Source organism: Daktulosphaira vitifoliae, unplaced genomic scaffold (genome assembly GCF_025091365.1).
Source record: "Daktulosphaira vitifoliae isolate Bord-2020 unplaced genomic scaffold, ASM2509136v1 Scaffold_3, whole genome shotgun sequence".
NCBI classification, from domain to species: Eukaryota; Metazoa; Arthropoda; class Insecta; order Hemiptera; family Phylloxeridae; genus Daktulosphaira; species Daktulosphaira vitifoliae.
In genome coordinates, this window is record NW_026099574.1 from 34,801,508 (window position 1) to 34,865,761 (window position 64,254).

The following is a 64,254-nucleotide window of genomic DNA, read 5'->3' on the forward strand; positions in this document are numbered from 1 at the left end:
AAAAAAAGTGAATCTTAAATGGGGTATTATTATTTCAAATATATTTCTGTATATTAAATCATAAATTTTAAAACTATAAATTATTCCAAATCCAAAGTATCCCTAAAATTGGCGTAAAAAGCTCTTTACAATATTTTAGATTTAAATACAGAGTTGTGAAATGTTGATAAACAACTCACCTACTCAAACAAAATTCATAAAACAGATGACAGTCAATTTTATTTTCAATATGATATCTATGTATTTTAGTCGGATGTCAATTGATTAAAGTAAAAATTAAATTAAACACATGTATACGTAACACAAAAGAGACGAGAAAGTTATACAGTTACACTACAACTTGGTGTGAAAATTAAAAAAGACGATTGACAGGGGAAAAACTCGAGATGACTTAAAAGGAATATTTCTTTTATTAATGCTTATGTTCTCATTGGGATTTCATGAAACATTAATGTATCAACACGGTGGTTCAATTAACCGATTACCAAGTACTTTGATAGCTTCAAAGGATGTAATTAAAAACGCTCCGAACGTTTTTAGTGAAGTAATTTTTTTTTCACATCTACTTCCGCTATCTTTCATAAAGACGACGCCTTTGTAGATTTTTTTTTCTCAACTGACATTATCGCGTTTCTATTTCAAGGAAACAGAAGTGTCGAGCATTCGATCTTTAATGGGATTTTCTACCCTTCTAAAGAAAAACTTTTTCCAACTTGATTACAACGGCACAATGTAATTTATGATGTAATATTTATATGTATTACACATGTTATATAAATGTAATTTAAACATAACACATTATATCAACATTTTTAATTTTAATGTATGGAAAAAAACCATTTAACTAAAATAAATAACATTCAAATATTTATCTTAATTTAACCTTTTTCAAACTTCTCCTTCTTAGATTTAATATGATAACTTTTTACTTATTATGCTTAGTTATCATAAATCTTATTAAAATCAAAATATAAAAATGTATTAAACATTGTTTACTTACCACATATTGTATACTTTGTACCGCAATAGAAACAGTGTTTATATCAAATCATTTTATTCTATTTTCAATAATTTGTTCCTCAATAAATGTTTTTTTTCAAAATATACCTAACAAATAATATAAAATTGTCTTTGAAAAAAATGTATCTTTATTAAGTTATCTTTTGCATTTGTACAAAAAAATTATAATTATTAAAGTTTAATCGTAATAAATAAAACACCAAATGTATGATAAGTGTACTTATTTTCACTTATAAACAATGTAAAAACAATTATATTTAAATTATTATATGAAATAAATCAAAATATCTATGGTCAATCTCATACAAAGTCTATTTGCAAAATAATTTAGAACTTGCACGAATGTAAACTAAAAATAATTAAATTTTAGTATTTGTAATTTGAATACACTCGGAAATTGAAATATATCCTTTCAAAGCTGTTGATACAAGAAGGATTTGATCAATAATAATTGTTTTAACGTGACCGTTAGATCCGTTTTAGACATGAAATAATATTTCCATAGGTTAGGTCGGATGTGGGAACACTATACGATACGCATCCCGTAATATGAAGTTTTGCCTATTACGATTTGAATTAAAACAAGGATTAAATTATATCGGGGTCAAAAACTAACCCCTTGATCGATGTTCAGTTTTGGTTGTTGTGTGTATAGGGGAGAAGAATTATTTACCCAAAAACTGAAAAGGGATGCATATTGTTTGCTTATACGTACACAGCGTAGCGAAATTGAGATATTTATGAAAAACCATTAGAGTAACACAATTACTACTACGTGATTGCAGCAACAGCTATGATTGAAAGAGGGTAGACATTTAATGATCGCCGGCAATTTTCAAGAGACAGTTTATTAAGTGACCAACTAGTTCCGAATCTGGCTTTTTGACGCCAGTTTATCTTTATCTAATTATTTGTTTTTGGATGAGTATATAGACTCTATCTAAAATGGAATAACTTTAGTTATATCCATCTATTATAATATGCAAGCTTGAATAAAAATTAAATTATTTTTATTAAATTATTGCTTACAATTATATGTGGAATCCAGTCTTATTTTGCAACAAAAACATTATTCTTAGTTAAATAAAACTGTAATCTTGATGTTTTGACGCGTTTACTCCACCCTAAAATATTAGTTATTTATAATACACAAAAAATGCAATATTTGCATGAGTACATAATATATATTTTTACAAGCCAAATATTAATATCCGTACACAATAGCCCATTACATTTTTATTGCATACGTGTATCTACACTTTTTTATTATTACAACAAGAAATTTGTAAATAATAATGATACCGGAAAAAAGTGTATAATTCCAAAGGGGGTATAAATATACGTATACTATCTGTACAACACTCAGAGTTCTAAATAAAAATGATACGATCTCCGTGTTTCGATTATGTATAGGAGTTGTATTATTTTCATCAGGCGACTGGAGGTAGGGAAAGCAATAAAATTTCCAGCACTCGACGGTAGTCACCAAAATAAAAAAAGAAGTGTAATCATTTTGAATATCCCCTCTAGAATATTACACAAAAAATACACCGGTAAATAATGAACGACATACAATTTTGCAAATGACAAAATCCTACTTGGGTTATCGGCTTCCAGATAATTTGTGCAATTCCACTTTTACAAGTGCAAAACGTGTTGAAAAGCCATATAAAAAGAAAGAGTATAATTATAACAAAAACCGTCGAATGACATTCAAAAAAAAATTTCACACTATTAAAAGTTATTTATTAATGCAACTAGTCTTCAAATTCCAATTTTTTGCATTGATTTTATGTAAAAGATTCACAAGGTCAACACTTAAATACCTACGCGATCATTCCATATAGAAATAAGTTTCTAAATATCTCCTCAACTCTTTAATTACATTTTTTTTAAAATAACTTATAATAAATTAAATTTTTTCTTTGAAAAATCCCTATATATAAAACTTTCATATTTTTTATTTTTCCAAAAGAAAAGTATGTATTGATTTTTTAACTGAAAAATTCCAGTCATGATATATTGTGTTTAAATATAATAGCCAATAATCATAAAACACAGTAACTGTTAGTTGAGCTGAATTATTGACTATTTCTGTATAACTCAATCAATTTAAGTCTCTTTAAACTTTTTTTTTCAAATAAAATCTATAGTGGCGTTAATAGTAATGTAACCCTTCTGTGTGCATGATTTTCTATCGTGACTCAACATTTATTTTTGTAACCCTTTCACACTAAAACGTCTAAAACGAAAATTTAAATAATCAATCATCGTTTTCTATGAATTGTTTGAAGCTTTAAACGTAAAATCATGACATTTCCTTTTAAAAATCACATTCGAGACGCGCAAAAACAATTCATGTGGAACACTTTTTGTAAAACACCAAAATCATATCCGGTCAATCGTAAAGGCATATCACCCCCCCCCCCTCCGAGTCTCGCTCATACATGATGTGCGTTTATAGTCCCTAAGTATGTTTTCCATTTGCGAACTCTGAGTTGATCATATTTTTATCAGTCCCCGCAATAGGTTTCTCGTAAATGCTATAAGAAACACTATTGGCGACGGAGATAGACACGAAATAATAATAAGGAGGTGCCGCGTGTTGGACCGCTTTGGTAGCAGCGTAGTGGAAAATAGGAAGAAGACCTATTCCCACTATATTTGCCGGTGTTTATCGCTGTTCCGGGTCATTTCCGGACCGGAAACTTAAGAGTTTTCATTCTCAAATACGTTTTTTCTCGAAAACGTTATGCAAAAGTTTTGCCGCGATAAATCGAACGACTATGCGAGTGATGCTCTATATGAACTAGTATAAAATTTATAGTCCAGAAAAAAAATGAACAGAGAGCATTTATTATAAACGAGTAGGAAAGAGAGAAAATAAAAACCTTTTAAGAAGAATCGAATGAAATATCCTTACCGAATATAAACGAATAACATAGGCATATCGCGCTCGTATTGTAAACCAACTTGGAGTGTTCCGGAGTAAAAAATAACAAGGCGAGGGGAATGAACGATTTTAAAGAAAATGTTTTCGTTGAGCTTTTAACCGCGTCGAGACTTTTCGCTTGTTCTACGTGCTTGTCTCGTTATTCGTTTTCATCTCGTCAATCACACGAGTCTCGATGTCCCATGAATATTTTATACTTCCAAAAGCTACGAGACCTATATAATAATAACATGGCGAGTTTTTTTTTTTCGCGGAGGGATGTTTTGTATATACAAAAAATTCCATGACTCGGCATTCAAATGACGGTAAATCAGCTTTTTATTTTCATTTTTACCCTGCGTAATAAATTAGGAACAACAAAGACGCGTGGCTGTCGTCGGCGGTGGATGGGCTCTCGGCATATTTACGAATATTGGTCGGATATAATTTACATAATGTCACAGAGGATCCCAAAGGCGCCGAAGTCACGTGCAAGTGTGAAATCATAGTGTTAAAATCGGATACATTTTCCACTCACAAAAGGGGTGAAATTACAAAATAAATAGATCGACATTACTTAGTCTAACAAAAAAAGTAATTTAATTATTGCACGATAAAGATATTTTTTCATTATTTCATGAATTTATAAAAGACCTCAATTTGAAAAATTATAATAAAAACAATTCTTCGAATACCTCTAATATATCTGCAATAACAATAAATAGCAAAGGACATTCTAACAAGGCCTGGTTTATAAATCATAGTTTCATACAAATAATTAATTATAATTTTGATGAAAAATTAAAACGTCTTTTTATAAAAAATTAATAAGAATATTTTTACTAAGAAATCTTAAGTTTGTTAATAATGAAATTATGTTTAAAGCACTAGTGATTTTATTTAAAAAAATATCTCTTTTTATCATTCAAATAATTATTTATAAGATACCAAATATGCAAAAGTCATTCCCTCATGGCCCTTTTATGTAGGCGGTAAAAAAAATACCCTCTTTAACCTTGCATTTAGAAACTACTTAATTTTTTTTTCTTCAGTCTAAAAATGTTTAACCCTATCGTATTACTATAATATCCGGCGACCCTTTCTTCATATTCCACTGGCCATGCGGGTGGTGACGTCATTCTCACTTACAACCCGTTCGTTTGGTGGCAAAATGGGGGTGATGATTTTGCGCTCGGAAAACGCAAAACAATGACTTTTTATTACTCGGTCAACCCTCAATTCCCAAACAAGTAACACCCGCATCCTTAGAACACTGCGATCAGTGACGTGCGCCCATTCCAGACACTTGAACATGCATTTTAACCAGGTCATTATTTCTTGCGTCCACTAATGTGTATTTATTGCTAGTTGTATCAGATCAGCCAACACTTTAGCGGACGGTATGTACAATGTTAGTTTAACCCTTTATTCTTTTTTAACTTACAATATATAGCTTAATAGACACAATTAGATTTTCTCAACATTTCATCTGAATATAACACGAAATCATTAATAATTCTGAGTAATAAACGGTACCACATTTATTACAAAACGCTGGCCACATAACGATACACGGATAATCAAATTATTCGATAATCGGAGTTCAACATGTTAACTGAATCAACATTAATTTTTACACATCAATAATTACAAATAAAATCGTAAATTCTAAATAGGAAATTTGGCGATCAACTTACAAAAATTACGATTATTAAGTTAAAATGCATTTCTCAAAAACAAAACTCGTAAAGTATTAATATGTTTTGAAAACAATTGTTTTTAGTTTTTATTATTAATTAATTATTAACAACATACTCTACAGTAATGTTTTTAAATAACCATCTACTACAAAATTAGTCAAATAAGGGCTTAATACCTTCCACTTGGTACTTGAGTGAATAAACAATATTTTTTATGAACCCATCGATCAATTAACCAATACAAAACTGACTAGTTGATTGTTAGTAAGTAGCGCGTCACCTGTCTAACCATTAGACGCTGATACAACATCTGGGCCATGACTGGACATTTAATCTTCACCCTTCCTCATAACTCCCCTGTAGATCAAATTAACTGACTTCATTGATGCCGACCCTGGGGAATGAGTGGCCAATGAGTCTAAAAACATAAAAGTCATACAGATAGCGTTTATTGGTATCAAGACAACGTGTTATAACGATGTGGTATTGTATTTGTACTGGTACCTATTACAATGAATGTAATGTTAGAAAAATTTTCGCAATTCATCATGGTCAATGTATAGAAGAATACAGAGAGATTATAAAGCACACAACCAAAGATTCTTCATAAAACTGTATTAAATAAACCTTTAAAAGTTTGCTGTGGCCATACTTGATATGAAATCAAAGCCTATCATTTTTGTACAACGGCGCGCGATTATTGTCATAATTGTCATGCAGCTTATAGTTCTGAAATCAAAATTTAAGACTAAATTATTCGTGGCATGTTTCACGATCATCCTGGAACCCCAACAGATAACTTTTACTCGGCCTTCAATTAAAACAGTACGGTAAGGGGTTTGTCAAAACACTCGACCATTAATCACATACTGTGATCCAAATAAGGGGAATAAAAATGCCTCCCATTGTTTAGTTGTAATAATTCCCTACCAATCCGATAAAATTAACGTGATAGAGTAGTGCTAATGATGTTAACACACAGTTTTTAGATTTCTATATAAAACCATAGTACAATGCGTCTGTGCATAGGGCTAATAATATTTGAACTACTTGGTTTACGGAATATGTATACTTATTAGAGTATTTTTAAAAAAAATAAATTTTATCAAAATAGATTTAGTTTAAAAAATATTTTGTACATGTTGCGTTTAACTTTTCGTTCGACTTAGTAGTAATCTCAATGTAAATTTAATATAAGCTCTACCGAGTTAAGCTTTTGACAAACAAATCGGTTTTTCCTTATGAGAAAAAAAATACTTATTTACTTACAAAATAAAAAATCATACGTTATACATACACTCAAGTAGGATTCACGATTGAATATCATTATTCGTTGTTAATAATAAAGGAATTTGATAAATGCCAAACAAAGTACTGCCAACTAGTCGACAAATTCTAATCCCAAATACTGATGTACGTCTACAAGAAATGTATTATAATGATGTTTAATTCTACTTCTATTGCCGTAGAAAAGGATAATAAAAATAATGAGGGGAATCAATTTGTATTGTAATCACTAACTTAATGAGATCTATTTAAAGAAATACTTATATATTTCTATTACAGTTAGTTTACAATATCTAAATGAATTTTTTAATTTGTAAAAGGATTTTTATAATTATAAAATGTAGTATCTACATAAAATAATGAATTAATAATCATTTATATGACATCCAACGTCTTTGAATATTTCAGCTAATGTAATAAGCTAAAAAAATAATTTCACTTTGCACTTAGTGCATAGTTAAAGTCTATATTTCAACCCCACTGATGAACCCAAAGGTCGTGTAAAACTACAGAATCCACGTGAACTCCATAATTTCGCATAATTTACGGGATCTGTCCTGTTGCAGATAAACACGAGAGCCAATTGCTCGGGAAAGTATAGGATAAAATAAGAAAAGGGCTCCCAGTGGCTTTTACGACGATCGGCGATAAAAGAATACGTGATAAAGGGGTGGTAGCAACGACAGCGGTCCACCTCATTACGTTCTCGGCTCCCCCGCAAAACCTACAAGAGTTTTGTCTTTTCCGTTTGCTCTAAGGTTTTTACGATCTCGGCGCATCAGGATTTTCGATCATAAAAATCTGCCATAGTCGAGAACACACCCTTTTCGTTTTTGTTTGTCTGCTTTAGTTTTTTTTCTCCGACCATTGTTATGCATTTGGTTATACGTTATTAATATTTGGTCTGCCGAGCTTACCGGTCGTAAACTTACCGGAATTAAGGGATTTGCCGGTGTTATCATATAAATGCGTCCTTCTTGAACATATGATTTTTGACGACCAGCAAAATATATTGCAATCTTCATGCATATCAGTTCAAAAAGTTCAAACAAAATCATATTATATTACAATAAGAGATAGCAATAAACGTCGCCGACCCGAATAGGGTTCGCGTAGAATTTTAAATTATCAAAAGTTTCAAAGTTTTTTGTATTTTGTACTTGTATCAATGAAAAATTTATAGTATAATATAATATCATTTCAATATAGCGTAAAATAATTATAATATAATAATAATTAAATAATGAATGATAAATTTATCACCAAAATGTGATAAATTCAATGTTTATTGTAAATAATTGTTTTAAACTATATATTTAGCTCATAATTATTTAATAACGAAAAACTATGCGTGCAATATATTAAACTGTTTATTAAAAATATTATACATTATGAAAATATTTATCGTAAGGATTCTGAATAGCGCATTGATTATCTGAAAAAAGGTCCTCGTAGAAAACTTGTGTTTATTACCCGTGACTATTTTATTAATTGCATCATTTAATTCAGTTGGTGGCGACCCACGGACTATAATACTCTCCTTCCTACACGTATAACACATATTATTACCCTTTTTTAACAACAGCACACTCGTTTCCTCTCGCGAATCGTTTTGCCTGACCCATTACCCGGGTGTTAGGCATACCGTTCGGGTTACTTGTTGTAGTGCAATCGGAAGTCATTACTCTTGCGCCAAGAATTTTCTGAGTGCACAACAATAATCGCTATCGGACTTTAAAATATGATTCCAGTTTGATTGCGCGGACAATGGGTTTTCCGGTTTAAAAAAAAAAAAATCGAAAATAAAAAATAAATACACAAACTCGACGATGGAGAATTCGTCAGGGTGCGCGTACCACCGGAAATGCGAAAACATTCCCAATACAAGACCACCACTCCATCATTAGCCCCGCACACGTGCTGCTGGACCCTATGGTTCCGCGTACTCCCTAATCAATAGGACTAATGGATGAAGGTAAGTTAGATTTCGTTTCCTGTCCCTTCTCTCCGTCCCGCTCGCCATACACTTCATTTAACACCGCTCGCCGAGCGTGTTCCCATGTTTGGAAAAACATTTGCATTTTTCAGTGCACATTGTTTTGTTCGGCGACGATTTGTTGTTGGTCCGAAACAAAAAATTACACGACACGTGGCTTTTACGAAAGGATTAAAAGGGGACCACCGAGCTCGAGTGTCATCATCTACTTGTCGTGGCCGCCGCATCACAGCCTTCGCACGTTACCAGCTATTATGACAATGAGAGCAGGGATAGTTCTCACACGTCAACTACAATGATTGAACTATTGTGTAACGGTTGAAAAATTAACTCAACCAATCGTCATATGCTTATTTACCAAGATTTATACTGAATATTCATTAAGTAGTATACCGTTACAATTTTGAAAGTACCCCCAATATATATGATAATTTCCAAGTTTTTCGCATTTAATAAAAATAAAAATTGATCACTTGTGACTAATTATTTAAAATTAAAATTATTAGAACAACATTTATTTAAAACTAAAAAAATCATTAAAAATTACTTATCTTATTTTTTTTTTGCCTTTATATCAATATCAAGATAGCAAAGATATCTCTTTGTTTTAAAATGTCTTATGTTATAATAATCATGAACCTTCTCATATTGTAAACGACATAAAAATCAAAAGATCAATGTTTTTTTTTCATGTATTATTCTTATATTATTATTCACATGATTTATCATTTTTAAATTTTGTTTCACAAAAGTACTGTATTAATGTATAGTGTCTATTTATAATATAACTTTCGTGTTTTAATGTAGTTGTTGTTTATTTATTCTTAGAAATTTCATAGGAATGACTAAAACTTTTGGTGTATAAAATGAAAATGACAAAAACATATATTTGATATTTCACGATGAAAAAAATAAAATACCTATTTAGTAGAACTTTGGTTTTTAACGAGGATAGTCACTCATACTAATTTTTAATAGCCTACAAAAAATTGTTGTTTTTTCAAAACATGAAAATTATTTACGAAAAATATTTCATTAATAAAATTTTTTGATTGTAAGCAGTCCATTTAAAAGTTTACAGACCCTAACAAATTTAAATCACATCCCTAGGGTTAACATATATTGTTTGTTTTTGAAAGGTTACAAAATACATTTAATGGTCTAAATATTTGACCACAAGCTAAGTTGGATGAAGTTTGTTCAACATAAAAATGTCAATTTTGTGTTTTGGGTAAAGTATTTAATCAAACATTTGTTTAGTTTAGTCATTCTTCATTTCAAAAAGTTTATTAACTAAAAGTTTAAAATTAAAAATAAAAGAATAGGTTGAAATATGCAGATTGATTGCTTTATCATAAATCCCTCGATTACTCGCAAAATAAATACAATATAGGAAAAAAATTTTTTATTTCATTTAGTTCTATTTAATACTTTATTTATCAGCTAATAATGACTTTTTAGAATCATTCTATATATTTTAAAAGGGTGTCAACTTTATTTTTTAAAAGACAACATACATATTTAACTGATTTATAAAATTTAATTAAATTTAAAAAATCTAATTTAGTCAAAAGAATTGGCTGGTCGATAACAATTTTTGAACCAGTACATTGCTTGTTATTCTTATTTTTATACCTTAGCGGGACAAAAAGTACGTTTTGAAAATTACTAGTGATAACAATAGCAATACCCACTCCAGTTGTTACTTTAAATTATTAATACCTCCTGAAGTACTAATATAAAATTTGTTATCGACCAGTCTTGATTAGATTTTTTTCCATTTTATAAGCTAGTTAACTATGTATGTTATTATTTACAAAAATATAGTTGACTCCCTTTTAAGTTATATTGGATGATTCTAAACAAATATTCTTAGCTAATATATCAAGAAATATATGCAACTAAAAGAAATCAAAAGAATTTTTTTTTTCAATATTATCACATTTTAACATTCACAAGTATGTGAGGTAAATAAGTATTGATAATGGATAATAATTTTTTTTCTCTTGCAATATTTTATAATAAATATTTTATAAATATTAATTAAAAATAACAATTATAATTCTATTTAAAATAATTAAATAGTCTGTTTTTCATAAATGTGTATTTATATAAAATGTCAACTTTGTATGAAAGTAAAAAATATAATCAATATTAACTTATAAAAAATAATTTTCAATATTCCTATTTTTTTTACATAAATCTTACTTGATCCCATTTAAAATTTAAATACTGAAAAAAACTTAATATTATTCATTAAAGTAATTTTTTTATATTGAAATTAATTGAAACAAAGATTGTTCACTTGATGTATTTAAATTTCTTTATTTTTGTGCAGCTACTTTAAAAGTGAAGTAGAGCTTTTTTTTATTGAATCGGTTTAATTATAATTTTATTAATATTTTACTCCTTGCTCAAATTCTATCAATAATTTATAATAGCGTACCAAATGTGAAAATTCAACTACTTTAATCACTGGACTTTATTGTACTTTTATTTCATTTTAATTTAAATCTAAAATGTAATTACTTGAAATTTTATTTTTAAATAAATGTAATGATCATATAATTAACCCAAAAATAATCAAATGTTCAAGTATTCTTCGTAGTTCAAATAAATAAATTAGAAATAGAAATGTACTCACACTAATTCCCTAGAAACTAAATATAATAGAAAAATAGCTTTTTACGTTGCCTTTGCACAGTCAAAATAATTTTAAATTAACATTTTTATAAATTATTGAATATTACTACAGAAATTTTAAAATATTAAAAATACTGCAAACCAATTTAAAAGTGTCTGTTTTTAATCAAGAGCTTTTTTGTATCGACATCTGTGATTTTCCTTGACATTTCACTTGAAAAATAAGTGAACTTGCCGTTTCTGCCGGTAAGCGATTATTATGTTTGACAAATGCCATTAGGCGTTCCAAAGTTAAAAGCTTCTCAGTAGGATGTCCAACAATATAACCCCTCAAACTCGGGTGGCGATTGATTGGACTTAGTATGGTGGAAACGTTTCCGGGGTTTTCACAAGAAAAATGTTGGTAGAAAATTGTTTTCCCGGACAAACACTTTCCATCTCTACAAGCTTGAAAGGACACAACTGCGTAATGATCAACAACACTGCTTGATGAATGCCAGTCATTATAAACATGTAGACCCTTGTGTTTTTTTTTTATAACATTATATTCCTTCTTTCTTTCTTTTTGTGCTTCAATTCTTCATTGGTTTCCTTGCTCTTTTTATAAAAGCATGCCAAAAGGCCGTCTAATCGACCGAAAACCAAAAAATGTGGATAACAATTTGTACACAGCTTAACACAATATATTATAACCATTATTGCGCTGTTATTAATTTGCGACATTCAACATGGTTTTGAGAGATGAGACGATTTTTTATTTTTCGAGTACTATAAAAATCAAAATAAGTAATGACATTGACTTATAACAGATAAAGTTTTAAATGAAAATCCAAATTTTTCATTGGTCTCAGTTAAACTTTCAATTCTAAGTAAGAGAAAATAAATCGAACGGTCATCATCAATTACGACAATAAATGGACTGCGTTTAAAAAAATAAGCTTAAAGTGGAATATTCGTTGGAGTAATTATATCATACACGACCAACCCCAAATCAAATAATTATAATATGTGCATTCAATATGCACCCTGTCCATAATACATCCGAGTAGTAGTTCATTTCTGCGTGTTTCCTATAGTTTCCAATTACAATACGGACACTAATTAGCATTCACAGGCAAATTTTCCAGCAAACTAGAATTAAGGTAGTTATTCCAATACGGATGCAAACTTTTTCTCAATAAAAATAATATATTTGAAAATTGTGTGTCTAAATTAAAATGGTTATTGTGTGTGTACAGCATGCCGAATTCAATTATCAATGTAATACTGAAAATAAATGCAGACAGAAAACACAAATTAAATTTTGAAGTTTTTCAACCATAATAAGGTCGAAATTATTATATAAATTTGTTTTTTATTTCAAATTACAAATTTATTGTGACTGTAATACATTTGGGATAATTCATAGGAACAACTGCAGTAGTTCTTGTTTATTTATATATAAACAATTTTCTTTTATAATAAAAATAATGATTATTATAAGTTTGAAATTGTATATAATAAGACGTTTAAGCGGTTCTCGTTAGAAGAAGTCATTGAACGGTAAATAAAAGCATAACACTATTCCAATGGTTTAACAGCCATTATATATTAGACTAAAGCTTTTAGTACCTTCGTTCGAGTTTTATATTTATAATATTATTATACTTGGCGAAGCAAATAAAATGTAGTCGTCCGTAATAACAACGTGTAAACTGAACATAATTCCAAGATCACTATACATTTAAACTTTATGGATTATAAAACTAGTTGGCAAACTATTTTAGTATTTTTTTAGATGGTTCGAAAAGATATGAACGTATGGATCAAGAATTACAAATGATAAAATAGCACTTATACTTCAAGCTTCTTTTTTAAAATAACATGACACTGCTTGTGTATTGAACACTATTAGGAATTGTTAAGATTTAAGAGTAGTCTATAAAATATAGTCATTGCTCTAATAAACGGTCGTCTCAAACTAATGGCCGATATTTTTATGGCCGTCTAAAAGCACATTACAATCACTTAAAAGATTACCAATCGACTGAAATGTAACAATCACTAAAACATTTTAAACACAAAAATATTTATGACATGGTATTTGTAGGATTTTCAAATAATCAGTTCTGAAAAAATTAACAAAAGTACTGGTTTATAAAAGACTCAAATCTATGGCGATTAAATTTTTTCACTCTAATATCTCACAAATATTAACTGATGAACAGCGTACTTCTTCTTTATGGCTATGTATTTTGTTTTCCCATCGATTCAAACTATCCTAAGGGTTCAGTAATTAATATGACCAAAGGGCACTAGTTATGTACACGCACATGCAATATAATCTGCGTTATAAAGTTAGGGCAAACAGGTGTTGAAAAACAAATAATTTACCTTCGACATAAATAGGTAATTACAAAAACTTTAAATACTATTGCATATTACCGGAAGACCCTCAGATAGTTTTCCGTGGGAACAAAGATCGTTTGAAACAGGATGCGTGTTCCTAAACTATTTAATACTAATTAATTTATTGCATTATATGAAAATAATCCCATTTCAAAAATAGTTAATTTAATATTTATAAGTCAATCAGTTATACAATTAACTAATCGGTTATTTAAATATTTTTTATTTATCTTAACGAGTTAAAATTTAATTTAAAAGTCCTTATTTCAATTAGCCTTATAACAGATTTAATGATTTATGTAATTAAAATACTGCAAAAATATTTTAGTTTACTCATATAAAAAAAATGAAAAAATAAAATTTTATTTAATTTTAATAATAATTTCAATTGATTACGCCTTATAAATTTATTACAGTTAATTAAAATTGTAGNTACTGCAAAAATATTTTAGTTTACTCATATAAAAAAAATAAAATTTTATTTAATTTTAATAATAATTTCAATTGATTACGCCTTATAAATTTATTACAGTTAATTAAAATTGTAGTTGTAATTTACACGTTCTCTTGGAATATAATACATTATAATGTGTCATGTTTTCGGACGTGTTTCCGTAGTTAAGATAATTAACTCATATGTAGACTGTTAGAACAAACAAATACAATAAAATGCACGTCATTTATTGTTTTAAATTGCTAATACATTATTAGATTTGTCGTAAAAATAATTGCATCAAACTATGACCTATCACATAACTAATTTTTTTTAATCCACACCAAAAATAGTAATAATAACTAAATTTGTCTGTTAAGCTTTAGTTAAACTTAATGAAGATTATGCGCGAGTACATTAGTTTTGTTATTCGGAGTTCTAAAAAAGACAGGGGCGATTTTGACTTTGGGAATCAAGGTTTTACGATCATTCTATGGCTTTTTCAGCTGGTGTCTTATGTTCCTCGTCTTATTTTACAGTTAATGCCATAAAAATCGCCAACTTGCTACCACACACAAAACCGTTATCTAAATGCTTTTGGATTAATATTTAACAGCTCAAGCTCGTAAAACACCATAGAAAAATGGTCGAGTGAACTCAGAACAACTTAATTCTATTTTATAACAATTTTAATTGTTTGTAAAAATAATCTGAGGCCATAAAACGAAAAGAAAATTTCAAATCAAATACTTTTTATTTTGTATTTTATTTGGTTAAGACATTAAAACGTGAATAAAATATCAGTACCCTATGAATGCCGATTTAATACCTCATTATAAATTCTATAATATTGTGTTTGGTAATATAAACGAAGCCAAACTTAATTTTACATCTTTTAAATCATAAAAAAATTGTATTCATAAATATTCAAACATCGAATAATCATTTCTAAGCTTTGCATTGAAGTTAAAAGTTATAGAAACGCTATTATACGTCATTGCAGCTTTTTATAATGTGCATAAAAATATAACAGATTAAAATTTTATGACTACGTAGTATTATTTTTTCATCTCGTGTCTCAATCAATCTTAAATATAACCCAACCATGTAGAATTCTGAAATACATTTTTTGCGTTTTCTTTATTGGATTGTAGTTCCAATAAAGAGGTGACATAGAAAATATACGAGAAAAAAAAGAGGGTCTAAAACGAAGACACCGTCAGTTTTGATGAATCGAGTTAATATCTTCACAAAATGAACGAAAGAATAAATGAGACTTAGGGTGGAAAATATCAAAAAAATTAACAAATAACTCCAGTCGTTGAATTACCGCTGTCGATTAATTGGAATGCCATGGGACGGTGTAATTTGCGAACAGGAAAAAAATGTCGGGTGATTATTATGACTGCATATTGTATATTTTTATTAAATAAAAGAAAACTCTCACTAATTAAAAGTAACAAATAGTCGCTCGTTATGAGATTAATTTTTTTTAGATGGTACGTAGAGGGAGGAAAACGTTAAGAATGTAAGTGCAACGGATTATTAAAAATCTGTAATAGGGGTCACGTTTTTGCATAATGAGATCTTGCCCGATTTTGAAGAACAAAACAAGGGTGAAAATATTTTGGTTAAAAAGTCGTTCATTTTGGAATGATTATAATAATTTTTATTTTTAATCCGAATGAATAACAATACTAATTTATTTCAACGAATATTTTAATAATGCGTATTAATAGTAATTTATAAAAAAATAACAACAATCAAACGAATCAATTATATTTTAACACATCAAATACAGATTATAAAAAAATGTCTAATACAAGGTCAATTATATAAACTTATACAAAAAAAATATAGAAACTTCACATTTCTAAAGCGAACCACATAACTGTGTAAAGTCTACAACGAACAAACTCAAACGAATTACAAACTTTTAAGGTTCCGCACGATTTGTATTCATAAGCGTCTGCTGCGCGTTATTTTATTTGCTCAATACTTATTATTATTTTTAACTAAATAGCTTACGGAAGTGAAAGGGCGTATATTTTTTGATTTTACAACTTTAAAGACAACATATAAAAATAAACGACTCCTTCAATTCAAACACACTTGAGCCAAGAGAAAATAAATTGTTTTTCCAATCTCAGTCCGGGCAATTTGTGAAGTTCTTAAGCTCAGTCGCTGTCTCGGTGTGACGATAACGATCCCTCCACATTAAACGATCCTAATTTGTAAAAAAAAAAAAAAAGAACAACCTCTGTCACGCGAACTAAATGTGTTGCCAGTGGGGTTTGTTTCTATTTCTTATGCAAATTTAAATGTTTTTCAATTTGTAAAATAATAATAACAATAACACGATATCACTTCACTGTGCATTTCCATATAAACAGTTGCTGCAGTGTAAAAAGTAAATTGGCACTGAGCACTACTGGGGTGCAATGCAGTAGCCGATGACATAAGTATTGATCTTCCCGATGATCACAGTGCAAAATATACGCGTTATAAACGTATTTAAAACGATAACACGCAATATACGTGTATAATATGTGCAAATGTCATCAGAGCGGTGATCGAGGAGTTGGAGGGAAATGCATTTTGAGATCACACAAAATCAAATTACTAGTGTACGACGTGACGCAAACGTTCGAATGCACTCCGAGCCTATTTTCTATTGAATTTCGTCAAGTGCACAAAAACAAATAGCCGCTACAGACAGAGATACCCCAACGCGAACGGATTACAGCGTGTAAGGCGGATAATGGCAGTATTATTTAAGGCTGTTTTTTTTATCGTCGTGATCGGTCAGACGAATTGAGCCAGGCGGACAATAAAATTTAATCAAAACGAATAAATTTTAGAGAACACTGGCCCGCTTCTGTACCAGCGAGAAAACAAGTCCCCGAGCCCATAAAAAGAACACCTAAATATATTTGTGCCACACGGAGATGCAAATAAACAATAAAAATATGAAACTCGGAACAAACGAACGCGGATTTGCTTAATGTAACAGGCTTAGGGATATTTTTAAGTGTACCGCCCCTATCCCCGGACCCTAATAAACGACTTGCGACTGTTTTGGGCCATGCGTAATCGCCATAACATCAAACGTCCCGGAAAAGAAACAGAATAATTTGGTTTTGTTATGGCAATTCGTGGCAATTTAGTATGCCGTGTAAGACTTATTTATGCTTTCGGTATACGGCACTGTTAAATCTCCTTAAGCTCTCTGAATTGTCGTTATTCGTTTTTTTTCCTTTGAAATGTATCATAAGAAGAGCAACATAACGATGCTAATAGAAAAAATCCGGATTGATGTGTTCCTTCAATCCGCAATACCGCCCACTCCTTTCAACATCGTATCTCAAAATATGAGAGCTTTTGAATTATTCTTGTTATCAGTTATTTTTATTTCCTAAAAATGTACTACATTCCAGCAAAATCATTCAAACAAACCCTAATATATTTAAAAATATTGTTATTCAACTAGATGTCTTGTTTTCAATGTAACAATGAATACGGTTTAAATATAGTAATTGGTCTTAAATATAGGTAGAAACTGTATACTATATTAGTAACTGTAGAAAAAGTGAGATAGATAGACTGAGATATTTGAAATTAAAAAGATTTTACAGTATTATACATGTATAAATTAATTATTTAATTTACTTTAAACCTTCTATAAAATTTAAATTCACATTTTTTTTAATGTCAAGTTTTCTATTAAACATTGTTTAATTTTTTTTTTAATTGATCATAGCTTTGAAAGGATTTTATTGAATTCATTGAAATATTTATGTATAGAACTTAAAAACACAATAGAGTTCTAAGCGAATAAAAATAAAACTAAACTACAAAATAAACAACAATAATTCTGGCAGTTATTTTGCATTTGTACGACGTTTCTAATAAGTTCTGTTTTTCTTTTTTTAGAATGTAATATACAAAAGTCGACTGTTATTAAAATCAAACAAACAGTAAAAAAAAGTTTCCAACAAGTTATTCTAAAAACTTAAATAAAAAACATTTTATTAAATATAATACAAATAATCAAATATATTAATCAATATATTGTAATATATTACAAACAATAAAAAGTTGAGCAATGTAAGTGGATTTTATACTTTGTAAATAAAATATAATCTAAAATTTTATAGAAAAAAGTTGATAATTCCATTTTTTATTTTTAAGTATCGCCTTCCAATATTTAAATATCTATATACATATTCTAAAAGAAAACGTATCCAAGTACAAAAGATATAACTTTATTTTTTTCAATTTATGAAACCTAATAAACACAAAAAAATGTACCCACATGTTACCATTTTATAATATGTAAATTTATGTAGAAATTTATTTAAAATTTTAATACCAGGGACTTATGAGAATTATGGACAGATAACATATTATTCGATAATGTTAACATCATTAGTGGCCAACAATTGGCGGCAGCTTCAAAAACACTGACGGGACATTGGACACCATCTCGAGACACCTGAATACATGTACATGATCGTACGCTGTCCTTAAAAACTCCTTGGTATTAATTTTTAATAACTGTTATAACAAACATTAGAACTTAGTATATGAAATAGCGACACCAGTGTAAAACAATAATTATGTTAACTCATGAGTTCCTGGTACGAAATTTCAGTCTTACAAATGTTGCAACCGTAACTTGTTTAAAAAAAAGTCTCACAAAAATACATACCCATGTGATGATGAGACAACAAGCGTATATTTTACATATGATTTTTATCAATTATTTTCTTACATCGACCCAGCCCACCATAATCGTTTAGCATATCGAACGATTTTTTTTTATATTTATTAAAAATCACTATTTTGGCTCGGATACGAGTACACGTACAGTGGGCAAAAAAAACAACGATCGAGTAGGGATCGCTAATGGATTTTAGCAATAAAAATTCAACATTGCACCGATACCGCACTACAAGAAGGGCAAAAAAAAAAATAAAAGAATACTCGGATCTTGTTTTTTTTGCAAAAGGCGCCGTTCCAAAAAGACTTCTGTTCCGGATCGCGTAACTTGGCCGGTACAACTTGAAAATATATGTTGCACACAGACCATTGCAGTTAATATATACATTGTCATTATTATTATTACCGTACGAGGGAGGTGAACAACAAAAGGATTTTGATACCCGTTTGATACGTACCTCGTACGGGGGATATTAATTTATGTTATCGACGGCGTCTACGCTAAGCATAAGATACGAGTTTTTGCAAATGTCATTTCCTACGTTATTTATTTTACTGACCGTGTCCGAGCAGGTCGTTGCGATTGTCGTCGAACAAATGTTAATCGCAAGTAAAACGAATAAAGCCGGCGTGCTGATCGTATGCCCTCCACGGCAATCCTTTTTAAACGACCACGTCCACTGCGGGATAATCATAATAATTCAGACGATTATCAATTTGCACACGTTGTAATAACAATGTTTCGGAGAAGAATGCGGCGCGCGCCGGCGACGACAATAATTACATTGTCAAATTCCCCGCGCAATAATTTTACGACGCCGTACATTGTTATCAACTTATCAGTGCGTGTGTTTACCGAAAAATGATTTTTGGGGTAGGTACGCGGCAATCGCCTTATTTTTATTGCGACGGACAACAATTGGAATTACGGTAACGGCACCAATAAAAGTCTGATTATTTTTGAAATTTTCAAAAGATTTTACTATGTCATAAAATATTTTAACGATTATTTACGACCGTATTTTTACAGAAAATTACCGAAAAACGCGATTTTTCGTATATCGCTTTTCTGCACCATAATGCATTTGTAATGCATTAAAACAACAAAAGTGTTGGCTTTTTTTATGTAGCGATCCGCCTCCTTACATGGCATTTACCAGAATTTATACCAAATAAATAACAGTCGGTCTCTGGCGGTTTCGTTCGTTCAAAAAAGAAATTGCGACTGTCATAATGATTTCGCATAAAATCCGTAACGCCTCTGCGATCGGGCCAACACAATTAAAACAAACGTACCGTATCGACCACTACCACGTTTATTGTTATTTTTATCGTAGTCCTTTACTCCTTCACCTCCACGACTACTAAAATATATTTATATACATAAAGACAAATAATAAAACATATGAGTATTGTCAATGTGACCTATTAAATTTCTATTAAATGTTCTAAATAGTAATTTATGACATAGCTATCAGTAAGCCTAATTAAATCTACAAGACACTGATCAACAGAGAGAAAAAATCATTAGGCATACGAATTTTGATGATACAAAAAAATAGCCACTTAAATCACTTGGAATTAGGAATTTTTAGCTGAATAACGCGATTAACTCTTAGTAATTTTTAAGTTACTCAAAAAAATACAATTCTTGAGTTGTAAATTTGATAAAAGTACTAAACTATAAACGTACTGCAACATTGTTCTCCTTCGGGTATAATATAAAAGCCCATTTGGGCACTATAACACTCCAAATAACTCGTCCGGACATCTAAAATGTACTCAATCTAAAGATCAACTAACAATTAACTGAGAAAAAAAGGTAAAAATTCAACAAACTTATATTACTTATAATTAACATATACACATAACTTAATATTACTGTGAGCTACCCATTCATGCTAAGCATGTTATTTTCATAATTGAGCAATTATTTATTATACCAAATCAATACTAAAACAAAATTTAATTATAAAATTCCAGATAAGATTTAAATTATGGGACCATAAACGAATTGGTACATGGGACAAATTTTACTGTACCATTCGGTAAAGTTTGAAGATAATTTATATGTCAAACACTTAGAAGTTTATGGACGTTGAGTTTTCGATTTTCCATTCCAAAATATTTGTTTGACATAGATATCCTAGACTGAATCATAAAATCATCCATACTTTATAATAAACTAGTTTATTGAAATATTGGAATAAACTGGTCCACTTCTAACACTTAAGGTATGAGAAAATTCATAAAAAAATTTTATTTTCATTAAACGTTCAATAAACAATTTTTTAAGATTAAACTCATCTAATGAGAAATTTTTAATTTTTTTGTTGATAAAAACCTTTGTTAAATGAAATTTGTTTGTTTAAATAGTGAACTTAATCAAAATTTAATGCTAAAAGCATTACTAATTACATTTAATCTATGGTGGATTTGACTTATCCTCAAAAAATTGAACTAATAATCTAGGCATCTTTTTGCTTATAAAATAAAAAAATTCAAAGAAAAATATTTGTTAAAGGTAGGATCTAGAAGTATATTAAATAGCAAAACTTTGTGTAAATGGAAAGTGTTTTGTACAATTTTAACAGGAAAAATGAATTAATTTCAAGGGCCAGTTTAAATATTTGTTAACAAAATCTAAATAAATAAACTAATAACGACACAAAAATCATGGTAGACAATTGCAGCAACTTACTCAGTACTTGGATGTCCAGTAACTTCATTATGCATAAGACTACTGTGCTATAGCAAAGTGAGCAGTCTATGAAAGGTTGTTTGTCAATACTTGAATCAATAGTATTATACCAAGAGTAATAGCTCAAATATATTCTTATATATACACATTTTAAGTAACAAAATAACAAAAAAAGTTTAACCCAATTATTGATAGGGTATTGTTATTAAAAGTTCATAAGTTTTATCATGAATTAATCAAATTATTTTATTTAATTCAATTAAATTTCTAATTAATGATATAATATTACTAAAATAAAGAAACTTTATTTTTTAACTGGATTTTTATTAAATGTCAAATATACATGGTACATATCCAATTGAATAGTCATAGTACACATAAAATAGGCAGGTGAACAGCTTACAACTTGAGCTTAGTTCTTCTCCAATGACGCCTCTTAGCATTATACCTTAAAAAACAAATATATTGAAAATGGAAAACTAATAATATAAAATTATAATTTAAGTTTTTAATTGAGAACTTGAATAGTATATTCAAAATGCTATTCTCTTGCATAATTATTTATAAAAATCAATTAGATATATAGAAGGTATAAAAAGATATTTTTGAATTTAATTTAAAAAAATAATATAATAAGAAGTCATTAACTAGTCAGTTAACCTAGCTTTCTAAAAATGAATACTTAGATTTATTGACTTTGTAATTATTGTTATGCAATTAAATTGAGTAGATAAAAATTTCAAAATACCTAATAGTATTTCCAGTTCTCATCCGAATCCATTGAGGAATTGGACGGTTTTGTTTCATTTTCTTTGCAAGCTTTTGCTTGATTTTAAAGGACTTCTTCGACGACTACAACAAAAAACACATGTATATTTTGTAACATAATATTAAACGAAAAAAATTTAATACTTCATATTAACTCAGTTTTACTAACCAAAAGTACTTAGGTTAAATGAAAATTAATAAGTTAAAAAATAAAAAGCAACTTACCATTATGACGAGGAGATGTCCAAATACAATAATCAAAAAACCAAATCGGGACACCTAACTTGAGTTGCTTTGAAAAAGGCAATAATCTATACAACAGTCCACGAATATTGAGGTTATGTTGTTAGGAGACACGCGAAATCAAAATTGTAGAAGCATCTATTTATGTGGTCACACTGATCATTTTTAATGATGGCGGTATATTCAATTCAAATTTTAAGGAACTGATTTATTGTAGTTTAATTATCATTGTAAACATTTTTTAACACATATTTAATAATAATAATAAAATATTATCACTACTAAATACAGCGTATTACAAATATTTATTAATTCATTCAAACATTTTCTCATTTATAAAGAGCAAATATTTTATATTAAATTTATTTATATTTAAATATTTATTAGCAGTTTATAATGTATTGGTTTATAAAGTTTACTTCTTGCGTTATGTACGATTTCAAATTCGAATATTATTGTAACATAACCTTATATTGTTGCACTCTCATTCAAATAATAATTATTAGATGATTAAGTAACTAATAATTTAAATAGTATAACAATATTATCCACTTTTATTTAATTATAATGCTAAAGAGTAAATTTGTTAAAATATTCAGCTATAGTCTTTCAGATAATGTCATTAATAACTTCAATAGATTCAGTTTTATTATTTATTGATCTAACCTTTATTACTCATTTTAAGGTAAAAAAATAAAATTTCTAGTGAAGTCTGCTGAAATTATTATCAAAAGATGACAATTTATAAGCAATTTATTAAGAAAAAAACATTTTAATAAATAATATTTAATAGTAAATACAACAACAGAACAATTAAATTGTTCAATTTTAAAAAGCAATTTTTATTAAATTTAAAACTTGATCTTCAGATTCAACAAATAATTTATCCCCATTAGGAAATAACTTTTTAATGACTAATTGGATATCTTGTTTTCCTAAAAAATATAATCATAATATATCAATTACAAGAATAATTATTATAGTAATTATACTATGTATGCAAATATAAATATATTTTTATTTAATAATTTTTACTTTTTATGAAAATAAAAAGTTTTATAGAAAATTTTTGCAGACATGATAACACTTTTTGTTACATTTTTGAAAACTGTTTTGTAAAAATGCACATACATAACTTTTTTTTTTTGTATCACAAGAGTAAAAATAAAATTTTATGATAAATATATCATATTAAATTCAAATCTAACCACATTTTTACAAATTAATATTATTTCATCCAATTAGTATTTTATAATTAAATGATAAAAATTTCAACAATTTCCAATTGAAATTTTTAAGTATTTATAATATATTAAAAATATATCACCTGGATCATTAGTAGATTCTAATAATTTATGAACAACTTCTCTTGCTGTAAATTTAAATAGTTCCTTATTTTTAAATAAATTATTTTTATAATATGGATTTAGATATTTAACAACAGCATTTGATAATTCAAATTTTTTTTGTTTTTCTTTTGGATTTATTGATTTTGAAGATGCAATTTTTAATTTATTATTTTTTTTTTTATCAGTAATGCCTAATGGTACACCAATGCGAATTCCTAATGATTTCTTTTTTTGATCTATTACTGGCATTCTAATATCATCATCACTATCTTCTCCAAAAAGACTTGCCATATTACTTTTAAACGGAGTTATGGTATCAGTCTCAATACATAATATTTTATTAACAGGGGATTGCTTTTGATTATCATTTTGAATTTCTTCTTCCCTCAGTGTATTTTTATTATTTTTTTCAATAGGAGATTTAAGAATTTCTGATAGCTGATCAAAAATTTCATTTACACTAGTAGTTTTTTTTTCTTTATCATTAGCCTTAGTATTTTTAGATAATTTGGGAGACAAAATTAATTTAGAACTATTTTTCTGATTTTTTAGATCATTCAATGAATTTTTTGCATAAATTATATCGTCATTTTTTTTTGAATCATTACAGTTTAACTTTTTTTTTTCTACTTGGTGATTCAAAATAACTTTAATATTATTTTGCAATTTAGTATCGTTTTTTAGTAAATTAGATGCTGTAGTAATTTCAAAATCTTTCTTTTTAACAAAATTACTTAAACTACTTCTGCTAAGCTCAGTAATTTTTTTTTCATTATTATTAATAGACACACTTTTATTAAAGTCATTTAAATTTCCTGCTTCTATTATACTGAGAGGTGTTTCAATAACTTTTACTTCATCATCAGTAGAAATTTCCATATCACTAGTTGAATCAAGTTTAGATCTTTTTTTGACACATTCATTACTATTCTCATTAGTAATATAGTCTTTACTATTAATTTTATTTGTTGGAAAAACAAATGATTTCATTGATTGCTGAGTTAAATAATCTCGTTTTATTCCTCTTTTAATTTTTGGTTCAATTGCTTTATTATCTACATGAATCTGTATCAATTCTTTAGCGGTAACAATGGCTGGAAGATGCACCTCACGAGGAGAATTAGCTTCAATTTGTTTTTTGTCATTTATTGGAGCAGTATAATTCTCAATTTTTTCAAATAAAGATGATTTATTTGTATTTATTTTAATTTCTGATATCTATAAATTTTTAAAAACATTAATATTTGATAAAATAGCTAAAATACTACTTAAGAGATGATTAATTTTGCATAAACGTCTTAATTACTCTTGAAATAATGATATTTTTGAGAAGTTTTTTATAGACTTTATTAGTAAATTTATTTTTAAACTATTAAGTTTTTTTAGGTCATCCTTTATGCCTAATATGTATGTTTACTAATGTAATTTTTTTTGAAATTTTATTTGTTTATTTTAGAACTTCAAAGTTATAATTATTAGAATTATTAAATATAAAGTTTATAAATAAATCATTATCTTTAAACTACAATATTGAGAATTAAGTCAAAGTAAAACTATATTAAAAATATTAATAATTTAAAAAAACTAAAAAGAACACAATATTTAGCTACTTTTATTATAAATATTTTTTATTTAATACACGTTAATCTAACTCTGTTCAGTAAATAAGAAAACAGATTTCTATTGTTCTCATTGTGTATAACAATTGACCTGTTTTCTTACTTACTAAACACTCTCTAAAAAGTTCAATAAAATATTCAAACACTAATTTTAAATTAAAAGAAAACATATCTGTTAATAATTTTTACTAACACTATTTATGTATTAAATCTATTATTACTGTGTATGAGCTATAATATATTAATTAAACCATAAGTTTGATTAAAAGTAACTACCATGGTAAACACTACAGCTTGTAGCTCATTAATTTATTAAATTAAAACAAGAGTTTCTATTAAAAATAATTAAGTGACATTGTTGTAAGATATAAAGAATTTTTCTATAATAACAAATATATAGTCAAGAATAGCCAAATAAAATTATTAAAATTTATATTATTATCTGAGTAATTGAGAAGTTTATGATTAAACAATTATCATGTATGGCATATCAAATTTTAATTAACGATTTCTATAATAATTATTGAAATTTAATATAGTTTATACAAACAGTTTTAGCAATAGTTCTTCGATAAATAGATACAACTTTAGAACTTGTAAAAGCTTCATACTCTAAATTTATGGCGATATTGTGAATATCTTTGGTTGATACTTTTTTAGAACTAGGTCTAGAATAAGAATATGCTTCAACATTTTTTTTTAAATGTTCTTCTAAATATCGTAATAATTCTTCACGTACCTACATAAAATATCAGTTTAAGTAAAATAAAAATCAATATAAATTAATAATTAAAAAAACATAAATCATATTCATATCACACTACTTTTATTTTTTATTTTTAATAACTGTTTTTAATAAATGGAAGAAAAATCATGAAAAATTATGATATTCCCAAAAAGTAGATAAATTAATTTTAATAAATTTTCAGTAATAGAAATGTTCATATAATATAATATAATAATACATTTTTTAAGAATTTCATAAAAAAATGTGAAACTTATTTTATCAAAACAAAACTTTAGTATAGAATCATTGTGAACATTTTTATTTTTAATTCATTAGAATTTCTTAATTACTGTATAATACTAACAGATAATTGAAGACCATTAACTTTAGTGTTTGTAGAAGATGCAGCTCTAACATTAGCATTTTTCACAGCTTCTTCATTTTTTTTTTCAATGTTTGGTTGATTTGAGCGTCTAATTTCAAATTGTCTCTTTATTTCCAATTCCAATTCAATATCTTTTTTGTACCTTTCCTTTTGCCCTTCAGATAAGTAATTTTGGTTATTTCTGTAAAATAAAAGTGATGCAATTTTTTTAATGAATTTTTACTATTTTAAAAGTTTGTGTAATACTCTTTAATAGCTTGTCGTCCTCCTTCATAAAAATCTCCATTAATAAGCTGTTCATTTGAAGCTAATGAGTGTAAATGATTATTTGTTCCATACATAAAAGTATCTAAGTCTAACTTAACAGTTTTTTCATTATAACAAACATCACATCTATCAATACATTTTGGTTTTTCATCACCAAAATAATCAGCAAAAAACTCATGCCTACATCTAAATTAATAAATTATAATATTTTTAGTATAATATTTAAGATTTAAAACATTAATATGGATGTGTTAAATTACTTTATAGTTTCACAATATTGTATCATTTTTAAAAACATATTATAACTTGCTTTGGCTTTTTTTTGCTTATCTTGAGTTTTGGCTTGTGAAATAGAAGATTTTAAAATAAAGTCTAATGAATTTTTTGCTTGTTTCGAATGATAAATTCGACATCTAGCCTGTTTACCATCTCGTCCTGCTCTGCCAGATTCTTGATAATAAGCAGGAATACTTGATGGTATACCCCAATGAACAACAAATCTTACTGTTGCTTTATCAACACCCATTCCAAAACTTATAGTTGCTGTAATAACTTGAAAATGTCCACTCATAAATGCTTCTTGAACAGCAAGTCTTTCTTTATCCTTTAAACCTGAAATGTTATATTGAATAAAACAAAACTGGTAGAAAAAATTGACAGATTTTTAATTAATAGACAAAGCACTTTTGTACTTTGGTGTTGTTATCAACCACTTAAAAAACACAGCAGTTGGGAATTAAGTTAGGGAATTAGTTACCAAATAGCTTGGTAGGAAAGCTCTCACTCGAATAGCAAGCGACTTGGATTAAAATACCAGTCTTCTGGTATATTTTTTGTTTAGTTTCCAAGTTTTTTATAATGCTAATATAATATAATTTTCTTAAAATTATTTTGTTGAATTTTAGTATTTATAAAAGATTAAATTTCAACAAAAGTATCAGAAGAAAAGAATCCTTAATTAAACTAGTAGCCTTACTAGGTGCTTTAACTATTAAATTAAAATCTAAAATGAAAATAACTAATACCAGCATGATAAGGGGCTATAGAAACTCCTCTTCGACTTAATACTGTAGCTATCTCTTCTGTTAATTCTCTCGTTCTACAGTATATAATACCACACGGTTGATTTAACTATATAGGCGTTTTTTTGTACATTTTTAAATATACACATTTAATTAATTCTTAAGAGTGACAATGATAATTTATTTTCTTTAATTTAAATTTAAATTTACCGGTGTAACATTTCCTTCATTTATTAAACATTGGTCAATGAACTCTTTTAAGTGTTGATATGAATTACCAATAGCATCATCAAATATAACATCATAATATAAATTATGTCTAAAGCAAGGTGTAGTAAATTTAGAAACCGGAGTTTTAAGACATAACACTGTAATTATATCTTTAACTACCTACAAAATACATAAAAATTGATAGCAGCAATTACTTTTGTCATGATAAAATTTATTTACTTCTGCATTTGCTGTTGCAGTCAATGCTATCCAAGGAATTTTTTGATATAACTGCCTCAGTTGGCCTAGTTTCAAATAGTCAGGTCTGAAATCATGGCCCCACTGACTTACACAATGAGCTTCATCAACTGCTATAAAAGCTAATTTGTTTTTTCTGACCAAATAATTCAGAAGATTCTAAAAAAATATATATAAATCAAACAGTTTTTGTTTTTGTGTTGTACATTGATTACTTTAAAAAACTCAGTAGCAGCTTGTTCAGGAGTAACATACAATAATCTGGTAGAAACATTCATAGAATAAAGATCACTTAAGACACGTTTTCGTTCTGATGGCGATAATTTTGAATTTATAGTTTCAGCACGAATTCTTAACTGAGTCAAGTGATCTATTTGATCCTAAAACCAACAAACCTCTAACTATTCCATAAAAATATTGAAATTATATTTGCATTACTTTCATTAATGCTATTAAGGGAGAAAAAACTATTGTAACTTTAGGAGAATAAAGCACAGCAGGAAGTTGATAGCACAAAGACTTCCCAGAACCAGTTGGCATAGATATAAAAACATCACTTGTCCCTTTAATAATATGCATAATACAACATAAGTATTTAAATTATAAATGCAATATAAAGTCATAATAAAAGATCTTACGTTCAAGTATTTTGGTAATTGCTACTTTTTGTAACTCGCATTTAAAAGATGAATAATGAAAATAATAGTTTAAGTTTTTAGTAAGAACATTAGAGTCCATTAAAATAGGTTTGTCTTCATTTAAAATATGTTTGTCATAATTCAATTTGTCCATTTTAAAAACCCTTAACAACTCCAAAAATGGGCAATATCTTAAAATATCATGACTTTAGTTATTGATTAAAAAAATTTAATCATTTATTTATAATTTTTAAATTAAGAACACAGATTTTATTTTTACTAAAAAAAAAAGTTAGACATCTTAGAATCATACTAAAAATACATAAAAAGTAAGTTCTAATTTAAATAAATTAAATTTATTTAATATTTGACGCATAATCGGATCATTTATAATATCAAATTTTAATAATAAATTAGTGTAAATCACCAAATACAAGCAATAACGCACAATATTTTATATTATACTCTGGTTATCACAATGGTTGTTTGATAAATAACGTTTAAATTTTATAGAGATAAAATTATTTAAGGAACATCCAATTCGTCTAAAGCCTTTTGTAACAAAATAATAATTGTTTTTATTTTGCACAAAATAATTTTTTAGGTAAAAAAATCTAATTTTTAAAATAAATATTCAATAGAACTATAAAATTATTTTTAATCACATAGAGTAATAAATTAAAAAATTATTAAGATAAAAACATGATTTTGTTTAGTTATCATAAAGTGTACCATTCATTTTGTACGAAATAATCAATAACACCTACCAATTGTTATTACCATTATTATTGTTCACTATATCAGAAAATTGAAAAATTATTGACTCGTATTATCGAACTTGTTACTTAAAGTGTAAAATCAATAAAAACAAAGTAATATTAAAAAAAAAAAATTTTATATAAAATTTTGATTCGCATTGTTTTTATAGAATTATCTTTTTTTTGTAGAATCATGTCGGATAATGAAGAAACACCAAAAGATGTACCATCCACCTCTGAAGATAACACTGAACAAACAAAAGATCAGAATACTACAAGTGAAGGAGATGCTGCTCCTAGTGCTAGTTCTGGTGTTGTAGAAGTTGCTGAAGAAAAAGCATCTGATGACTATATTCGTTTGCGTGTCATCACTAGTGATATGACCAATGAAGTGCATTTCCGTGTTAAATCTGCTACCTCATTAGGACGCCTGAAACGCTCATATTGCAGTAAAATGGGTTTCCAAGTAGAAGAACTTCGGTTCGTTTTTGATGGTCATCGTATTACAGACGATGATACACCAAAATCATTAGGTATGATTAATGATGATGTCATTGAAATTTACCAAGAAAGAACTGGTGGAGTGTAAAAATGAAAATTGATAATGCATAATTTTTTTACGTAATTTACTATTATAAAATAATTTCATTGTTTATACAACATTAATTAAGTATAGTTATAATTAAACAAAATTTTTAGCCAGCTGGAAAAGTATTTCTAATATTTTTAATTTCTAAGACTTATGTTTATCTAATTATTCCTTAGTAATATTATTCAAGTTTTTTAGGTCAGTTTTACTTATTTTTTAATTTCACTTAAGATTTAATTATTGTTATTATTTTTAAAAAAATATCACAATAACAGCATTTTTTTAACATTGAAATTTGTATTAATGTTCTACATGTTTTCTAAAAAAATATTATTCTCCATCTTAATATTTTTAGCATTATGCAGTATGTTGTAATTAAAAAAAATTTTTTGATTTAAAATTTAACTACTTTTTTACATAGATTGATAATAGTTGATCATTTTAGTTGACTATTTCTAGTACAACTACTTTCAAAATTTCTACAAATTGATTAAAAAAATTGTATGTATTCAAAATTAAAATGATAAGATTTAAAAATAAAGTTTTAATTAAATTGATTTATACTATTCTTAATTTTCAACATTTTTTATTTGAAACAAGTAATCAATATCATTGTGATATAAAAACATTATAAATTAATAATAAAATCTACTTAATTCTACTTAAATTATGTAATAATTTTTTGCCTAATCAATTAAGATTATAAGTACAAAAACTTCTAATATATTAATATTTTTGAAAATAATTTTTTTTTATTAATCTAACAATTTATAAATGTCTAATTATTTTATCTTTCCAGTTTAGGTTGTGACCTTTTAATTTAATAATTTAATAATTACCAATTGTGTCTATCATTAATACTTTTAGAAGTTCATAATTTTACATGAATTGTACATACATACATACATTGTAAACTTACATCCGTTTTTATTAATTTATGATATAATTAAAAAATCATCCATTCTAATAATATCATAGCTCTAATTTCTTTATTAAGACTATGGTCAAATAAGATATTATTTAAAAGAACACATCATTTTTAATTAAGAACAGAAGAAAAAAAATTCAAAAATCTATGCTAAAAATAAAATTTTTTGAAATTTTAAATTTTGGTTAGTTTTTAAAGACTTAAAAAATAAAAACATAGTACAGTAGGAACCTAGCATAGGTTAATATCCGACAATTATTAACAATTCTATAATAAAATGTTTTCATATGAAATGTTGAATTTCTGTTAGTTGTTATACATTCTGAAACATATTCAAAAACCAAGTTTAAAAAAATGTTGACATATGTAAGTAGTCCTTTCCAACTCTTACTATACTGATATTTTCAAAAATTATCAAAATGATTAACTTTAGTACACATGATATTTTCGTTGTATTAGTTTTCTAAAAAAATCATGGTAATTCTAAATTGTGAAAAAAATAATCAAAAATAACCATTTTTGACAATATTGATTCTTGAGATATTTATCCAGTAAATAAAATTCAGGATAGTTTTATCAATATAAACAATGTTTTCAACTGAATACAGATAAGGGTTTTTAAAGAAACAGATTAGAAAAAGCTATTGAGAGATGAAAATTTATCAAATAAAACTTATTCTAGTAACATCTAGACTTTTGGTTAAATATGGAATACATAATTTGTATATTAGAATTATTTCTTATGAAGTTAAAATTAAAAAAAAAATTGTTACTTATAAAAATATTCTATTTAATTAAAAAAATAATTTTATAAGACAAATGTTAATATTTAATGATATAATTGGGTTGATACTATTATATTAGTGTACTTCTGAACAATACATTGCATTCAACTTTTACTTCCAATTTAAATTCAATTAATATCATTACATATTTTTAAGAAAAAAATGTATGCATTTTAAACAAGAATAAAGTCAAATGGGCAAGTTAATAAAATATATATTATCATTACTCCAAGGTTTCATACCTTCGGAATAAATGCCAAGATCACCACTGGTATTACATCAATACTAATAAAACTAATATGTTACTTATCAAAAATTTAAATTTTAGCTCAAAACAATACCCTAACTAAGAATTCCTAAAACTACTACTGTAATAGATATTTCTACAATCTTTATGATAATTTAAAAATAATTAATCAAAAACATTAAATATACCGTATTTAATTAAATTCAACTTATATAAATAATAAAAATAAGTATGGTTAAATTGAATTTTGATTTTCATACATATATTAACTTAACTACATTAAAAATACATGTATAATAATACTTAAAAGTGTATTATTATCCATTAAAAAAAAAAATAAGTATGAAAAAAATATTGTAAGCCAATTAGGCCTAATTTAAACAACTAAAAACAATATTTAAAATACAAAAAAAAAAAATTAAATTATAAATGAAAAAAGTTTTAAGCATTTTCAAAAGAAAAATGAAAAACATTTATAATAATTATAATGAATACAAGAGCCATCATTTTAAATTAACAATTATGTTTCATACTTATAATACAATTTTAAGCAAAATATGAATACATATTAACAATATTGCTTAAAATAATAAATCATTTAAATTAGGACCAAACATAATTCCAAAAAGTTAGATAATTAATACAAAAACCAAAATAAAATACGTCAATAAAGATAATAAAAAAAATTGTTATATAAGAAAAAAAGAAAATCCAAAAATAGAAATTCTTATCATTAGATAATACAAACCCCATGAAAAAATTAATTCAATGAGGTTTTAATGAATTATTTTTAATTTATCATTTCTCTTAACAGAGAAAGCAATACCTAACATTTTATTTAACAACACAGAACTATACATTTTAATAACATAAGTAAAACTATGAAATAAGTAGTCCATTTTTAGAAAGAAAAAAAAATGATAAACTAAATCTTTAACAAGAATAAAATTTTGAAAAACTATTATTAAATTATAAGAAACCAATATTTAATTTTTTGTTTTAGTGTCACATATTTTATGAAAATGCAATATGAATGTCATTGATTATTTAGCTGAACATTTTCATATCCTAAATTGTCTTTACTCTTACTCAATGCATGATTTGACTTCTCAGAATCTAATACACAAGTAGGACAATCATTATCTGATAAATTTTCTTCATCTGAAGTATATGGTTCATGTTTTCTTAACCGATTTATGACATCTTTTAACTCTTTTTCAAGACGAATACTTCTATTTTGATATTTTTCACACCAGTGACGAAGATTTGTAAGCTCAGAAACTTCTTGACGTGAACATGACAATTTGTCTCGAATATACCTTAAAATAGATAAAATGATACAAATTTGTACAAATTAGGTAATAAATAAAATCTTACCCTAAAGGATCACTAGGCCTTAAAGGGTCTTGATATATTTCAGCTATAATATTGGTAAATGTCGATATGATTCCTACTTCCTCTAAATATTTTCGAAATTCTTCATGTCGAGTATCACTCTACAATAAAAATTACTAATTCATAAAATTGAATGACTTTTGAGGTTGTTCTTATTTAATGTGGATCAAAATTTTTTTAATTTATCTATAAATATAAACTACAAGGTAAAACAGCAAAACAAATCAAAATTTTAATAAATATAAAAGTTTAGAATATTTTAAATACCTTATGAGTAGGAAAATGTTTGATAAAAATTAATCCATAGAAAAATTCAAGTAATAAATATATTAAAATTTTACATTTTAAAAATGGAAAACTTATCATTAATTAAATGTAATTGAAGTAGTTTTTAATTATGTTACTTTATTAGGATAACTTTTTATGTGGTAAAAACAAAATTTTGAAAAGTTTAAGTTATTATTACATATTTTTAGCCATTTTATCTTTAGCTTTATTAATAAAAATATGAGATTAATTGTATTTACCAAATATCTAAGATTTTAGTAATAATGAGTTTTAGTAATAGTAGTATTTATCTCTCAATTTAAAAGTGGTTAAATACTTTATAAGTTTGTCCCTTAAAATAATACTAATTATATTTTTTAAAGGGCAACATACATAATATGTGTGTTGTATTTAATTAAATATTATTTATTTAGCTTATAAAATAGAAAATGATACAACTTTACAATAATTAATTCTGACGTTTATTAAAATTTTTATTCCTAGGTGTTGGAGGAGTGGTGTCAAAAAATGTCTAATAATAACAATAGTTAAACTACCTTCACCAATATAAATTTAAATAAGCTGATTACTTGTAAAGTACTTAACTAAATTTGTTTACAATCAGTCATTTTCTGAAAAATATCATTTTCTATTCTATAACCTAGTTAAATAATATTTAATTGCATGCAACATACATAATACATGTTTCTGTTAAAAAAAATTAAATTGGTACTTTTATAAGGGACAGATCTAAAAAGTATTTTACCACATATTAACTAAGAAATAAAACTACTCAAAAAGCCAAAAAAATATTTTTAAAATAATTATTATTTTAAAAGAAACTTAGTCATCAATCATATACCAATTACCATGTATTTTTAGGATACACTACAAAAACAATAGTGTTACAGTACCACATATTGGTACAAAATCCAATTTTTGGAATTTGAGTTAGACTCATTACATTAATACATTATCTATCTAATAAAGATTTTAATAATTATTATATTTTCTAATTAACTTTAAGAGTTTTTAAGTAAACTGAACTCTATGATTGTATAACATGAAATTTATCAAAAAATCTTAACAGAAATTATTTAGTATTTAAAAACTTAATAATTAATTAACTTTACCTTTAAACACGAAGTTAAATTACAAATTGAGCAAGAATAAATAAAATGAAAAATTAATACATATACTTAAGCTTTTACATTTAAAATAAATACCTACATATAAATTAATACTATATAAAATAACAATATCATTATAATAAAACATTTATATAAAATATAATTACTTCGCAAGCTGTAATTTTAATACTCATACAAATCTAATAAAAACATCAACTTACTTTATTCGACACACTTCGAGTATAAGTTTGTCGATGAGGGCGTTGTGATGTTTGTTGCGAATCATGGGGCGAATCGTCAACAGTTACATTACTATATGTTGGTTGTCCATGATTGTTATGCTCATCATCTTCTTCAGCATGATATGTTGGCTGTGGTGTAGGTGAATAATGATGAATTGGAGACCATGCTATAGGCGGATATCCAAAATGAGGAGGCATTGGAAAAATAGGTTGACCAGGCATAGGAAACGGTGTAGGCGGTGGTTGCGGGCGGTAAATAGGGACCATTTGTGGCATCAGTTGAAATTGTGGACAATCTGCCATTTTTACTTAATATTGTTCAACGAATAAAACCAAAAATTACTTAAAGAAAAAAAATAGTTTCCGGAAGAACAAAATATTGTGTTAAATAAATAACTATTGATGATTATTAAAGTAAATTAGAGAGTGCAACTTCGTTTACGATGGACTATGAGAAGTTCCGATCGTCAGACATTCAGTATACGTAAACATTAAACAACATAGTTATGAATTGAATTTATTTTAAACCGGGAAAACCATTTTAGTATCACAGATAACCATGGTATATTTCATATTTTACATTTATATAATTATGGTTACAAGTATATTATCGTTATTCGCTTATCTTTTATCAATACCATAAAATTAGATATTATTTCATTCAAAATAAGTTACAGTAATTTTATGATAAACAGATAACAGTTTTACTTCAAATAATAATTTTATTTTTATTCACTTTTAAGCTAAAATGCTTGACATTTAATTTGAAATGATCATTTTCAAACAGTTAAAGGTTCCTGTGTAGGTACATAGAGTAATTAAAATATATTTAAAATGGAGTTATTAGTAGCTGGATTTGACGACATTAAATTTAATGTTGAAATAGCTTTAGATGAACAGCATGGCGCTTTGCCATTACCATTTAACGGAATGGACAGTAAGTATATTTATAATATATTTTTAAGTTAGAGTTCTTCTTTAATTTTATTTAGTGCAAAAGATTATCTAGCTATAACTTATTTATTTATACTTTTTTGTTATTTTCTCGGATGATGAGAAAAAAATAAAATAAAATTATTCAAATATAAACTTGTTATTATTACCAAAAATTTTGATTGCTCTCTAGAATCAATCGCAGCTGTTTGTTCATTTTACCCTAAAGGTGCATGTGCAAAAGGTGCATTGTGTCCAATGAGACATGTACGTGGAGATCGAACTGTTGTTTGTAAACATTGGTTACGAGGTTTATGTAAAAAAGGTGATCAATGTGAATTTTTACATGAATATGATATGACAAAAATGCCAGAATGTTATTTTTATGCTCGATTCAGTAAGATAATTTTGTATTTAACATAAGAATTATTTTCAAATAAATTTCTTGTTAAACTTAATATAAAAATTTCATTGCAATTATATTCATTTTAAAATGACAATTCTAAATTTTTAGATGCATGTCATAATAAAGAATGCCCATTTTTACATATTGATCCAGAAAGTAAACTAAAAGACTGTCCCTGGTATGATCGTGGATTTTGTCGTCATGGTCCACATTGTAAACATAAACATGTACGTCGTGTTTTATGTATGAACTATGTTGCAGGTTTTTGTCCTGATGGTCTTAATTGTAAATTTGTTCAGTAAGTCAGTTTTATTTTCAAATTTATTATGGAAAATTATTATCATTTTTACCTATTAATATTATTTGAAATTAAAGGTTTTCAAATAACACAAAGTATATGGATAAACCATATAAATAATTTTAACAAGGGTAGTTAGTGTAACCAAAGTGTTAAGACATAAACTTTCAAGGAGCCTTTATCAAACTTTAATATTATTATTAAACATATAACTACCAAGTAAAGTACAGAGCGTTACAATTTGAATATCAGAATTTCAAAGTGCTGTAAATCTGTTACCATTTACTGTTAGTTGATGTAAAACTTACCCTTCAGTAAAAAAATGTATCCAGATCTAATTGGTAGTATGCTTATTTTTGTAACTATATTTTAAACAAAGTTATGGCATTATAAAGTTTTATTACATTTACTAATATGATAAAAAAAAACAGCATTTTCAATGCAAATTTCCCTTAATGTTGGTTTAGATCAGTACTGCGACTATTAAGCTAGTAGCGTGTATGCAGATATTACCCTCATTCTTTCAACATAATTTAAATAATAGTGAGCTTCCCTTTTAATGTAGTCTCAGGACCTACTTGGTTTTTGTAGCAAAGACATGTAAAACCATAACACTACAACCATTGAATATGAAGAAAATAAAACAAGAACAATTCTGTACTTTAAACTACCATTCTTAATAAGTTTTATAAGGGATAATAGAATATTAATGAATATTAAGTATTCTTATAAATGTTGTTTTGAATAAATATATATGTTATGAAGGACCTATAAAATAAAAATTTCCCTTAGAAAAATAGTTGCGTAAAACAACACATGAAAACCTCAATGTTCATTTTTCTATATTCTGTATAATCATTATTTCAATTCATACAGATATATTGAAATGTTATGTAATTTTTAATTATGTTAAACAAAAATAGTCTTATTTCCAAAAATTATTTTCTTAACGGTAGGGTGTTTTTTTTTTTAATTCCATAAAATCAAATTATTAACTAGTAACAATGTTTTTCTAATTTAATTATGTCAAATATCATAATCAATATGGCTAGCCACTTAAATAAAAAATTATTATAAATACAATAGTTAGCAGTGACTAAAAATTAAACAAATAATTGATAAAATCTAATGTGTAATTGTGTTTTTATATTGGCTTACTAATATTTAATATATGAATCTTACTGGTAGTAAAATTATGCTTTTTATATTCTAAACAATATCTACAATCAATTTAACATAAATTATATAAATTGTTTTATTTTATTTAGTGTGATATGTATCTTAATTTTCACTGTAAAATAAAAAAAAAAATTATTACAGTCCAAGATTTGAGTTGCCTGCCTATCAACAACATGATGCAAATCAAAAAGATGCTAAAAAACTTGTTGTAATTTGTCATTTTTGTGGTGATACTGGTCATAAAGCCATGTATTGCCATAAAATGGTATCAGACTTAGTAAAAATTAAACCAGAGTTGGAAAATAATGATCAACCACAGGTCAATAATCAACCAGGATTTCAAAGAAAATTAAAACCCTTAGAAGAAGTTACTTGCTATAAAGTATTTATAATTTTTTTTTATTAGAGAATTATTTTTACAAAATAAATATACATGTAAAAGTTTCTTTTTTTTTTTTAGTGTGGGTTCAAAGGTCATTATGCTAATAAATGTCCTAAAGGTCATTTAGCCTTTTTGTCATTACAACAAAACCAAGCCATTCAAAATAATAACCAAGGTGTATGACTGACATTTATTTAATTGTAACTTAAAATTTAATAAATGTGTTCTTCATCATTTTCATTATGATTAATGTTAATTAAAAAAATATTTAATAATTAATTCATTTTAAAGTGTAATAATTGTATTAAAAAAATTTAACTTGTTATATTTTTTTAATTTTATATCTATTAAGTAAAAATTTTAAAAATCAATGTATAGTATGATTCAATATGTAATATTTGTTCATGTACAATGTTTAAAATGGACTTCACTTCTTCTGTCCACACTTTCAAAAGTTACCTATGAATAATTTAACTATTAAATATGTCATAATCTCATCTTATATATAGAACACACAATTTACAGCTATATAATTTATTGAAATTTTTAACAATACAGTTTTTACACTCTGATAGTATTTATATGAGATAACGATGGATAAAACACCAGCTTCAATGTTTAAATAGAAGTTTTTGATATAAGTAATTAATTATAATAAGTATTATTTATTATAGTAATGTAATGGCTAAATAGTTAATGTTACGTTATTGTTTTACAATAGAAGAATTATTTGTAAGATATTGTTTTTTTTTATACTTAAGCCTTACTAATGGCCAGTAATACTACTTTGTATTAAATACATACAAATTTACTAGTTTTTCATTTTATAAAAACTTTTAACATTATAATGATTATTGACGTTTAAATTGAGGACTAAAGCTATTTTCCCAAAGCTGATATGTTAACTTTAGTAAATATAGTAACTTATCAAGAGAACAGAATGAATTTCAATTGTTTCTTATGCAAAACGTCATTTTTGCAAAAAATAAAAGTTTATCAAAAAAAAAATTAGTTAAACTCATCAACATCATTTATTAAAGGTAATGCCTTATCTTTAAAGCTACTCCTTTATGTTTGACGCCAAATTCTTCAGTAAAAACTAGTGAAACTAGAAAAAATAACTATTATTAAAAATGCTATTGTTAAAAAAAATTTAGAAAAGAATAAAATTGTCAAATATCAAAGATGGTCAAGGTAATGGAAATAATTAACTCAAGTTAAGTTAAGTATGAACAATGTACATAAATTAACAGTTAAAAGTTACCAAGTTATAAATTTAACTAGTTAAATTAAAAAATAAGTCGAATTTTTTTTTAACTCAACTAGTTTAAAAAAAGTTTATTTCATCTTAAATTAATTTTTCAGCTAAAATATCTTAAATTTAGAATAATTTTTTATTGGTCGGTGATGCGAGGGAAAGTTAAAAATCGTTTTTCAACTTTTAAAACTGAATAGGAAGAAAATATTAATGACGGTTGCACTATTTTATCATTAAAACTAGTGATTCAAAAAAAAATCAGTCATTTTTGAAAAAATTCAGAAAACTATATTTATTGTTATATAAATATAATATTTGGGATAGATGAAAATTGGATTAACTGTTATTTTAACTAATTAATTGAAAAAAGATAAGTTATTTTAACAATAAATTAAATTAGTTAAAAAAATTATTAGAAAAATAATTAACTAGTTGTTATAATACATACACCACTCATTATTCAATAGTCTATATGTTATTGTCTATTAGTCATCAAATTAAGTATATATTATTCATGTCAATACTTTAAACTATTCCAAGAAATATGTCTAAAAATACATTGATATAAATCTACTGTAATAATTATAAGAAATTCTTTAGTTGTGACAAATTATCTATTTTAAATAAAATAATATGTAATAAATAACACAAATTGAGTAATAAACAGATAATAGTAAAAAGTCGAGACACTTCTTGCATAGATAGATGAATTAAATTTAATATAAAAGGGCATAAAAACAGTCAATCTCTCTCGCTACTACTTCACCTTATGAATTTTTAACGAATGAAATAAGTGGCTTGACAAAACACGATTTTACATAGAAAATTGAAGTAATTCATTTTTTCAACATTAGTCCTGATATCATTAAGGTAAATTCATATTTTACAAAAGATCCATAAGGTTTAAAGTTAAGTATAATGAAAACATAAATTAAGTAGGAAACCAGAAAAAATAAAGTGATCTCTAGAATAAAATATTGTCTAAATAAATAAAGAGAATCAATAACGTTTGTACGAAGATAGCCAGCCTAGTCTAATCTTTGAGTAGGTTACCTGTGTAGACAATACTAATAAAGACTCTTGCGAAGATAGAGAACCCACTTGTGGTTCCTATACTACTCGAGGTATTTATTGACTCGATTCACAGTCAGCACAAGCCTAGATAAATACTGGTACAAGTGGCGTTGATGATGACCTTTGTGTGATAATTAATCACAATAATTTCTATTTCAAATTATTATTATATTAATAAATTTTCAAACATCACTTTGCTTTTCTATATTTTACATCTTCTCATAAACCCTCATACTTATGTCCCGAGAGGAAATTATATTATATCAATTTTTATTCAATAAATATTATAGTAACTCAATTATTCTCATGCTCATACAATACCAACAAATAACAATAATTTTTAATAAATTATTCTTCAATCATATTAATAAAATTATTGTTTTAATTAATTTCCTTTTTTTTTTTGAGTTACTATATAGTTAAGTTGAAAAGTTAAAAAAAAAATAACTTTTCAACTAGTTAATACCCACCATTGTCAAATATGATGCAGCTGATAAAGTTTCAGCAATTTTTATTCTGTGGTTTTAGTTAAAAATCATACATTGTGATGGCAATTGATTATAAAATGGAAAAACAATTTTTAATATATTAAGTGCTAAATACAAAAACAAAATCATCGGGCCAAATACGTTATTATTAAAATGCAGTTTATAACAGTAATAATGCAACTATCCAACACGTCGGAAACGTTTGGCCATATTATGTGAATGAACAATATCGTAACATCTCAAATATTTAATCATCAATAATATTTTTTTAACATACTTATTAGTTATATTAATTATTCTTTATTATACAGTATTATTTTATTTTTGTTTTAATTTCAATATTTAAAAAAGGTAATTTTTTTTTATTTTGAAAGCTATTTGACATTATTTTATAGAAAAAGTTTGAGTACAAAAAATTATTAATTAAAATACCGAGGTACAAGCTCAACATAAAAAAGGAAGAACCATTTAGTCTTACAAAAATAAAGGGAAAAATAAAGATTCAAGTAAGGTTTTAGCATTCAATAATTGAACAAAAAGTTACAATGAAGCAAATGCGATCCAGGAAAAATTATATCATGGAATCAAGGAGTCCGTAATGACAACTTCAGCAAATTATGGTTTTATTATATTTTGTCTTTATAATGTGCTTATATAATTTTCATCTGATTGTTTGTGGGTTATTATAGTTATTTTATTACTTTTTTCCTGTTTAAAACCATTAAGATAAATTAGTTTTAACGATAATTGCATACCTGTAAAGTTATGTTAACTTTTAGCTTCGATGCGAAGCTGAGAAGGTAATGGTTTTACTATGATGTGTTTTTTTTGTGTCTGTTACCCACTTTTTCTCAGCTCTCACCGAACCGATTTCTTTCAATGATACGTCAAAAGATCACAAATCGTATCTAGTCGAAGACATTACCCTCAAAAATTGAAAAAATTCCCTCGTTCCCTGTAAATGGGGGAAATCTCCAAAAAAATTACAAATTAAAAAATCGCTAATTTTCGAAATTTTTAAAATTTATTTTACTTAAAATTGTCATAACTTTTTTAAAAATAACCAAAACAATATAATTAAGGAAATAGGAGTTGATGTTGCTTTTATAATTATGCACCAATTTCTTAGGATTTAACACTATCTATAGATTTGCATCGAAGCGTTTTTTATGATAGTGATTTTAATCACTGTCAGATATCATTATACTTGATCCAACTATGCCACGACCCCCTGTACTGGGGATTTTTTTTTGTATACTATTAAATTCTATAATGTGTTTTCTTGAAAAATAGTAAGTGCAAATTACACTTATTTAAGTAATGGTTTAAAATTATTGAATTCATAAAAAAAAAAACGATAGCACAGTGGGATCGTGGCACAATATATACGTGGGATAATTGGGACAAGTATAGATGATATCTAATAGTGATTTCAATCACTATCATAAAAAACGCTTCGATGCAAATCTATAGATAGTGTTAAATCCTAAGAAATTGGTGCATAATTACAAAAGCAACATCAACTCCTATTTCCTTAATTATATCCTTATTAGTAGTTCTTAGATTTAAATGTATCATTTATAAATAATATTTTGTATAGCAATTAAATATAGTATATAATTAATATTTAATAATTTAATATTGTAATTTTTATGGAGAAATTATAAAAAATGATATAGTAGTATATTTTGTTACTTTTATGGTAAACATTTAAAAAAATTAAAAAGCTAAATGAAATACTTTATGCATTTTTTTTTACTGATAAATAAATACATTGGTCTACAAGTAATTTTCATCAGAATCAAATATATACTTTTCTACATCAACTTTTCGCACTGTTTTCAAATCTGAAATTATACTTTTTCTATCACTTCTAAGTTTTGATATTATTACTAATTATCAAATAATGAGTATTTACATATGAAAAATAATTAAAAACAATGTTTTTAAATTATTACTGATTTTGATAATATGTTAAAAATAATCAGTACAAAATATAATTGTACATATTTTTTTGGTTTTTTTAAATTTATTTATTTAATGTTTATAATAATAAAAATCTAAAAATAATTCCCATAACTTTAGCTCAACTTGCAAGTTTGAAATTGACATCATAACGTAGACGATTTTATGAGAATTATAAAAATTATATTTTTAAGATTAATATGCAGTCAAGAAATTTCTATTTATAGTAAATTTATCAATAAAGCTCGATATTAAATTGAATTTTTATCGTAATAGATCACTTAAAAAGAAAACATAGTAATCATTTCTAAGTAAAGTTAATTTTTGAAAGCTTATAATAAAAATAAGTTGAATTTATTACCAGGAAGACAAACTAAAATTTTTTTTTTATATTTTGAAGTATATTACACAAGGTTTAATTTAAGATGTATATATATATATGTCAGTATTTCCGGAACATTTTCAAAAATTAAATTGAAAAGGTTATCAATTTGAAATCATAACATATGATATGCAATTATTGATGTTATTCACCTGTAGTAATATCTATAACATTTACTTAGATATTACTACAGATACATCATGATTTATTTAAAAAATTTGTTAACACATAAATGTAAATTTAAAATATATTACTGAAAATGGGCTTAGTAAAGAAAAAATGAAAAGCTTCTATACTCTAAGGTCATTGGTATTCAAATATCAGCGAGGCGTTCTGGTTTATGGGTGTTAATGGCACACATGACCCTCTTGAATACGCTACTGAACTAATGTAATTTTAATGATCTCCATTATTATATCATAGGTTTTGTCAGAACACGATAATTGGTTGAATTTTAACTCGTATTAATTGATCAACCTTAAGATTATATTTTTATATAGTTACATCAGTTATACATTCATGTTAAAACACAAAATCTAACGTTTTATTAAATTGATTTAATTATCATTTTGATGAATTATTATTTTCTCGTAAGCAATTTTCACTATGTTAATATTAATACTATTATAAATTAATAATATTATAATACAAGTTTTATTTTGTTATTTTATGCACTATCACATAAATTAAATACTTAATTTTTTGTTTTTACATATTCTACATAGAAAATAAATAAATAAATATAACATTTCAACGTATAATAACTATCATTTACATAAAGTTTCTTAACATTTGAATATTATCTTAATTTTTGTTATTGCAAATTTATGAGTTATAGATTCCACAAAAAATGGAAAGTAACTGTACATTTACCTATAAATATAAAACAATAATCAATAAGCAATATGTCATAGGGCAAACACAATACCAGGATGTTAAGTTAAAATTATAATTACAAATTTTAGCCCATTATTACTACTGCTTCTTGTTTTAAACTACTATTAATATACTTACGTACTTAAATAAATAATAAGTAATTTTCATGATTATGTTTATAAAATAACATTTAAATATTATTGAATAATAATAATTAACACCTTGTTTAAATAAACAAAATAGCTTTCAAAATATCTTTTAGATAAAAGTTTTATAATTTCTCAACAGTTATATTTATATTACAATGTAATTCCTTAAAATATAATTTTAAATAAACAAAAATTTTATTTTGAAATTAAAATAATTATATGTTATGTACAAACATTGAATTATTTAAACCATCGTTTAAAAAAATATTATAAGATCAAAATAATAAATAATTAAATTTTATTAATAGTCGTCTAAAAATTGTTCTTAGAAGAAAAAGTCATCATCACATATTAGCAATATTGATTAGAAATAGTTAGTTTTTGTTATATTATTAGAGAAAAAAATTCATTACATCCACCACCCTGGATTTGTCTATTTGATATGAAATGGTAAAATATTTTCTTAACAATTGGCGTATACTTTGATTTCTCATTGATGATTTCAAGTATGGTACGATTAAGTTCATACATATCTTTTGGAATTAATTTACATACCATTAATAGTGTAATAATTTTTCCACAATCTTTGCTGTTCGCATACGATAATATCAGTAACCATTGAACATAAATCGTTTTCGAGTACAATATGTCTTCAATGAATTTTAATATGTTATAGTTTAAGTTTTACATGTAATTGAAGAGTGGGTGTTGTATATTAATTGTATTCATTACATGTTAATTTAATTTAATATTTACTCTTTTTAAACATTTTTTTTCATAATTGTAACATTTCACACTCGTTTGACTGTTTATTGTGAAGCTATAAATAAGTTATTGTTTTGTTTTACTTATTATACCACTTTAAAAATTTCAAATTTAATAATTACACAGAATACTATGTTGCCAAATAGGGGTAGATCAATTGAAACGGATTTAAATGGTAAATATATATAATACGCTGACGCTTACGTTAAGTGATAACTCACACTCGTTTTTATCCATATTTCAAAGTTATGTAGCAAAATCAAAAATACATGATTTTTTTCCAAATTAGTTTTGTACGATATTTTAAGTGCATTTTTAAATAATTAAAAACAAAAATTAGCATCCCCTTGATCTTGAAAAACATAAAAAATGAACTTTTCATTTTTTTACAAATTATTCCTAAACGAGAATAGAACTTGGGAACAAAACAAAAGATCACCATTAAATAGTATTTTTCAAGAGCTTTAAAACCTCTTATTATTATTATTATTTTGAAGTCAAAATTGACTAAGATAGAGACATTTTATTGGAAAAACACTTATATTTTTATTTTTCGTATCTTCGAAAATATTAGGAATGAAAATAAATGATAAAGAAGAAAAATATTTGTTTTTGTATGTAAAATAAAAAAATATATTTTTTTGAAAATCTTAATTTCCAAAAAAAAATAAAAAGAGGTATTGAAGCTCTTAAAAAATACTATCTAATGGTTTTATTGTTTTTTCCAAGAGCCATTCTTGTTTAAGAACAATTTGAAAATATATATACATTAATTATCTTAGTATTTAACTATTCAAATGTATAAATTATATATATCAATGTACACTAGAAGAACTGTTGTACAAAACCAATATGGAAAAATTCATGCTTTTTTTATTTTACTATATAATTTTGAAATATGGGTAAAAGTGAGCGTGGATTGTCAACTTCATGTGATTGACAGTGTATATATATTATTTTAAGCTAAGATGTCATATTTTTTTAACAAAACTATCGATAACAAATCACATATTAGGTAAAAAATATAGATCTGCTAAATATGAAGAAGCCTTTCGACGGTCATTGGAGGATCCAGAAGGATTTTGGGGTGAAGTTGGTTCCATAGTCGACTGGCACAAACCTTGGGATAAAGTTCTTGATAATAGTGCACAACCATTAACTGATTGGTATACATATTTAAATTTATTCTTTACTGTATAGAATAATTTTTTGGATTTAATTTTTTCTTTGGTATTAAGACAAAAGTAGCATTTTTCTTATATTTGAATTCTTAGAGCTCCAAATATTTGTCTAATGTATAAATAATATTTTTAAGAGGGTGTGCATAGAAAAATTGTCTTATATTGTTTTGATCAGTGAACTAAAATTTCCTTATGTAATATTTTTTAAAAATTGGACTATACAAAAACTTTTGGTAAGATATTAGAAAAATATAGAGAATCTGTATAAAATTTTTTGAAAAGATTAATGGTAACTCTACTTAAGCTAATGCTTTTAGCTTCGATAGTTATAATATCAATACAATATAATAATAATATAATATAATAATATAATAATAGAATTAAAAATCTTAAGTCCTCTAAAAGGAAATAATGAAGCGAATATTAAAGGCGGATCTCTATCTTGTTCCTTGAAGTCAGATTATTAGATGATGAAAGATAATACTAAATAGGATAAAAATGAATGTTATGGATAATGAAGAAAGCGAGGATAACTCCCAAAGATAAATTATCGTGTATTGTATTACTGAGAACAGAATTTGAGGCGTAAGAAGGTAAAATGCTGTGATAAAATCTAAATTTAGAATATAATATTCATTAAATAGCAAAATAAGGTAGAGATAATAATCTATATAAAAATATATTTTTTTCATTTTGTTAAACTATATTTGTATAATCAGGTTTCAAACGTGATCATTTGAAAATTTCATAAAAATTTGGAATATTTTAAATCGAGAAATTAAGTGAAATATAGTTGTAGCACCAAGACGATATGCCATTTTCGCCATCAAAGATACTTTAAATTTGTAGGAAATTTAAACACGGAAAATAGTTTTTTTTTAATTTTTATTTGTGCACTATTGACTTTTTTATATCACACCTAAATAAATACAAGCACCAGTTTCAGAAAATTAGTGATAATAGTATTTTGTAAAAATTCATTAATTATATAAAAACCTATATTTGATTAATAAGTTAGAAATGCAAACTTAAAGAATGGTATAAATAGTAGTTTTTTGACCTCTCATTAAAAAACATTATTTCTTAGCAACTTTAAATGAAGGTCAAACGTTATTAATAAATATCAAAATATTAATCAAATGTTTTTTAAAATTTACTAAAACAAAATATTACCAATTATTTATTATAAATATGTTATTTGAAATTTCTGTAATAATTATTTAATTGAAATTAAGAAACAATAATATATAATAAAATATAGTTTTTATCTTAGAAAATAAATGTGGAGTTATATATCATGCATACATATGCTTAGGTGTATGTAACCTTGCTCCCTATATCAAGTAGTGCTTGACAAGCATCCCCAACAATGTTTTACTGAAAGGTTAAAGATTTTTTATATTTTACCACTTAAATCCTGTACATTAGGAGCAGAAATTGCATCACTCAGTGAAGATATCAAACTAATTCATGTTATTACTTCTGTATAAATAAAATAAGAAATCCTCAAATGTTACTTATAAAATTGAGTGCGATTTAAATTATAATATACTTATATAGAGTATTAAATTTTAATTTAAAACTAAATAATTTTTTTGTATCAAATACAATATTAATACAACTTTAGTGGGATAATAAAATACAAATGTTATTTTGTAACAAAAAAGTTCGCAACAGATATAACTTAAAAAAAATTCAATTTATGAAAAAAGATTAGATGAACTTTTAAATTTATCAATTTCTTTAAAATTCCTTTTCGTAAATATAAAAAGTTCAACAATTTTATTCTTTATTACTTAATAATATACAGTTTCCTTATTAATTTATTCTATTATGCGAAAAGCGTAAAATGATACTTTTTTTGAGCGGAATTGAAACTGATAATCAAACTCCCTATAAGTTATATTTTTAAGATAGTTAATTTTTCATTATACAAATAAAAAATTAAAAAACATAAAAATGACGTTACATAATTTCATTTTAATATTTAAATGAATTATTTTATGTAATTAAAAATGTTTTTACATTAAAAACTATGTTTTACAGGTTTGTAGGAGGTCAATTAAATGCTTCTTATAATGCTATTGATCGTCACATAAAAGCTGGTAAAGGAAATAAAATAGCGCTAATTCATGATAGTCCAGTAACTAAATCAGTGACGAAAATAACTTATTCAGAACTTCATAAAAAGGTTTATCTAATAACTTTACAAAATGAAAATATAGACATTTTTACGTAACTTTTTTAGGTTTCATTGCTAGCCGGTGCTCTAGCTGACTTAGGTGTAGAAAAAGGAGACCGAGTTCTTATTTATATGCCACTAATACCTGAAGCAATTATTTCTATGTTAGCTACTGTTCGATTAGGAGCTATTCACTCGGTTGTTTTTGGAGGTATTACATAAAGTCACTTTTTTTAAATTAAATTAAATTAATGCATTTTTAGGATTTGCTGCACGGGAATTATGTGCGAGAATTAACCACGCTACTCCGAAGATTATATTAGCTGCAAATTGTGGCATTGAACCAAACAAAATAGTAATGTAAATAAAACCACAACTAAAAATAAAATGGATTACAGATAAATATTTTTAATTTAATTTTGATTTTTAACATAGGTATAAGGACATACTGAATGAAGCATTAAAACTATCGACAGAAAAACCTAAGAATTGTATTATTTACCAAAGACTTAATATGGAACCTTCTCCATTAACTCCGGGTGTCGATATACTGTGGTCGGATGCCTTAGCAGCAGCTAAGCCTCATCCATGTGTTCCAGTTGAAGCTAATCATCCTTTATATATACTGTATACATCAGGCACAACTGGTAAAAAATCATTAGTATCTATATAATTAACAATTTCATTACACTTGTTATAGTAATTTAAATTTAAATCAATATATTAATACAAGAAGAATCCAAAACTAATTTATATAGGCAAACATTTTGTGATAGTAATTTTAAATTTAAATATATAATGGAATTATGAAAAATAATTTTTATATGAATTCACTAAACAATTTCGATGTTAATTTCAAATTAAGTTTAGATTTTTTTATCACATCTAAGATTTTCTAAAAAGTCTTACTCAACGTACCAAATATTTAAGTGTCCGAATAACTTACAGTCGGCAGTTTGACTTATTACTAATACACTTATTAATAAGTAAGTAAATGAAAAATAAAAAAAAGGATACGTCTTAAACAGATTGAAGTAATAAAAACTTTTTTTATACTTACTGAATACCCCCTATATGTTAGTCATAGAAAAATTTATTTATGAAAGCATAATAAATTATGCCTTCATAATAATGATGTGTAAAAAGAGCTCACAAATATTTTCAATAAAATATTAGTTATAACCTGATTTAAGGGAGGGATGAGCACGTGTCCCTTAAGCTTTCTCTCATAAATATTCTCCTAATATTATAATCAAAAGTTGAGCTTTTTATTTTAAATGACACTCAAACTCAACTTTAAAGATCCAAGAATGGGTTAAACTTGATGGAATAGTCTCAAATTTTCCACAAATATTATTAAAAATCATGAAATTATTTTAACAAAGTTAAAAAAGAAATTTTGTAACCGTAAAAATTACAATATTAAATTATTGAATATCAATTTCATACTAAATTTAATTACTATTATTATTATTATTTATTTATATATTATAATTATAAATCAAAAAACTAATCGGGATAAAAATAAGGAAACAAGAGTTATTGTTGCTTTTGAACTAATCGATCAATTTCTTAAAATTAAACACTATCTACAAATTTGCACCGAAGCGTTTCATATGATAGTGATTTTAAACACTGTCAGATATCATCTATACATGTCCGAACTATGCCATGTCCATACTGTACCGCGACCCCAAGTTGTATCGTTTTTTATTAAAATTTTGATAATATTTCGTGATGTCTGCGTCTTTAAACCATAACCAAATGAAAGATCTTAAAATTTACTTTAAGATTAAAAAGAGAAAAGTATCCTACAATTTTTCTTCTTTGTGTAATAAGTGGCCAAAGACAAATTTGTAAAATTTACGTTATAATTTATCAATTTTTTTCTAGTCTTTCATTTTAAATTATTGCATGAATTCGGTTTGTGCTATTAATCACTGTCCAATTTTAATCTATTCTATAGTCTAACTTGCAGTCTCTCTATTATGCACGGTCCAAATTATACTAGATTTTTACATTTAACTGTTACAAAAAAAGAAATCCCAAAATGAGAAACTGTTTTAGTTTCTCATAGTAAGTTAGTTGGTAGTAAGTTTTTTACTACCAAAATCAGGGATGTATTGTACTTTTTTTGTTTAATTATGGTCTCACGTTTGTAAAAAATTGATAATGAAATTATCTTTACAATCAAGAATAACTTTGTTTAGAAGTTAATTTTACCATCGTCTCAATTAAAACTATATCATCTTAATTATTAGATAAACCAAAAGGAATTGTTCGCCCAACTGGGGGTCATATAGCCACTTTATGTTGGACTATGAGTTGCATTTATGGTATGACGGGTGATGATGTTTGGTGGACAGCATCTGATATGGGTTGGGTAGTTGGTCATTCATACATTTGCTATGGACCATTATGTGCTGGGTTAACGTCAGTAATGTATGAAGGCAAACCAGATAGAACTCCTGATCCAGGACAATATTTTAGGTAAACATTGCATATTATATTACGTACAAGTATAAAGTATTAAGAATACAGTAAAATTTTAGAGTAATCCAAGATCATAAAGTAAATGGCCTATTTACGGCACCGACGGCTTTGAGAGTCATCAAAAGAGAAGATCCAAATTTAGAATACGGGAGTAAATATGATACTAAATCGTAAGCCGTTAAATAATTTGTTGTTTAGTAAAAATAAAACTGCTTATGATATTAGGTATTAAATTTTATTGATAATAATACCAAATTCTTTCTAGACTTAGAAATTTATTTGTTGCCGGGGAGCATTGCGATCACGAAACACTGTCGTGGGCCGGAAAAGCTCTTAACGTAAGTTATAATAATTTGAAAATAAATGTAAATTTATTAAAAATATAATCATAATATTTATTTAATTATATTATTTACATTTTATCTCTTCTTTAAAATTAAAAAAATATAGAGTTTTTTATTTGGTAAAACTCGAGTTAAAATTGATTATTTAATTGGCTATAATACAAGTTTGAAAAATTAATTTAATGATTTTAAGATTGAAGACACAGATATTGTATCTCTCGGGAATCATAAATGTATCATAATAATTACTATTATTTTTAATCTTATAGGTTCCAGTGCTTAATCATTGGTGGCAAACTGAAACAGGGCATTCAATTACAGCCACATGTATTGGCCTTGGTCATAATTTGAAACCTCCCGTTTTTTCAGCAGGAATGCCGTTTCCTGGTTATGATGGTAATAAATTATTTAAGTAAATAAATGCTTAATTTGCAAAAAAGAAATAAGAATATATTAAAATTAATTTTTTAAGTGAGAATTTTAAAGAAAGATGGTAGTCCATGTCAGCTGCTAGAATTGGGTCGTATAGTAGTTAAACTACCATTGCCACCAGGAGTAATGTCGTGCTTATACAAAGCGCCAGAAAGATTTCTTAACACATATTTCAGTAACTACATTGTATGAACTTTAACCCAATTTATAAAATGCTATTTATAATTATAAATTAATAAATAGGAAATAGGAATACAGAAATAACCAACTAAACATCAAATTTTAATTTCCTAAAATATATTTTGTAAAATAGACACAACTATACTTAAAATATATCACTTTTAGGGTTATTATGACACAATGGATGCTGGATATGTTGATGCAAATGGTTATATATACGTCACAGCTAGAGATGATGATGTTATAAATGTTGCCGGACACAGGCTCTCTACATCTGCTTTGGAGGATGTCATTTTATCACATCCCGATGTAGGTGATGCAGCTGTATTTGGTGTTCCAGAAACCACCAAAGGAGAAATACCTTTATGTTTATATATTAAAAATAAAAGTATGAATATTAAATCATATACAGAATGTCTCACCGTGGTCTGACATTTTTAATAACTTTTAATTCAGCAAATATTATGCATTACTTTTTTGAAATAATTTTCATAGTTTTTGATTACGTTACAAAAGCATATATTTTGTTATTTGTCTCTAATTAAAAAAAATATGAATAAAATTTTAAAATTTTTTTCGACATTTCAAAATAGTAATTTTTAAACTCTTTTCTTACAAATTTAATGGGTTGATAATAATATAGGATAACATAAAATGGGTATTTAAGCCAGGTAGGCACATCTTATAGTCGTCTATATTTATAATTCATATTCCACCCGCAATATATTGAATATCGATAGTTTATTTAATTTTATAGAGTATTCAGTAAATAAGAAAATGGGTTTCTGTTATTCTCATTGTTTATAACAATTAACTTGTTTCCTTACTTATTGGACACCTCTATACATAATTAAATTACATTTTATTACTTGGGCAAAAGCACATTATCATTTTTTTTCTTTAGTTATTATTACCGAATCAATTCATAACTATACAAAATGTCTCAAAACTAACTGACAAGGCTTATAATGTTTATTATAATTATCATTTTGTTAAAAAAAAATTTTATAATTATTAACTTTTTATACTACTTAAAAGAATATTATTTATTTTTAGTCTTTTTCTTATAAACATTTTTAATTGGTGGTGATAATTTAGGACAAGTATTTTATTACACGACTGAATATAAAATGCGGAATATATATGCACCAGTACGAGCTATTACCACCCTCCTTCCACATAAACTCTATGTACTAAAATGCTTGTAACCCAATAAGTACTTACCCTAAAATTTCCATCTACTCATCAATTTTTTTGTAAGCAAAAGACTAAATAATGGCTATTTTGAAAAAATTAAAGAATAAAAAAATTTTATTATTATTTCATTTTTCTTATTAAAGACAAATAATGAGATATATATTGTTTTATTTGAGGTATCAGAACTTGGCAGTATCCTGTATAATAAAAACATTAATGAGATATAACGTTTTATAAATTTAAAATAAAATTATATTACATTTATTATAAAATTATGTCAATTAACAAAAAAAAAAATATATAATAATCCTAGTTTGTACCAAAAGTGAAACCGAAATAAATAAAGAAATAGTGCAAAATGTCAGAGATCTTATAGGACCAATTGCATCATTTTATTTATGCGCAGCTGTACCAGGTTTGCCTAGAACACGATCTGGTAAAACAGCTAGAAAGTCTTTATCAAATTTGGCTAGTGGAAAACGTGTCTTAGTAAGTTATGTTACCTTCTATTTTTAAAATAATTTAAATATAGAAAGAAATTGTAAAAACTCTACAATTAATTAATGCAACTAATATAACTTTTATTTTAAATTAGATTTCAAGTACGATTGAAGATCCCACTGTGTATGTAGATATAAAAAAAGTGCTCCAATCATTAGGCTATGCAAAAGATGCTCCAGACCCTGAATTAGCTAAATAGAAATATATTTGAACAACTATAGATAAATTATAATAAATAGTTGAGAACCATTTTACGATAATATTTAAAAATTTATTTGTTCATCAAAATGACAAAAGAATATTAAGTTTTTATAAGGTATATAGTTGCATAATAATTGCTCTAATCATTTAATGTTAAAAAAAATATTGCCAAAAAGCTAACTAATTCAATTAACTATTATCTATTATATAGAATTATATAGCAAGCTACTGAAATAAAATTGTACAATATTATAAATAAGTGTAGTTTGAGAACTTATAAGATAAATTGTTAGTACTATAAAATATATTTATATATTATTATAGTTGTATTATAAATAAAATTTGTGTATCTTTTAAATATAAATTATATATACTTAAAAGTTGAAAGAATGAAATAAATTATATTAATAAGTAATATAAACTGTGCTTAATACAATAAGGGGAGTAGTTTGAAATTAACTAATGCATTTAAATATTTTTTTTACTTCTTAGATAATATTGATAGAAAATGTGGGCCGTGTCTGAAAACTAAAATTCGAAATAAATTATTTCAAAATGTCGATCTATCATAAGTTTTATTATATTTTAAGCTTTTATATCAAGTTAATTTCACAGATGTAGCTCATATATTTAGATAACAATTTGTTATTATTTATGTTATTATTATCTCTTACACATAGAATGTGATAACTTTAGTAAAATTAAATATGTATTTTTTAATTGTAACTTTTTTGGGGATTTTATTATTAAGATCTGGAAATATATTCATTTATTAATTTTGTTAAGTTATTCCAAACACATTAACAGCCAGTATATATTATAAATAATTGATTTGGAATTATAGTTATGATTTATACCTAAAAATTCCATTTAAAACTAGAATAGAATTGATTAAATAAGTGCTTACAAATGTTTAGACCTATATCTCAAGTTTAACTAACTATACTTGGTCTTCATAGTTGATTTTAACAGTTATTTTACAAAAATTAAAGCTGAACTCTTTCCTATATCCTATTTTGCTTTAACCTATAATTATAATTTTTTTATATTTTTTTAATTTTTAAAAAAATTAATTTATTTGTTTTTAGCACTACTAAAAACTGATATAATTGCGGTTAATTGTCAAAAAAGGAGAAATAGTCAACATTTTGTTTTAGCCACAATATTTTTCTAAAAATTCTTTACATTTCCATGTCATTCTCTTTAATTCTAAAAATAAATCTATTTAGCATAAATTATGTGACTCAATCTAAAAAATTTTGACCCCGAAAAAAATGGTTTAGATTAGATTTCATGTATCATCCTAAAAAGAACCTTTTCGAGTTTCAATGTTTAGACATTGTAACACCAGTGTTAGTAGGATAGTCTTGGGGGGTAGTAGTTGTAAACCCACATCCTAAACAATTAACGATGTTTAAACATTTTAGCAATACAATGTAAATAATTGTTGATAATCTTTTTTTTTTTACTAACTATAAGGTAAAATTTGTTCAAAAATACTTTTTTGTACTGTAGTTTTTTTTCAAACAGTCAATCAATAAACAATAAATAAAAGTTAATGAACTAAATACCTATAATTTTTACAATGACAAACTAACTTCATTGATTTGTTTTTAAATACGTTAATACGCCACAGCAGCAAAATGGTATTAGTGTGTGAGATCCACAAAAAAAATGTAATACTAAAATTCATTTTTTTTTAAATGGATAATGAAAAATCATCTTATATATAATTACCTCCCAATTTTTGCCTTTTGAGTAGTATTTATATGCAAAATATTATAACTTTATTTTGTACCTCAGTACTCCACATGTTTTTGCTATTCTAGTTTTTTATTATTTTATTTCAATAGCTCGACTATAAATAAAATTATATCTAATGGATACCAAGTATGTATCTAGTAGAGGTAAATAAGAAGTTTAAAATTATCTCTTAAAATTTCGTTTTATGGGATAATTTACTATAAAAGGTTTAATTTACTACATTACTTATAAATTATACTAATGTTAAATGGTATGATCCACTACAAAAACAAGAAAATTTAATTTATACAATTTTTAAAAAGGAAATAATAATTATTATTTTAAGTAGGGTAAAATAGAGGGGGCGTGGAAAATGGTGAAGAAGGCGTGATCTCGTGATGGTGAGGTTAAGGGGTGTCTCTTTCAGGATTAACACTGTCGTGCTGCGCTACAGTGTCGGTGTGATAGGGCTCTGCGGGGCTACGAAATGTCGACAGAAGCGCAGCTGCCCTAGCTCGAGGAATCGGGCGCGTCCTCAGGTTGTAGGTAGAGAAACGGCCTGCAGATATGCAGGTTAGCAGCGAAATAGAAAGTCAAATCATTTGGGCTGACGAATAAGAGGTCGCGGACAGTGAGCCGCTCAAATACTTGTTAACCCTATAGATATACAGGGTAACAGTGAAATAAGCATTTATGGACGAATAAGCGATAGAGTTTGGTTGTGAACGGAGATAAATGGCAACGCAACCAGTGATGCTAGACGCTCACTTGCCAGAGGGATAGGCTATGAGGGCAACCCCCTTACATCATTACTACCAATGACAATGGAACAGATGGGTTTAAAGGTTACTACATTAGGGGATTCGGATGCCCCAGTACCGGTGGTTGGTGGGGGTGTACCCACCAGGTGTCGTTATAAACGAATACACGACAAATGCAGGAGTGTTGAGGCAGGCTCCTGCAGCTAACCACGGGGTTGTGTTATGTTTTTTGTCTTGTGAGTTATTTTGCCAACCCTCCCTAACGGTTCCCACTCTGAGATCCGGTTAACGGGAGGGTGCCCACCACGTTGCGAATCAGCTCTTGATTAATTTCAGGCTGATTCACAACGTGGTGGTGTGAGTTATAGACGGCGTGAGTCGCCCTGAAGTAATGCCTCACGGCAGTTACAGAGCGGCCCACAATAATGCCGGTCGTGTAAAAAAAAAAAGGGGGTTTAGGGGTGTTTAGGTCATTCAAAATGGCAATTTTTAAAACTATAGTGCGCATATGCATTATTACTCGATTCCAAGGGTGGGGGAGGTGATTCATACGTAGCTCTTCTCCTCTTATGGCACCATCTACTAGAGGATAGGGTAAACTAAAACTCCATGTTAACTGATAACGTCAACTGATAAACGTACGTTTAATATTATACGTACGCATTACATTGAATAGTGCTCGTTAAGTAGCAGCCACCGCCACCACACGTGTCCTTGACTATTCCTTTTACATATTTACTTAATATTAACGCTACAAGGTTTTTCTCCTCCTTCAACATATCCTAAAAAGGGAGATTAATGAAACTTAACATAACCTAACCTAATGCAATGGGAGAGGTGGATATGAAACCCAACGTAAACTACCAACGTTTTCTAAGAATTTTAATATTGGCTACCAGACGCTTAGGTAGGCATATTTTAAACATCAAATATATCACCGTTTAGTAATAATCACTGCCGTATGCATTTTATAAGAAAAATGGCAACCTTGTCGTTTTTCATGCTACGCATTTATTTATTTTACTATATAACCGATTAAATGCTCTTTATTCTATCACATACGTCTATCATTGACGTTAACGTACAGTTAATCTTTTTAAAACTGGAAATTTATTATTCTAATATTTTACTCCCGCAAATAAAAAATCATGAACAAGCAATCGTCTTCTGTACCGGATAAGTAGATTTTTACAACTTTTACATACTTTTAAATCTCTTAAATTTTAAAGTAAATTCAATACCGAATTTACTTTTTATTTTTTTTTAATATTTCAATAAATAAATAATTTATTTTTCTTTTTATTAAAATTATCTCGTTTAGATCTCTTTCGTCATGTCAGGCGGCTAAGCGTAGTAAGGCTAATAACAGCGTGGTTAGGTTGAAAAGGTTACGTATGCAAGTGATGGATACTCGTGATTTCACCGAGATCGATTTCGCATTGGTGAGGGGGGCCGTTTGGTTTTATCCAAAGAACGTGGAAAATTTCGCGAGCTATCGGGATTTTCTGGGCGCCGTTAAACCCGAGCTAGTCGCCAAACTCGCCGAAATTGTCGGTAACCGTTCGATCAAGTACAATCTGAAATTGGAAACTTCATACCATATACCGCGATCGAAAGCACCGCTCAAGAACCGTGCCTTGAAGACACGCGCTAGGGCATTGCTATTCGATACGAATATCAAGTGTGCAGTCGAAGAAGATCTTGAAGTTATGCTCGCCGAGGAAGACGCGTACTCGGGAAAGGGTAGCGGCTTTACTCAATCGCATATTGATGGTCTTATGCTTAGCGTATACAAGTATACGCCCCTCGCAAGATCATCGTATATTCCTGTCCCACCAGAAATTAATCAGAAAAAAGAAATGATCAATCCACAGAATAACGATCAGTCTTGTTTCAAGTGGGCCATTTTGGCGAGTCACGTCAAGGGTGACCACATATATTGCGTAGATCGAAAAAGTTTTATCGAGTACCACAGGTATGATTTCACAGGGTTGACGTTTCCCACAACTGTCCCAAATTAAAATATTTGAGCGACGAAACCCTAACGTGTCTTCAGCGTGTATGGCTTGGAACAGAACGACGTTAAGATGAAGTAGTCAATGTATCCGCTAAGAGTCGCCGACTAAGAACAGCAGAATCATTTTGACCTGTTGTATATTGGTGACTCTGAAAAGTCACATTACGCATACATTTCCGATTTTTTGAGGCTCGATCGCAGCCAAAAAAACAAACACCAAGGCCGTTTATACACTTGCAGACGTTGCTTCGCCAGCTTTGATGATCAGCCTAAAAACAATATTCTTCGAGGTAGTCAAGCGTTGGAGCAACACAAGTGATATGCTGCAAAAATAAACCAATTTTACCCGTTATGCCAGCAGAGGGTAGTAAGGTCGAATTTGACGCGTGTGTAAAGACGCAACGGTTATCGTTCGTCATTTACGAGGATTTTGAGGCATTGCTGGAGCAAACAGACGATCGTATGGGTGCCTATACTAGGACTGCGCACACATACCATCCCATGAGCTACGGGTTTATGGTGAAAACATCGGACGATGTGTCCTCCGAGGTAATTGTATATATTATTAATTCAAGAAATATAGTAGAAATCCTAAATTAAAATATTAATAACTAATGATAACTAATGACCTGTATAAAATTCATGTTTCTTACTAATAACTCACAATAAAACAATTTTCAAGGAAAGTAAACTAACTTGTGAAAAAGTGGAATCTAGAATATTTTCAAAGAAGGATCGCACAAAAAATTTTTTTGTCGAAATGAAATATTTGGCAATTGAAACTACCACTTTTTTGTTTTCATTCTAGATCTTTAAATTAGACTAAATTATATTTTTTAATATTGCAAAACATTCTAGTTTATTAAACATAGTTATAAACTCCCTTTATTATTCTTCAACAATTAAACAAACTTCAAGGATAGTTAATTAACCAAATACAAGTTGCGAGTTTAAAATATTTTCATTTTAAAACCCCCCTATGGACAGGTAAAGGGTCAAATTTATAAAAAAAATATATCAAATTTTAGGTAAAGACATTATGCATCTATAAAAAAATTAATTATATTGTTTTGGTTATTTTTAAAAAAGTTATGGCAATTTTAACAAAACAAAATTGAAAAAATTAGCGATTTTTAAATTTGTAATTTTTTTGGAGGTTTCCCCCATTTACGGGAAACGTGGGAATTTTTTTCAATTTTTGAAGTTAATGTCTTTAATTAGATACGATTTGTGATCTTTTGACGTATCATTGAAAGAAATCGGTTCGGTGAGAGCTGAGAAAAAGTGGTAACAGACACAAAAAAAAAAAATAAATAAACACATCTTAGTAAAACCAATACATTCTCAGCTTCGCATCGAAGCTAATAAGTATACATTAAAAATGTGCATCTCATAAATTTTGAAGTGATTATAAAATTTAATAGCCTTGACAATATTTCATACAAACAATGAAATGACCAGTTATCAAAGTGAACGCTATTACCAATTGATCGACCAACACCCATTTTTCCCTTATTCTTTAATAAATGTAAAACAGTTTAAATATCAATCTCCTTTTTTTAATAATATTTTATTGTTAATTTTAAGTAACCTCCGGTTTTATTAAACGATCTAAAGATTTAAATGGTAATGTCAATTTACATAATTTAAGGCTAGAAGAACATAGTTTAAAATTAGCTTATTCAAAGGATAAATAGTTTGATATTCTTATGCATTTTTTATAACATTGATTTGATTATATTTATGACAACACTCTTTGATAGAAAAATAGAAATTTTTAGCTTATTAATAAGTATTAGTTTAAGCGCTGAGATAGTTTTCTCTATTACTTTAACAGTATTTTTTAATGAATTCGATAAAGTATATAAAATAAATTGCTTGCTATGTCAGATCAAAATGTAAAACTTTCTTCCATTTTTAAAACAAACAAACAAATTATCCAATAATTATTAATTTTATTGAAAAAAATTTTTAATATAAGATGCAACTAATATATACTTAAGGGATATTAATAACACAAATATTTTTGATAATATGCAACGTTTCCATATTTATGATAAGAACCTCAGATAAAAATAATCAGATAAGATTTAATATTAAACAATTTGCTACAAATTTAATATTTTTGAAAAATTATCTCATATTTAATCAACCTAACTATACATCTACTCATAACTAACAAATTTAATTCAAATTATTTTTGATTAACCATGAGATTTTGAAATTTACTTTTATTATTTTAATTACCATAATATCTTGATTATTAAAAATCAAATAAATAATAATAGAATGAAATATGCTTATTTAATAACGACATACAGAATGATTCTTTTAATATTAGTCATTCGATATCTCTTAACATAATAATTATGTTAAATAAAAATGATGATTCTTTTATAAAAAAAAAAAATTCACTCTCGTTCCGTTGATTAAAATGTAGCTACGTCTGGTTTTTTCATGTGGATTATAAAATAATTATTTTTCTTTTAGTCCTTCTTTTGAATAATTTTTGCATAGTTAAACTGTAAGTTGATCCAAAAGAATTAAAAAAAATCTATTATTATTAAAAAATACTGTAATGATGAAATTCCAACTCAAAGTTATCAAATTTTTTTGTGTAAAATAAGAATCTGTTCATTTATAGAAGTTTAATGAAAACAAATACCATAATAGAATATAAAATATATAATTTATTTTTTGAAAATAAATAACGTTTACATACCGTCAAATGAGCCAATATAAGGAGGTAAAAATTCTATTTTCATTTTAGTCAGTCCAATCTATAGTACTAGTAAAATGTTTACAAATATTATTAAGAAAAATAAAATATTTGTTCACAAAAAGAGAATTGTATTATAAATGATGTAAAAGGTGATACTTTTATCATTGACTGCTTAATTAATCAAAAAATAATATTATTTTTTATTTATTTTAGTTACATTTTTATCAATAATGTAGTATACAAAATGAGTCTTTTAATATTTAACTAGCTTAAATGTTAAATAATATATAAACAAATTATCCAATTAAAAAAATGACTAGTCAATAACATTTAATAAACCAGTTTTATGAAAGTTATTCTAATTATAAAGTAATGACTAGAATTGAAGCACAGGTTTTTTTTTATTTTTATCACTAGACATTTCCAGATCGCACTCCACCAACTAGGTATAAAATATTTATAACTTTCGAGCTACTGGTTCAAAAGATGTTATCGACTATTCAATTTTTAAAAGAGATTATTTAATATTATTATACACTTAAGCCAGTTAATTATCTATATTGTCATTTGAAAAATAAAAGTTGACGTCCTTACAATGTATAAAAGATAATATGAAAAATACATCATGATTCATGAGTTGAGAAAAATGTAACTAAAATATAAAATATAATAAAAATTGATCACTTGTGGCTAATTAATTAAGTAAAATTAAAACTATATTAAAAATATTATTAATTTAAAAAACTAAAAATATTAAAAATATTACACTCAAAGCCACAAAAAATTAATGAAAAGTCGCGGATACGTATTTCGGAAACAATGTTACCATTATCAACGCTAAACACATACTGACACCCCGACTAGAAAAAACGCCCTTATATACCCCTAGATACCTTATCACCCACTGACGTCATCACTAAGTAATATTATCACATTTTGCCAGTTTATACAAGTTTAATAATAAATTTTTCTAGGAGATTTCTCAACTTCTTGATTTTTAATATTTCTTAAGTGCTCTTTAAACCTGACCCCTATATTTCTTTTTGTTTGTCCTACGTAACATTTATTACAACTTTCACATTGTATTTTATAAATGCCTGATTTCCCCCCTTCATCTACCTTATCTTTAGGGTTACCTAATAAATCTCTTAAATTATTACTCTTAGATGTTACCAAAGTAATACCAAAATTCTTAAATATTTTAGTTAATCCATTTGAGATGCCCGGATAAAATAAAATTGGTGATCTAATTACTTTTTGTTCCCTCTCGCTGGTGAGTGTACTAGCTGCCCTCCTTTCTTTTTTCCACTTTTGTGTTCGGACTAATTTTGAAATTATGTTTTCGTTATACCCATTAAATTTAGCTATTTCTTTTATAACCACCAATTCTTTATCATAATCTATTTTATTCATCGGAATATTAATTAATCTGTAAACCATACTATTAAAAGCTGACAATTTGTATTGCCAGGTGCGGTTCGATGTGTTCGGAATGTATCTGAACGTGTGTGTGTTTTTCCGATAAATTTCAAAATTTAGTTACCCCTCTGTTCATTTAACTAATAAATCAAAAATAGTCAATTTTCCCTCTACTTCTTGTTCATATGTGAATTTAATCGATGGGTAAAAAGAATTTAAATGATGTATGAAAACCCCCATATTAAAATCTTTATTTATAACTGCAAAAATATCAACTACATACCTAACCCAAATTTTTGGAAAATCACCATAAGTGTATTTTAAATTTGTTTCAAATTTGTCGAATTTTTTAAAATCTTGTAATCTTGTATAACCTTCCAGAGAAGTCTAGTGCTAGTTAGATTCTTTTTTTTTTAGCTTTGATACGAAGCTGAGAAGGTATTGGTTTTACTATGATGTGTATTTTTTTTTGTGCCTGTTGCCACTTTTTCTCAACTTTCACCGAACGATTTCTTTCAACGATACGACAAAAGATCACAAATCGTATCTAGTCGAAGACATTATCCTCCAAAATTGAAAAAATTACCCTCGTTCCCCGTAAATGGGGGGAATCTTCAAAAAAATTACAAATTTAAAAATCGCTAATTTTCGACATTTTTTTAATTTTTTTTACATAAAACTGCTATAACATTTTCAAAATTGAACAAATCAATATAATTTTTTTTAATAGATGCTTAAAGTCTTTTCTTATCATTTGGTATATTTTTTTTTATAAATCTGACCCTTTACCTGCCCATAAGGGGGATTTAAAAAGACAACTTTTTCACAAAAAATTAACTTTTTCAACTTAACTTTTTAAAGTGTTCCGGAAATACTGACACTTTTATATATATACCTTAAATTAAAACTTATGTAATATACTTTATTATGAAAAAAAAAAATTTTCATGGTATAAACAGACATCAAAATTAATTTAAAAAAACCCAGCAAAGGGGGGTCGCGGCACAGTGGTGACGTGGCATAGATGGATCAAGTATAATAATATCTGACAGTGATTAAAATCACTATAAAAAAAAA

General features: G+C 26.4%; 6 protein-coding genes and 1 long non-coding RNA gene across 8 annotated transcripts; 4 read left to right on the plus strand and 3 right to left on the minus strand.

Moving 5' to 3' along the window:
• The first annotated feature begins 20,011 nt into the window (after positions 1-20,011).
• Positions 20,012-22,063, plus strand: LOC126901503 (uncharacterized). 2 transcript variants are annotated; one of them, XR_007703055.1, is made up of 4 exons: positions 20,012-20,943; positions 21,105-21,355; positions 21,498-21,645; positions 21,716-22,063. It is a non-coding gene; the product is annotated as an uncharacterized LOC126901503 (long non-coding RNA). The 2 variants fall into 2 exon arrangements; XR_007703054.1 differs by having other exon boundaries at positions 20,018-20,943; positions 21,498-22,063.
• Positions 22,064-22,125: 62 nt separating this feature from the next.
• On the minus strand, positions 22,126-22,950 carry LOC126901502 (60S ribosomal protein L39). Its single transcript, XM_050677980.1, has 3 exons — positions 22,816-22,950; positions 22,571-22,674; positions 22,126-22,270 (listed from the first exon to the last, which is right to left on the minus strand). Exons 1-3 carry the CDS (start codon positions 22,816-22,818, stop codon positions 22,222-22,224), a joined length of 156 nt encoding a protein of 51 aa, XP_050533937.1. The 5' UTR covers positions 22,819-22,950; the 3' UTR covers positions 22,126-22,221.
• Positions 22,951-23,568: 618 nt separating this feature from the next.
• Positions 23,569-29,731, minus strand: LOC126900518 (ATP-dependent DNA helicase Q5-like). Its single transcript, XM_050676293.1, has 12 exons — positions 29,309-29,731; positions 29,109-29,233; positions 28,886-29,050; positions 28,653-28,829; positions 28,413-28,592; positions 28,206-28,311; positions 27,441-27,792; positions 27,160-27,366; positions 26,893-27,094; positions 26,352-26,540; positions 24,161-25,400; positions 23,569-23,768 (listed from the first exon to the last, which is right to left on the minus strand). Exons 1-12 carry the CDS (start codon positions 29,460-29,462, stop codon positions 23,662-23,664), a joined length of 3,204 nt encoding a protein of 1,067 aa, XP_050532250.1. The 5' UTR covers positions 29,463-29,731; the 3' UTR covers positions 23,569-23,661.
• A 284-nt stretch (positions 29,732-30,015) lies between these two features.
• Positions 30,016-31,011, plus strand: LOC126900520 (small ubiquitin-related modifier-like). The gene is made up of 2 exons (XM_050676296.1): positions 30,016-30,180; positions 30,256-31,011. Exon 2 carries the CDS (start codon positions 30,260-30,262, stop codon positions 30,653-30,655), a length of 396 nt encoding a protein of 131 aa, XP_050532253.1. The 5' UTR covers positions 30,016-30,180; positions 30,256-30,259; the 3' UTR covers positions 30,656-31,011.
• Positions 31,012-33,183: 2,172 nt separating this feature from the next.
• LOC126900519 (uncharacterized) lies at positions 33,184-36,149 on the minus strand. Its single transcript, XM_050676294.1, has 3 exons — positions 35,629-36,149; positions 33,993-34,111; positions 33,184-33,934 (listed from the first exon to the last, which is right to left on the minus strand). Exons 1-3 carry the CDS (start codon positions 35,950-35,952, stop codon positions 33,652-33,654), a joined length of 726 nt encoding a protein of 241 aa, XP_050532251.1. The 5' UTR covers positions 35,953-36,149; the 3' UTR covers positions 33,184-33,651.
• A 184-nt stretch (positions 36,150-36,333) lies between these two features.
• On the plus strand, positions 36,334-39,087 carry LOC126901354 (cleavage and polyadenylation specificity factor subunit 4). Its single transcript, XM_050677760.1, has 5 exons — positions 36,334-36,586; positions 36,776-36,979; positions 37,097-37,286; positions 38,607-38,847; positions 38,926-39,087. The coding sequence occupies exons 1-5, from the start codon at positions 36,484-36,486 to the stop codon at positions 39,028-39,030; spliced, it is 843 nt and encodes a 280-aa protein (XP_050533717.1). The 5' UTR covers positions 36,334-36,483; the 3' UTR covers positions 39,031-39,087.
• A 6,559-nt stretch (positions 39,088-45,646) lies between these two features.
• On the plus strand, positions 45,647-54,774 carry LOC126901127 (acyl-CoA synthetase short-chain family member 3, mitochondrial). Its single transcript, XM_050677373.1, has 14 exons — positions 45,647-45,979; positions 46,820-46,970; positions 49,032-49,176; positions 49,234-49,378; positions 49,431-49,527; positions 49,603-49,814; positions 51,429-51,657; positions 51,720-51,830; positions 51,926-51,998; positions 52,274-52,400; positions 52,477-52,622; positions 52,782-53,004; positions 54,127-54,302; positions 54,409-54,774. The coding sequence occupies exons 1-14, from the start codon at positions 45,937-45,939 to the stop codon at positions 54,511-54,513; spliced, it is 1,983 nt and encodes a 660-aa protein (XP_050533330.1). The 5' UTR covers positions 45,647-45,936; the 3' UTR covers positions 54,514-54,774.
• The last annotated feature ends 9,480 nt before the right edge of the window (positions 54,775-64,254 follow it).

Excerpts from the sequence above, each read along its gene's own strand:
- LOC126901502 (XM_050677980.1), bottom strand. Across the intron at positions 22,271-22,570 it reads AGAACTGGAAATACTATTAG|GTATAATGCTAAGAGGCGTC; the intron begins GTATTTTGAAAT and ends TTGTTTTTTAAG.
- LOC126900518 (XM_050676293.1), bottom strand. The coding sequence starts at position 29,462 with ATGGACAAATTGAATTATGACAAACATATTTTAAATGAAGACAAACCT. Across the intron at positions 28,830-28,885 it reads CTGCTACTGAGTTTTTTAAA|AATCTTCTGAATTATTTGGT; the intron begins GTAATCAATGTA and ends ATATTTTTTTAG. Across the intron at positions 27,793-28,205 it reads TATAGCCCCTTATCATGCTG|GTTTAAAGGATAAAGAAAGA; the intron begins GTATTAGTTATT and ends ATAACATTTCAG.
- LOC126900520 (XM_050676296.1), top strand. The coding sequence starts at position 30,260 with ATGTCGGATAATGAAGAAACACCAAAAGATGTACCATCCACCTCTGAA.
- LOC126900519 (XM_050676294.1), bottom strand. The coding sequence starts at position 35,952 with ATGGCAGATTGTCCACAATTTCAACTGATGCCACAAATGGTCCCTATT. Across the intron at positions 34,112-35,628 it reads CTCGAAGTGTGTCGAATAAA|AGTGATACTCGACATGAAGA; the intron begins GTAAGTTGATGT and ends TTTTTATTGTAG. Across the intron at positions 33,935-33,992 it reads AGGCCTAGTGATCCTTTAGG|GTATATTCGAGACAAATTGT; the intron begins GTAAGATTTTAT and ends ATCTATTTTAAG.
- LOC126901354 (XM_050677760.1), top strand. The coding sequence starts at position 36,484 with ATGGAGTTATTAGTAGCTGGATTTGACGACATTAAATTTAATGTTGAA. Across the intron at positions 37,287-38,606 it reads CTTAATTGTAAATTTGTTCA|TCCAAGATTTGAGTTGCCTG; the intron begins GTAAGTCAGTTT and ends AAATTATTACAG. Across the intron at positions 38,848-38,925 it reads AAGAAGTTACTTGCTATAAA|TGTGGGTTCAAAGGTCATTA; the intron begins GTATTTATAATT and ends TTTTTTTTTTAG.
- LOC126901127 (XM_050677373.1), top strand. The coding sequence starts at position 45,937 with ATGTTGCCAAATAGGGGTAGATCAATTGAAACGGATTTAAATG. Across the intron at positions 49,177-49,233 it reads ATTCAGAACTTCATAAAAAG|GTTTCATTGCTAGCCGGTGC; the intron begins GTTTATCTAATA and ends TAACTTTTTTAG. Across the intron at positions 51,658-51,719 it reads GATCCAGGACAATATTTTAG|AGTAATCCAAGATCATAAAG; the intron begins GTAAACATTGCA and ends GTAAAATTTTAG.